The following is a 72,089-nucleotide window of genomic DNA, read 5'->3' on the forward strand; positions in this document are numbered from 1 at the left end:
CACCGACAAGCACTATCTCTGTGACATGGGCTGTAGATCACTGTGATCTATAAAAGCAAAAAAAGAACACTGCAGCATATCAATCACACAAAACTGCATATGAATCGCAAGCCAACTAAACTTGGTCATTAAAGATGCAGTCTCTATGGCTGCCAGAAAATACACACTACACTAAATGTCCTCCCTGAGCACTTATGTTGTTTCACTATCAAATGCAATCTGCTATTGCATGCAAGTGCCTTTGGTGTAGCACATCCAATGGGCCACACCAGTTTAATTTCACTTGTTTATACAATCAGCTTCAATGAGCCGTTGAGCAACTGTCCCCAAGAGTTATTAGAAAGAGCTTTTATCGTACGAGATACATTTGCCTCAGAAATCTTTATCACCCCCAGCACGATACGTTTAGATCCTAATTGCCAAAGTGTACACAATACTAGGAACTTTGACCCTGAAACAAGGTACAGACTAGTCTGTCTACCATGCATTCTGAATTAGTATTATTAATATAGCTGATTGATCATCTTCAATCATCACTCACATCAAGTCTTGCTCATTAATACAATTCCAAAGTGGCTACCATTACAAACTGAAACCTTCAATCCTTTATAGCTTTAATGTGGTACAGTTCATTTTCCAAGATAACAATTTTACTTTGTTCAAAACTGGAACATTTCTACATGACATTGCTTAAGAGCCTGATACAATTTAGGTGTGTGGAGTATGTGCAGTTCTCCTCATGTTTTTTTAGGTGACAATGTTTTGTGATATTTTGATGATGGGAAGGCTTCTATTCAGCTCTACATTGTTCTGACAGCAAGTACTTATGTCTCACATCTCATTTCCTTACTCTCACATCGGCATTTCCTATTTCTTGGTTGTGGTGCAAGATTAATTGTGACGCCAGTAGGCTGTTAAATCGAAACCAGTGCTATGATGAGCCTCCAATCCACTGATCTCTAAGAGACTGATAACTACGTGCCATTGAATCTGTTGCGTACGTGTAGCCTCTGTACTCTGTGTCAGCACAAATGCAGGTTAATGTCAGAGGTATGTTAAAACTAATTTTGATTTTCATGACAGAGGTGTGTAGGAGACTGTAATGGATACTACTAGTCGTGAATTGAAGAGGGAGGATTTCTAAATGCAGTTTCACTTAAGCCAGAACTTGTTGTTGTCAGTTGCAGTAACCAGGGGTCTGAGATGGCTAAGTTGGTAAGTGTGTTGTTTCTATGTGCACCTCAAAATCAAGCTTTATTACATTAAAACATTTCATCCGGCTCAAATCAGTTGTATTCATTTAGAGCTCTGTGACCTGAGCAGATCAGAATGTAAGGGAATTAACTGAGTTTGTCTCCTATCAAACAAGGTGGTGATAAACATGTCTATTGCACAGTTGGGGATGTTAGAACTGGGCATCCTCTAGGAACATACCATAGAAAGATCCTAGACTATATCAGACTAGAAGGCTGTTCCTATGGTTACGTCAGTTGGTACCCCAAAGCAACAGAGCAAATACAAATGCTTTTTTTTATATCATGTGAAGGTAAACAACAAGTGTGTCTTGCACCAGGAATCAACATTGTGTCAATACATGGGAGGGAGTTGAAAAAAATTCAATGGGTATCTATATGTGCCTCTGGTATAGCATATGGCTTCTTTATATGATTTGCCTGTTTTTTTAGAAAGTGCTCAGTATTCCCCTGTGTAAGCAGCACTGACAGCTAATTTGGCTGAGAAATGTAATTCAGATGCAGAGGGAATCAGTCTGAGTAAGTAGTTTAGATTTCAAACAATCCTATTAAATCTGAGACATTCTGCCAGGCCATCAATCAGTGATTCCTCCCCCTCAAGTATGTGAGTGTTGATAGAAAGAAAAATGATAGACTCTTAGTCATTTCCATTGTTTGCTAAACAAAAATTAAATACAAAAAATAACAGGAGACCACAAGGATGAGTTCCATCATATTTGTGTTGTATTGGAGATGACAGCAGATTGACAGTGACAAGGCATTCACTCTATCACAGTAACACGCACACATACAACAACCCCCCTTCCAAAAGTGCCCTTCCAAAAGTGCTCTGACATAGTGACCTCAGTTTTGAGTTCCCTAGACCTACCTGCGGCTGAGGGAGCCAACTGATCTCCCTTCCCCTGCAGACCCTCCTACCTCTCCATCACTGATCCCAGAGAAGTGAGATGCAGCGCTGCAGCTGCTGCTGCCGCCTCTGCTTGCACAGCCACATCCCCCATTCCCCAGTGACCTTTGAGTGATGGCACTCACATGGCTGTGCGGAGACAGTGGATAGAGCATAGGGATGGAGGGAGGGAGAGAGAGAGGGAGAGAGGGGGGGGGGTGCAGGGACCAATAAGCATTAGTCTGCAACGTCGCTCTCGCCTTTTATTGCCCCACACATCTTACCGCTGTCACCGCGTGCCCGACATACAGACATCTGGCTTCAGGGCAGGAGAGGTGCACTGTGGGAGATTTATGCGAGCTCATCCCCTTCAGGGTGGGAGGTGTTGGGGAGTTGGGTAACATGGATGATAAAGACGTAAGTAGGAGCATTTCCCCAGTTCCTGTGGTGAGCATGTTAGAGCATATAAACACAAGCTGGGCCGAGGAGAAGTGAGAGTGATTTAGGAGCCGTGGTGAAGCCAAAAAGGGTCAACAAATGTGTGTGTGTGTGTGTGTGTGTGTGTGTGTGTGTGTGTGTGTGTGTGTGTGTGTGTGTGTGTGTGTGTGTGTGTGTGTGTGTGTGTGTGTGTGTGTGTGTGTGTGTGTGTGTGTATGTATGTGTGTGTGTGTGCCCATCTAAATCGAGGAAGGGAATGTTACTGCATTAATGAGAGTGCCAAGTGACACAGTCTGCATAAACTGATTACAAGCTTAATGGAAATGTAATGGGAATTCAAAATGAGATGATGGGTGGAACGAAAATGTATATAGGTATTTTGATTTTTTACATACACACATCTAAGGACATACTGTTCAATGGTGTCCAGTGTGTTTTCTTCCCAATCAAAATACAGATATGAAGCAGACTTACTGAAAGTGATGACAACAGGGTTCCTAGTCAGGCTCAATTCAGCACTGACACAGAAATGATCTAAAACATAAATAATCAAATCTATTCATTGATTCTGGCAATGTATTCCTGTACTCTTTACATTGCTATCGATTATATTCTGCAAGTACAGTAGGTCTACTCTAGGTTCACCACCTACTTTGTGTTGAATCTAACACACTGGGCTAGCATAGGCTTACCTTTCACATAACCTTCATGTTGTAACTGTAAATAATGAAAAGGGTGTTGCATTGCAACTTTCTTTTAGTCTTAGACATTTTAAACTTAAATAGTGACATAGATAATCCAATCTCATCTAATCTAATTCTGGCAATGAATATTTTACACTTTACTGTCCATCATATTTTACAACTGAGGCTCACCACCTGAGTTTAAGGAAATACACTGGGCTGGCATAGGCTGGTCTATGTTATAAATGCCATGTGGTAAATGTAAATAATCAATTCACCAATCACTCAAGCGTGAAGTATAGAGGTCCACAGGGATAGGTTTTTGGACCTCAGCAGTTTCTGTTATTTCTATGACCCCTAGGCACTGGTAGCACAGCAATTTTTCAACCATCCACCCCAGTAATCTCTGTGAGTCACACTACCAGTCAATACATCCCTGATGAAACCATACCACCTTACTAACATTTTGCCTCAGATCTCAGGTGATTTGTCGCCCACTCATGAACCCCCACTCATTCTCATAACACTTTAGAAACCGTTGCGCTGCACTTTACAATGGTCCATCTTTACGAACCTCCACCACAAAGTTAGACCACACCTTACAGGGAAGGGCCCTTTTAAAAGCCTAAAAGCCTCACATTTCTCCAAAATGGCACAAATCTGGGTCAAATCAAGGACAAGATCTCCCAGAACCAAAATAATGGGATCTTCTCATGATTTATTCATTCAAGCTTTTATTGTGAGTTTGTAGGTAATAAATAACCGTAAGTTAGAGAAAGGAAGATGAGGTGTTATTTTGGTAAACATGCAGAAGGTCATATTTATGTTGAGTTTCATATTGTCAATTCTTTGCTACTGAAATTCTGCCCTCTACTTCTTAAAGTTATGTTACGTTCCCAGCACCAAGGAAGAAAGAGTGTCACAAAATATATATGCATATGTGCAATATTTAGCATCTAGCAAGAGATGAAAGCAGAACTGAAAGAAATACAATGTCAAAATGAAGAGTGTTTTATGGAAATGCATTCATGTGTGACTTAATTTGCATTTGAGAATATATCTAGGCTCATGTCTGGATGGTGGTGAATTTTAACTCAATGTTTATTTGACCAGTTATAAAATTGTAACTATCTACAGTCAAGACTTGTTAGTTCCACGTAGGATGAGACTTGTTAGTTCCACGTAAGATAAGAACAAGAGAGCTGAAAAATGGAATCAAGTGGAAGTTGGATTGAATGCTTTGTTAGGTGGAAGAATCTCATGATTCTCTTGTATAAGGTAACATTTTCACCCTCTAGTTTATGTAGACAAAGCAAAATAACATAACACTACAAAGCGAAAAGTCTTAACATTTGGTCTATTTGATATTGACATCACATTATTTTGCGCACAGAGAAACCTGAGAGAAGGACACTGCCGACCACGTCGGCCATCTTGTGGTTATTTGAGGAATAGCATTTGAGAACATTCCAGCAGAGTTACGACTGCTATTTCGCGTTCTGAAAGTCTTCTGAAGTTCAGAAGAAATCCCAGATGAGAAAACTATGGAGAATGGCAAATGTTTTCCTAAATCCACCGAAGTGGAGTTCAGAAGAAAGTCCTTCTTAAAGTCTTCTCAACTGCTGTCGAGAATGAGGCCTCTATGTTTTTAAGGTAAGTCTTTAAGCTATGCTTTTTAACCTATGTTTTTTAACTACGTTTTCAACTATGTTTTTAACTATGTTTTTTAAATGTGTTCTTAAACTATTTTTTTTTTTTTTTAAAGATTTATTTTTGGGCTTTTATGCCTTTAATCAGATAGAACAGTAGAGAGAGACAGGAAGTGAGTTGGAGAAAGATCGGGAGAGGGATTGGGTATGACCACAAGTCAGACTCGAACCGGGTCCCCATGGGTATTCCAACCCGTTCATGGTACAGGGCTGCTGCTGCTTGTGCCACAGCTCCCCCCAAACTATGTTTTAACTAAGATTTTACTGTAGCACTCTGAGATTCATTTGAATTTAGAGTGCATTATAAATTAAATGATTGTATTTATTTTATTTATAAACAAACGGTAATTACAGATACATACACGTGTAGATGCCCACACCTTAAGACATGTCATGGTAAGGCAGTGAGCTGCAAAATGAGAAATCCTGTGAAAATCAGTTTGACAGAAAAACAATATGCACAGATGAAATCGATCCGTCAGCAAAATACACTCAATCAGAAGTTTTTGACCTTTTATTGTGCCAACACAACTTCATTCTTTTTGAGCTTAAGTAAATGCCATAGCTGTGTTTCATTTATAAATAACACTGTTCTGGGTAACCATAATTAAGAAAATTGATCTTAAAATTGTCACCGAGCTGTGGTATTTAACATCTGTCCACTAATGACAATCTGTCTGAGTCAGCTCGCTCCACACACACCCACACACACACACACACACACACACACACACACACACACACACACACACACACACACACACAATCACAATCACACACACACATACACACACACACACACGCACACACAAACACGCACATTGTTAGTTTGACAATGCATATCCGTTTGAGTTGCAATCACCTTGCTGTGTAAACCACCCCACACCCCATGAAACCAAATAAGATCCCTCACAACGCAAAGTAAAAATAGAACTTATTGAACAGCAAGGATGAAGAAATAGCACTGTAAATGGGGTGGCCTCAATGCAATCAGCCAGCAATGCAGAGAGCACACCATAGGGAAGAATGGCATCTCATTCTCTCTGTGACAGCACTCTTTGCATCTCATGCTGGGCCCCGTAATGCAAGCCCTGGGTGTCATGGGCTGGATAACCACAGACTCCCGATTCTGTCTTTGTCCTCCTTCTCTGCGTGTGTGAAAAAAGCATTGCTTTCAGACAGAATAGATAGCCTACACTTAGACACAGTGTCTCCTCAAGAGAGTCATTTTCAGTACATTGTACATCGAGGGCCCTTTGAAAGGTAATAGGTGTGTATAGCATCAACAAAGTGTTCCCCTATGAAACCAATATGCAGTCATAACTTTTTGAGAGATGGGGAGTAAATTGGTAGTGTAAGATGTGATCATTTGCAAAGTCTGCGAGCTGTGAACAGAGAGAAATAAAAAAAAGAGCCAGGCTCTGAGCCTCTGTGCATTGGCTGTTCCATACTGGGCAGGCAACCCGCGACTGTGATACAGCATGGACGTTGGTGCATTCACATGTGTGGGGTGGTCCTGGTCTGTGTCAGATTACTCCTGTGGACTTCAGAGCAGCGTGCTCTCCCCGAGACAGAGCAAGCCAAGCCTGCAGAAGACTACTCACATCAAACAGAAAGTTTAATAACAACTCCCACAAATGTATTTCTTTATTTAGCCATCGTCATTTATTTCCCCTCTCTCTCTTCCTCACACATGCTGGAGATCCTGCCGCAATGTGCCGCATACACCAGCTCCACTGCCTTCTCCACCCCCGCAGTACATCCCACCACCACCACCACACAGCAGCTCAGCTTCTCTCTTTCCCTCTCCATCTCTCCCTTTCCATCTCTCTCTAACACTCTCCTTTCTCTCTGATTTTCCTCCACCCTAAAACCACGACCCTCTGTTCAGAGAAGGCATGTCTTCCTCGGGGCCTGTGTCTCAGTGTTCAGCCACCTTAAGAGCAGCAGGGCAGTAGTTGCCTGGCACAAGACCCCACCTATCAGTTGCAGTTAGCATCGGGCTTGGCACACAAATCGCTTAAGACTCTCTTCACGCCTGCAGCGGTGTGCAATTCATCTGCTGTCGCATTGGAAGCTATATCCCACCAAGAGCCTATCCTGACTGTCAGAAGTGGTAATAACACCTGTTATTTGAAGGATGAGCTTGTCGCTAATAAACCCAACTCTCACACTGCATCAAATTGTGTAAATAAATGCTGGATTGTCGTGCTCTCTCTCTCTTTCTCTCTCTCTCAGTTCACATTTTCTCTGATGGCCTTCATAAAGATGTCATACAGGGCATTCATTTGGGCTGGAATAACTATTCATAGCTGTTTATTGTGAGCATTCGAGCATGAAGTTATTACATGAGGAGAGGTCCTCACTGTGGTTTTGTCATCTGATGTCACAATAAGGAAGAGTCCGTGGCTTCTTTGAATGGTCTTTACGGCATGGCATTGATTGAAAAGCAATTATATGCCATCCCTTCACTGCTGTTAAGAACAACATGAAATATATGAATGTGTCTGTGAATCCCACCATGAATCCAAGGCCCAATTATCTCATCTGCCATTTACAATGCTGTCGGCATAGTGATTGATTATTTTGTGTTCTGGACTTTTGCTTCATCCTTAAGCAAGCTACTGCAGATATCTTTCAGTAATACATTTGCTTATAGTAATATGTTTCAGGAGAATAACATGTGATGAGCGATGGTATATTCTCTCACCTGCACACAACCATAAGACAATTATTTTCCCTCTCCGTGAACGGCACAGAGGCGTTTCTAGCTATCAAGGGCTAAGGCAAGTTTGCCTGGGGCTTGTTTTTGTTTGGTTTTGTTTGTTTTGGGGTTTTTTTGAAGGGAGAGAGAGAGAGAGGGAGAAACCTTCACTTGACAGACTTGGCTGTCAGTTCACCGTAGTCTAATTATTCGTGTAACGGCTATTTACACCATGGGCTATTTTGGCATCAACATAATTTAATACATTGAGTAAAACACTCTGTTTTCAGTGTGACAATGCTTTAGGCTAATCATTTGGGGCTATAGCTGGTGGTGCTGACATTACTGGTGGACACAAATGAAGAATCAAATCTGACAGCAGCGAAAGATCAGCCAAAAGGAAGGGCCATCAAAACAATGAGGTGAGAGTTGAGTTATGTATTGATGTCTGACAATGACAACATTCATAGACTTGTTTACAAAGGTTAATTGCTACCAAAAGTCAAAAGTAAATGTAAATAAAGCTTGAAATGAACACACCTCTATCTTCATAATTCTGAATAGGCTATTTGACTTCAAGGTGAACATGAGAGATGACACTTTTCTATTCTGAAAAAATTTAAAAACTCCAAATTATCATAAACACTGTACCCACACTATATGTGTCTCTTATATGAGGTGTCCCTTCAACAGGGTTAGTTTTTATATTTTAAGTTGTGGTGTCTGCCCTTAAATGCCAAAAAATGGAGGCAATAATGTTGGCAGTGGAGTATGAAGGTGTCTGATACAAATACTGCCATGCTCCAATTTTATTAGAAATGATACGAAGAGATTCATTTTCACAATGAATCACATTGTGATTTTCAGAAGATAAACATGATAGTGAAATACTGCATGCAGACGTAGATATAAGCAACTGTGTACTAACCACAAATTTCCCTTGTGTGTGAGTGTGTGTGTGTTATTGTTTTGTTTTCTTCTCGATGTTTTCCAAATGTGCCTTTGTTGATCAGTTTGCACATTAGAACCATCTAACCAGTTAATAGTTATGAGGCCCCAAGGACTAGGAGAGGAGACTAGGAGTGCCATTTTGAGCCCTGAAATTGGGGATTTTTGACTGTGGTGTCATGCTGTCAGCCAAATTAGGTAATTCCCTCATCTCAGTCTCACTAAATGTTCTCAACTGCCTCCGATAACCAAAGCACCTCTGCCGCTCAAAGATGCTTCATTTTGTTTCATTTCTTTCTTTTTTTTTCTCTTTGACAGCTAGCTGTGTTTGAGGGGGTGTGTGCACTGTAATGGAAATGGCCGTTCCCCTGCCTCATCTTTCATGCTTAAAGAGCAGCATTTTTCACAGCCAAGAGCCTGAGAGAGCGCATTAATCTCCCTCCCCAGCGAGGGCCAGCCCGTCTCGGGTGCACTCCTCAGCCCCATCCCACTGACCCCCAAATGAAATCCGGACCCTGGTTAATGTCGTTCCCCATTATGTAATTGCGCTAATGACAGCGATGGCTAGTTAGCAATGACAGGAAGTGCTGTGCGGGGAAGTGGATTTTAGCCTGCCAGCTGCTTAGCATCAGGCCTGGAGATCTCTCACCAATGCCAGCTCCCATTGTCCATCCACCATCCACCTTGTGTGGGAGGGGAGGAAGTCTGCTTTAATTTAGTCAATGTGACTGTCATGCTAATCATGTTGCTATGGCTGTTTTTCACGTGAGCATGTTGTAAATACGGTGGCTTGCCAATGTGTTCAGCTCCACTGAAAAAAATCATCTGGTTCACAAAAGATACTTCGACATATTGGCCCAGTCAGTATTTTCCATGTGAACATAATCATACTTTTTAAAAAGTGAATTGTCTACTAAAATAATACTAAAAAGATGAACTAAAACTAAAATGGCATAAGTAGTCAAGACCCATGCCTTAATAAGCCTGAAGTCTTTTGAAGTAAGTAAGTACTGGCTTTACGCATTGTTCTGCAGTGTTTTACTCCTTTCTTCTTGGTTAAATGTAGAACATCTAAAAAGATGGGATTTCAGTCTTGGACTGTAGTGCCACACACAGAATCTCAGTAGGGTTTTGAGCAAGGCTTTCACCAAACCTTTTAAAGCATTAGTTTTACAACAGACTTCAACAGGTTTTCTTGTGATATTGTGTAGAACTTATTTTCAATCATAAAAAAAAGGTTTCCCAGCTCCTGCAGACCACAAATACCACTGCCATATTTCACAGTCAAGATGGTGTTTCTTAAGGCATGGACAGTGTGTTAAGGCCCCGACATGCTTATCCGATCATGCTCTCCGATCTCACGAGGCACGCCCTTAAACGCCCTCCTTGAAGTGGGACCACACCTTTGAGCACCTCGGAGAGCCATCCGAGGGTGTCGGATGGCCTCTGGAGCACCGCTTGAATTTTCTCACTATCCGATCCGACTATCCGATCCGAGCTGTCCGACACCCCTGGCTAAAATTACATTTCCTGTTTCGTTCCCTATATGACAGCACCTCCGTTTTTAAAAAATCGCTGAGAGATCGCTGGGAACCTGGGGCTGGAGGTCCAGGAGTGCATTAGGAGTTGGAGGAAGATCAGGGACAAGTTTGTAAAAATGAAAAAAAAATATGAAGGGCACCAGCGGCGATGCAGGAGGAAAACCGACATCTCCCTTCTTCCTTGCTCTATCGTGGCTCTCGCCGCATATAAAGCATAGGGAGACGTCGTCTAATTACAGCAATAATAAAAACATTTCTTGGTTTTCGAACAGCCTCTTTGTGTTTGAGTTAGCAGAGCATGCAGTGTAAATGATTAAATTGTAAAATAACCTGAATTGTAGACGTAAAAAAGCAGAACTGTTTGTGTGGTATAATAATAGAAAATATTCGGCAATAACCGCGAGCTTGGTCATTGTCGTTAGTAATTCATTTCACAACAACAGCCTCTGATCATTAACTGAAAATACACGGGATAAAAACAAACGAATTCTTATTTTATAGTTTGTTGTTGATGATGTAATGGCCTTGTAACATCAAAATAAACCGTTGGTAATCTCCACAGCCTCTCGTAGAACCATGCAGGTAGAGGTGAGTCGTACAATCATCAGATTAGAAAGGGCGTGTCTCTCGTGAAGTCGTACGAGGTGAATTGGATAACCATGCCAATGCCTTTAAGGACTGGCCAGGGCCTCGTTTCCCGATAACGATGTATCTTAACGTTCTACGTGGATTTTCGCGACATCGTACACTAAGTAGCACTTTGTATTTACGTGCGTTTCCCAACCATCAACTTAAAGTCAGGTGCACGAGCGCAACGTGCACGAGTTCTTAAGTAGCTCTTAGGAGCTGTTTACGTCAGGTTAACCTGTTTACGTTAATTGCTGTGAAATTAGCTAGCCTATGCGTGCATCGAACGTGCAATGTGCACTAAATTCGGGGCGGGGATAGTAACGCCATCTCCAGCAGAGAAGCCTATTTAAACTGTGTTCCCATTGTAAGGACATTTATTACGATCTGTCTGAGAGTGGGCTGTCAAAGCTAGCATCATCAAAGTCATACAGTACAGTAGGCTACATACATTCAATAAAATTAACCTACATTTGAGTCCAACTGCATGACCATTCTTGCCCTACACTTACCCTTACAATAAAGAAGTGATCCTATTTCAACCATAACTTCATTTTAAATAATGTCTTTCTTTATGACATTTAGTTTATAGTTTAGACAGCAACGTTGACATCTACAGTATATTCAACTGCATCCGCTACATAATCTCAAACTTTATTTGTTGGTAACTCTCCAAAAAGGCTACCATTAACACATTTCTTAATGAAAAGGAAACATGCATCACAATAATACTTCAGTGTAACCTGTACCTATGTGGAGTGCAAATATGTCTTGCCATTACACTACCCAACAGCCCTACGTCTGCTAACACTACAGAATGCATAATTCCTACGGGCAATGCACTAGTTTTGTATAGCCTAATCTTTATTTTCAAATACTCAATATTCTTTATTTCTATTTTGATGGGAATCGGCAGGTGAAACAATGACATTCTCATGATGTGCTATACACAGAAACATCGTTTGGATTTCTTCTACATAATATACAACCATCTAGCTAGAAGCTACCATATAAGCCAATGGAGTGGTGGCATAAGCGCTAAATGTGCCATCAAACTACTGTTTGAAAGCTTCAGTCAAGACCTAAATACTCTGCATTGGTCGCGTAGCACATTTCCGATCAAACCGAGTCATTATAAACATATAAAAAGTTGTGTAGATAGCTTTATTCATGTAAAATATTCCTCGCTTCAAGTAGCCATGTTTTTTTTTTTAATTCCCGTTTCTTCCGAACGACGGTCGAACGACGCCCCTGGTGGATTACATCGCTAAGTGTGAAGTTACTACTGGTCCTGACCACACGTAGAATTCCTCTCAATGAAAGATACACTTAAGCTAAGTGTGGCGTTGGGAAACCCGTCTGCAACGTAGGAATCCTCTTACGAGCGATTTCAAGTGCTTTTTAGGCTAAGTGCGCGTTCGGGAAACGAGGCCCAGAACTATTACTAGTTGGGGAACATTGTCAGAGCAAAAGGAAGCAAGTTTTTCTTCCGGGACAACGTTGTACTTTGCCTGGCTGAGGTTTGTAAAAGACCATAAGGATTGAACCAAAGCGGACTGGAGGGTCTTCTAGTTCGTCTTCTCTGATGAGTCCAATTTTCAGCTTTGCCCAACACATGGTCGTCTGATGGTTAGACGGAGACCTGGAGAGGCCTACAAGCCACAGAGTCTTGCACCTACTGTGAAATTGGACTCATCAGAGAAGACGAACTTAGAAGAACCTCCAGTCCGCTTTTTTCAATCCTTATGGTCTTTTACAAACCTCAGCCAGGCAAAACTCTGAGAAGTGTTTTTTCCAGCAGGGCAATGCTCCATGCCACACAGCCAGGCCAGTAAAGGTGTGGATGGAGTACCACCAGATCAGGACCCTGTCATGGCCAGCCCAATTTCGAGACCTGAATCCCATAAAAAACCTCTGAAATGTGATCAAGAGGAAGATGAATGGTCACAAGCCATGAAAAGAAGCCGAGCTGCTTGAATTCTTGCGCCAGGAGTAGCATAAAGTCACCCAACGGCAATGTGAAAGACTGGTGGAGAGCATGCCAAGACACATGAAAGTTGTGATTTTAAATCAAGGTTATTCCACCAAATATTGATTTCTGAACTCTTCCTAAGTTAAAGCATTAGTATTGTGTAGTTTAAAAATGAATATGAGCTTGTTTTCTTTGCATTATTCGAGATCTGAAGACACTGCATCTTTTTTGCTATTTTGACCAATTGTCATTTTTCTGCAAATAAATTATCTAAATGACAATATTTTTATTTGAAATTTGGTAGGAATGTTGCCAGTAGGTTATAGAATAAAACAAAAATGTACATTTTACTTTAACACATACCAATAAAAAGTAAAACCAGAGAAACTGATAATTTTGAAGTGGTCTCTTAATTTTTTCCGCGGCTGTATATATTACAATTACTGATTCATGATTTTTTATTTCAGTTTCAAAAGGGATACTGAGTTATTCATTGTTGCTTTTGGATAGTTGACTAGAAGTAGATGTTCTTTACTGTCAGTATGTGTGTATTGCCTTGTCGCAAATTGATGTTTATTTAAGCAGCGTCATCACTGGATATCAGATGGTGATGACACTGTTGGCCCCTGAAGGTTACATTTGGCCCCATTGTGGCCCCTGCTTCAGAAAAATCCTAGAACCGCCACTGTGCGTACGTGTATTGGGCTTGGTCAGATTGACACACTGAGATGCCACAGGATGCTGATAACTATACAGAATGGTATGAGGAAGGTAAAATGTAATATGAATAACCAAATTACACCAGTTTATAAGCTAGCTAGCTTTTTAAAGGGCCATTATGCTGTTGTTAGTGTTAGCAAAGTAGGTCTGGGAGCTTTTAGCCTACATTGCAGTGTTACGGCCCTACTAATCAGGCCAGGGGCTCCGCCCCTTGTTGTGTTACGGCTGTTACTTATCTGTCTCCTGCAGGGTGCGGAGTGCTGAACACATAATTGGCTGGCCTATAAGAGGCTCGGTTTTTGCCATGGACGGTCTCTCTCTGCTCTAGATTTCTGCGTTGCCGTCGTAGTTTGGATTTTTCCAGTGGTGAGAGCCTGGGGCAAGACGTCCGACTACGGAATACCACACTGAAGACTTCTTCCGTCCTCATCACGTTTTACACTTTAGTTTGTTACTTGTTTACCCCTAGACACATTGCACAACACTTTCATTTTAATACATTATACTGATTGTTTATACTTCTGTAAATAAACCCTTTTAATAATCACTACGGTGTGGTCGACCCATTTTATGTCAGGGCTGCCTTGAGCCAGGCAGTCGTGACAGCAGATATTAAAGGAAGAAAATCCCACGGAAATTCCGTTTAAGTTGAATCTGATTTCTTGAATTTGCTTGTGTGACGTTCTCTCTGTCTGGAATCCCTTGCCTCACACCAGAAACAGAGGTTACACTGGTCATCAGGTATACACCAGGCCAGTGGGCAAGGTGACACATGGCCTATCTGTCTTTTTCCAAAGCAGAGTAGAGGCGGAGAGGAACAACAAAGGGGTGCCCTCTTTTCATCTGCCCGGAGAAGGGCTATTACTTGCAGCTGCACACTTGCAGCTTGCCCCTCCTGTGCTTCAAGAGGACTCTTCACGCAAGCTCACTTACCGCCTGCTGCAATCGCTCACTGTGGAATTAATGAGATTACACTGCGGGCTGATCCTCTTCCCTTGTCTAACCACCCACCCACCCATCCAACCTACCCAGACAGCAAGCAAACAGCATATCCACCTTCACGCACACACACATAAAGACACACACACACATTCACACCTTCTATATTCTCTTAAGAATTCTATGAATGAAGTGTTCAGGAACCTCCCCAGTACAGGTGAAAATTGAAACAGAGAGACGATACTATCACAATATTTAAATGATACACTATTACTGCGATTCTTTACATTTTACGATACAGTTGGTCTTGTGATTCGATTCTGTGTTACATTGCAATTTATTTCTCCCAGCTCTAGAGCTGAAAACCTGGATTGGAGCTGAAAATATGGAGAGGAGTACAGGGAACCTGGATTGGAGCTGAAAATCTGGAAAGGAGTCCAGGGAACCTGGATTGGAGCTGAAAACCTGGAGCTGAAAACTTGTCTCTGCTGCCATCTTGGAATGGTAAATTTGTTCTTGACTCAATTTTTTTTCCGATTTCCGCTGTGAACAAGTGAACAGCGAGGTCTTGCGCCATCTTATGGGCTTCAGAAGCAAGTTTATCAGAGTAGATGTATACACCAAAATGTAATCATAATAACAAAAAATAAATATCAATACTTGGCTCTGCTTTATCAATATACATAATATGCCGTAAAAATAACGCAATACTACACTGTATCGATCTTATTTTATCCCACTATAATCCCCAGTCAACACTGAGTGATCTAAATATGAGGGCTGGATGAGGTAGTGCTTCTGAGGTGAACAACACCTGGGAGTGCAATGTGGATGGTCCTCTTGGGGTTTTATTTTGGTTGCTATGTTTTTTTTCCCACCACTGCAACACCGAAAATTTAATACGAACAGGCAGACTGCTGCAATTACACCCAAAAGAAAGCAACGACAACAAGGTAATGAGGTGAAACTCATGCAATCTGCCAGCAAGGATATCTCATGCAGCCAGAGGAGACAACAGTAGGATGCTAGAGCTGGGAGAAAGAGAGAGAGAGAGAGAGAGAGAGAGAGAGAGAGAGAGAGAGAGAGAGAGGGGAAGGGAAAATAAGACAGAAAAAACAAGCATGAAGAAAGGATACAAAGACTTGGATTGAGGCATATAACAGTTAAAGAGAAAAAGAAAATACAGAGAGAGGAAGGTTGAGAGAAAAATAAAGAGACAGAGTCAAGGTGGAAATCAGATAAAAACCCAGGGATAAGCACAGAATTCTGGTGAGGGTTGTTTCCCAGAATAACCAGCTGCAAGTGTCAACCCACATGTTGCCAGAACCAGAACATCTGTCAGAGGGTAACAAATCTAAGAGATGGTGTCCCTACCACCTCTCTCTCTCTCTCTCTCTCTCTCACACACACACACACACTCACATCCATATGTGTACGTGCCATACACACTCAAAAATGTCTAACAATCCAGGAGGCGTGTGGCATCAGTGTGAGCTGCAGGTTAGTGGTGTGAGCGAGGCTGGAGTTTAATGAGGGAACTGAGCGAGATTGGAGAGATCAGAGATTGAGGTCACGGGTGGCAGTGCTGAAAACCGACTCGTGGGAAGAGCAGTAATTTCAGTCCGAGCGGCAGACAGATGTCAGAGGCCAGGCAGATTGCATTTCCTGAGTTTGGAAAGGGTCACTGAATGGTGTTTGTAAGCATCTTACAGCCGAGAGACCACATGCACAAAACCACAAGGGATGGCTTAAGGGGGGAGAGCACATAGTCTAACATTAGTCAAACGCGGACCATGTTTCCAATATATTAATACGCCCAGGTGCTGGTGATTTATTCATTTGTCAGAGTGTTTTGTCTCTGTTTTCCTGGATGACATTCACTCTTTTTAATAGGCAAGGGCCTATGTTTGCTGCAAAAACATAAACCATTCCAGGGTAAATAATACAAAAAAATACCAGGTTGTGAGCAAAAGTAATTTCGACCGAAATATTTTCCATTTAGCCCACCAGTAGTTTCCACTTCTTCCAAGATTTAATGTCAGTGGAAGAAAAATGGTAGAAATGCACAGCACCCCCCAACGATTAACATTTCCTTTTGCTTCTCTCAAGCCCCTCAATGTTTTATTCATAGGAATGCTTTGACTGTGTGGTCCTGAAGTTTATGAGATTTAGGGAGCGTGGTGCTCTTATTGATCTGCCAGCCAGTTCTTTTATTTATGAGCCTCTCTCTCTCTGTCTCTCTCTGTCTCTCTCTCTCTCTCTCTCTCTCTCTCTCTCTCTCTCTCTTACACTGTTGCTTAATTTTGAGGACAATGTTTGTGACTGCCAAAGCAAACCCTCTCACTGTGTTATTGTACTGGGAAGGATTGTCATGCCAAAAAGCAATAACACAAAACAATGGGCTCATGTCAATAAATAAATGGAATGTGTCAAAGATTAGCCATTCAACCACAGATGGCGCATTAAGGGATTAATCAGTGCGTTGATACGTCTCTCAAGATGTGAGATATATGAAATAAGTAAGGGATAATGTATAGTCCACCAGTCAGTATCGGAAAGTATATCTCGACACGATGAACAGGTCTTCATCCTGAAGGTATTTATTTTTCGATACTGACCGGCAGACAATACAATATACCGCTCTTTATACGGTAATTCACGATAAAACATTTCTCCAAATACATATATTTAATGATTTTGATGCCGTTTCGGGACTTCTTCTAAATCTCGACGCAAACAGAACTTTAAAGGTTCAGGTGTTGCGTAGAAACCTATTACTTGCTAACTTCAAGTGACAATGAATACTCATTACATTACATCACATTACATCAAGTGAAAGGACTACTCGCACAATAATATGAAAAAGCGTAAATTAGAAGCTCAAAACCCATTGCTAATGGCTATTTTTTTTTGCAGCGGTCGATATAAAGAAATATTAGACCTCGAAACATTGGAGATAGCGTTGAGGCAAAGAGGCACAATGTTCTTACCTCCTGCCGATTTTGCTAACGAGAGTAATGATTATGATGTTCTACAGATACCACTCTGATATATTTCAAGGGCTCACACTTCACTACAGAACACTGTGTATTAACAGCAAAGTGGCAAAACACAGTGGTACCAATGTAGTGGAATACCCCACTAGGGTCAGCTGGATAAAGCACACTTAAACACACAGGATATTTGCAGGCTAAATTTTAGGGTGGCACTGTATGACACATCTGCTCTCACCCTCTGAAGAAGCCAATGGAAGAAGGCAGTGTCCCCCTTGGAGAGGGATGCACAGTCAGGTACAGTGTGTTCATCATCACACGCAGAGGGATGTGGAAACTAGCCCTGGCTTGCCCTTGACTTCCACACTGTTGTCCTGTGCCTGTTTTATCACATGTAAGGCTCATGGTTCATGTGCTAAACTGACAGATGCTTTAGCGTTACCCTTGAGCAGGAGTCATGACGTGGCAATGCTGTTGTCAGGCTGAGGAATAGGCATACAGTATAATCTCTCAACAATCACAAATTAAACACCAAATATTTTAGCTTAGTGGCCAAAACCTCTTAAATCTCTGGCAGATCTACAGAAGAGCTTTGTAAATTTCCCCTGACAGGGCCAACTAAATGGTAATGAACTATAATGACCTGTAATGACTTAAGTGTTAATCAAAACAACATCACATCAGGTGTCTGTCTTTTCATATGCGATTTCAAAACCTTGGTTATATGAGCTGCAGATCACCCTAACAGAGCACTTGCACTAAATGCCGATCCTATATGAACACCACACTATATCTTGACTGGTTTGATCAAGGATTATCTCCCCTTGCACTTAAGGGATGCTTTGATGCAAGTGTCTGAAGTTTTAATTGCTATATTTGCATTATTAATTCTTAGCTGCATAACCACATTTGCACTATCTCAGGAGATGAGAAGAGCTCAAGATCTGTCTTTAGTGTCAATCATCTTTATTAATGTCTTCTTAAAGGTTAAGGATATGCTGAACAACATGAACAATTATGTAATGTTTACATTTATATTAATGCAATCATTTCCAAAGGGGAACCTACTAGACAAAAAACTTGCGCATCTTAAATGATACGCCTATATCAAACCTCCTATAAGCCAGAACCACAATTACCTCGATGCACTGTCGTTTTTCCATTTCCTCCAACATGCACAGAGCTAAATTCAATAATATTCAACCTCTGTCCTTCCAATTTCGCAGGAAAAGGAATTACCATGTCTCGATGGGGGACTGATATGCGAGGGTCTTCTGGGGGTTACTTTGGAGTGACCATGTCAAACTTAATTCTGCACCAATACCATAGGACCTGAATAAATAACTACCATCATTTCATGAGGGTTTTTCCCCCCAAAGTTCTATGTGAAGTCTTCTCATGAGCCATAGTCTCAGTACACCATTCCGTTTTCAGTTGGTCAGAAAGCAAACAAATGTAATTGGGTTTCCCTCTCATCTTTATTTGATTACAGTTTAATCTTTAATACTGTAAAAGCTTGCTGGGAGATTTAGAAAAACGTGCCTGACCGTGTTTTTTAAGGAGGTATAAGAATGTAAACAATTTTAAGGCCTTCCACTTCCACCTCATGTGTTGTTATCTTCTGCATTTGGTCGCAACTGCTTTTTCTTTGTTTGCCTCATATGTATTTAGTTCAGTGGGATTAACAGCTACGGTGTACTGTACACGAGAGAATGCTTTCTGAGTCTGTGGTGTGGCATTTATGTAGTAATGAGTTGAGAAGTTGTAAGGTCAGAGCAGTAGCTGTAGGCAGCTGCAGTCAGGGGATGTTATGCATTTAGGCTGAACAAATTTCACGCAAATGAAAACTCGCCTCTGAGGTCTTTGGAAAACAAGGGGGGAATAACGTGCTTTAGGTAGTTTATGTGAAGAAAAAGAAAAAAGGGGCTTGCAACTATAAGATTCTGTGTGCCTATCAATCGTAAGGTACTGACCGCTAATGTTTTGATCCATGATTTTTAATCAGCTTCACTTCTAAATATGTATTGATATTTTTAATCAACATGTTAGTGCACCGATTCTTACATACATTTAAGGGCAGAAAGAGCCTCTGGGGTTTTGGAAAATTGCAGGAAATAGTCGCAATTAGTAAGCACAAAAACATAGCCATATCTTGATGGTAAGCTAACAAACAATTCTCCACTACCTTTCAAATTTCCCAATTCCAATTGTAGGCAAACAATCTAGTGACTGCATGATAATGGTGTGAATACACAGAATACAATAACATCTATTACACTACCTATTATAGAAATTCCTACCATTAATAATACAAATGTTGAAAAGGACAGCATTCCTGTAGCTCTCAAACGTCTGGGTGCAGTGAAAGGGCAGTGAAGCCTGTGCATTGATTCTTTGCTTCAGAAACCCAACAAAAGGCCTCAATCATAAACATACAGAATAGGGAAATTGCCTTTGGAATTGCATGATTGTTGTATGTTGAGTGTTTTTCATTGACAACAAAATCAACCATTCATATCTCAATGGTTCATTAAGCCACAAATTGCAAGGCAGAACATGAATGCTGAATGACTTTCATCAGCATGGGTGCGCTCTGGTGTCATATCAGTAGGTCACACGCACTTCCCAATTTGTGTAACCTGCCGCACAGAAATGAACAAGCTAGAGACACGAGTCACAGCTCTGTCTGTATTAGTGATGGGAAATTCGATTCACTTAGAAGATTCATAGTCCTTTGAGTGAATCACTAAAAAGATTTGAATCTTTTGAGTCCTTTGAATCTGAATCAGTAGAAATTTTGTCGCTGAATGAGCCCAGCAGCCCACTCCCTGCCTAATACGCACACTCACAGCAAACCACTGTAATGCAGTTTTGAAGATATCCAGGGGAAATACGCAAGCACACACACACACACACACACACACACACACACACACACACACACACACACACACACACACACACACACACACACACACACACACACACACACACGCAATAAGCCTAGATACATTGAACAAATTGTAACATGATAGGCTTGGCTGGTTAGGCAGCTTATCAGAATTAAATAGGCTATGTAATTTCGGAAATTGTGAATAGATAGCTTACTTATTTTTAATTCTTACTTAATTTAATAATTGAATTGTCATGTTTACAATAAACAAATTTCAAGAAAATTGGTTCAGACGAGTTACAGTCAATTTTGTCTGAAAGAAGTCATCAAATGATTTAAGTCAGCTTATCTACCTTACCTTACACGTTAAACACGGCCTGAAAGTAGCGTTAATGTTGTTACAAACTTAGAAAATGAATCTGACGACGGGCCTGCTTACTGTATCAATCAATTGAGGTTGGGTGAAAGACTTACTCAAAGGATTCAGGCGAAATGGGTCGGACTCGTATCCGGCTGGGTGAAAGACTAACTCAAAAGACTCAGGGGAAATGGGTCGGACTCGTATCCTGTTGAGTGAAAGACTTACTCAAATGACTCAGGTGAAATGGGTCGGACTCGTATCCGGTTGAGTGAAAGACTAACTCAAAGGACTCATATTGAATGGGTCGGACATATTTGAATATTAAAAATAATGCAAACATCGGAGATGTCGCCAACGTTACTATAAGTCTCAGATAGCAGTCACGTTGGCGACATCTCCGATGTTTGCATCCTTTTTAATTTCACCTGAGTCCTTTGAGTTAGTCTTTCACCCAGCCGGATACGAGTCCGACCCATTTCACCTGAATCCTTTGAGTTAGTCTTTCACTCGACCGGATACGAGTCCGACCCATTTCCCCTGAGTCTTTTGAGTTAGTCTTTCACCCAGCCGGATACGAGTCCGACCCATTTCACCCGAATCCTTTGAGTTAGTCTTTCACTCAACCGGATACGAATCCGACCCATGAATTCGCTCAGTCTATGGATCTGGATCTGTGTAGCCTACAGCTCTGTCTACAGGAAGTTCTTATTCAACCACGCAGCTGGCAGCTCGGGGTCCGTATATCAATAGCTATGCTTAATCTAAGTTACTATGCAGATGAAAAACGGATGTGTTAATGTTGTTATAGACCTACAGTTTGATGACATTCGTGCATTGTTTTAATAATGTCGTCCGTAGCAGCCAGAACCGAAAGATTCGGGTTAATTGAGACCACGGACTCGTGACTCATGGGTGAATGTAAGGATTCGGATCTTTGAATCCGATTGACTCAGATTCAACCACCACTAGTCTGTATCTCTATGGACCTTCGATGCAGGAGCATAGGGGTCCCCAGATGGTACAGAGGGAGATTACTGCCACAATTGTAAAAACTTTTGTGTGGCGTACTAACATCACAGGCTTGCCTGATAAGTCAAAACTTTTCATGCAGGCTGTGCCAAAATCCCTAGGGGGAAAAAAACACTGTTTCATAATGCATGTCGAGATTGTCTTTAGTTACCATAGCAAATTACGTTAACCAACAGTTAGGTAACAGGCTAGTACTGGTGATTAGCAATAAAACACCAGAAACTTGCCAGGAATTGCCCAGTTTAATCCTCACATGAATACAGGTGATCCAGTTTTACTGTCATGTCATATAGACTAGGCTATTTCACTGTGCTCTATTTGGCACCTTACCTCTTGTTATTGCTGCTTCCAGCAGTTAATCCACAAATGAATACTGATGGTATAGTAACTGTCATGTATACCCCACTTTGCTCTACTTCACAGTCATTGTAGGGGGGGACAATACATGGTAAAATGAGTAATTCCTGGGCAATGACAAAATTGCTATCACGAGAGCTAGCATAACTAAGCTGCTAAATACAGAATTCTCTTATAACATTTACAAACAGAAATCTCTAAATGGCATTAAATATACTAACACAGAATATCTACTCACAGACAAATAATGTCCAAAGTTCAAACGCAAACCAAGGCTCTTCAAGGAGGAATTCAGCTGCATGAACGTCTGCTACCGTGGTAGATCAGTTCAACAAAAAAAAGTAAACTAAACCGTGTCTTCGATCGCATCTGTCCAAAAAAAAGTAAACTAAACCGTGTCTTCTATCGCATCTGTCCACAAGGTTTTACACAAGGCAGTGTTTATTTAGCTACAGCTACTAAAGCTACTACATTTCAGCAAGGCATTTCTGAAGGAAGGCAGAACACTCTGTGGCTCTGTCTCAAACCGAGCACTTCTGCACCTCGAACACTGACTTTCAGTGCTTAGGGCGTTCACACTGACAAAACCAGCAGAATTCAGGGCACTGAAAGTACCCGGATGCGCACTGCAAACGATGGACACTACTCGCCCTTAACAGGCGCCATCTTGGCTACGTAGCGGAAGAGGAGGAGCCCTTCGGCAGCTTTTCAGTTTGGAAAGTTGGCTGACTGACGCCTCGCAAATCACTTCAACCATTATTGCTGGTTACAATAACTGTGTTATCTGATAGAACAGTGTCTATTTCTCTGTAACTTTCAGCAGTGTTTGGCCCGCCATTTTTGTTTAAAATGTTCAGTTGGCCTGGAGGAAGCTGGCGCACAGGTTTTTGGGTAAAAGGCTTGCACATTTGCATCAGTCAGTGTTCCATTTGAGACAACACTAATCAGCGACAGAACGTATTACAGATGTAAGTGCACTGTATTGCAGTGCACTGTATTGCAGTGTACTTCGTAAAGTGCGAGGTTTGAGACACAGCCTCTCCCTTAAGGCCCTGTCACACCATAACGTTCTGGTCAAAGTTCTCTGAACGTTCTAATCGTTCAATTTCGAGCGTTCTAGGGGGACTGACGAATGACTAGAGTGGGACTGACGCATGAGGAGCGTGTAACAGCGACCAAGTGACGTGTCACTGCCGTTCCAATGAGTAACTCAGTGGAATGGAACATATTAAATAAAAAAATCTAATTTAAATCTTCCTTATATCGCAAAAAAAATGCCCTCCTGTTGACTGGAGGGCACATCTCACTTGTGAAAAGAAAAGCTCTAAGTACATATTGGCTCTTAGGAGAACATTTCACGTTTAGCCTATTTTCTACAGTCATTGTGACTCTTACGACCTTTTTACCTTTTATCATCCCCTCCTCGTATGGAGTGAAAGATGTCATCCTACTAAAAGCTGCTTCTTCATTCAAAGGGGAGCATTATACTCCCCATGCCTGATTGAATGACATGGTAGTGGTCCAGTGAATTGACAACAATAAAATCCTAATTAAATCTATAAGTGTTATGGGTGACAGTATTTCAAGCTGACTATTCACCTTCGACAGCCAAGGTAATTATAACTGCAGTATATATCATACTCAAGGCCTTTTAGTCAATTCTCTGTCCAAGATATAATATAATATAATATAAAAGTTTGCATAATGATGTTTCACTAATTTTGCCCATCAGGATATTTGATTCAAAAACGAATATTATCGATAAGCATGTTTGGTTTGGTAGATGCATATAGTGGAGATTGTGCGATGGACACCCCAAGTTACACGTTAAAAAAGGAGAATGGGGAGGAGGAGGGATGGTTAGTTACACTGAAGCGTGTGACGTAGGGAGATGTATGGCTGGTTTAAATCTCCTGTAATGTGGAAGTGGGGTGAGTGACAGCTGCCAGTCATCCACATGGAATCCTCCTGAACTGTGTTTAGAAAACATCATCAGGTATTTGAATATCCTCTCAAAGAATTAAATCCACCTGCGAGTCTTCAAAGACACCTGTTCCTTTCAAAAGTCTCTCAATAATTTGTACCAGACACTAGGGAAGACATTTGCTTTGTCTTGAAATGGGTACATGGGTTGAGTCAGTTTGCTTTGATATCCTTTCACAGCGCTGTATTGCGTACTATGTGAAGGTTTAGTCTCTGTGCAGAGATGAGCAAACGAGAGAGGCGCTGCAGGTCAAAGGGGCCATAAATCTGTTCTGTGAACCTTCTCATCACCTAGGGCCTGTCAATCAAAACCCTGAAGGACATCTGTCAGATTGGAGCTGAGAAGCTAGATAAAAGGATTGAAAGTCAAATTACATATGAGGACTGTACATGTGTATGTATTTATGTATGTGTTTATGTGTGTAGGTGTGTATGTGTGTATGTTTGTATGTATGTATGTATGTATGTATGTATGTATGTATGTATGTATGTATGTATGTTTGTATGTATGTATGTATGTATGTATGTATGTATGTATGTATGTATGTATGTATGTATGTATGTATGTATGTATGTATGTATGTATGTATGCATGTATGTATGTATGTATGTATGTATGTTTGTATGTATGTATGTATGTATGTATGTATTTATGTATGTATGTATGTGTGGGTGTGCATACGTGGGACAGTAATTCAAGAAGTGGTGAGGCAACGAAGAACGTTGGTGGATGGACAACCAGCAATGGGTAATTTGAGAGTGTCATCTCTATAGGCAATATCATTGAATTAGCAGGTCTGATTTCCTGACTATGGTTCTTTGAAGTTGCCAGAATTCAATCAAAGTTTGTAGTTGTCAAAGTGTTTCCCATAATAAATTGTTGGTTAAAAGCTACTATCAGGTAAGAAGAGGCAGGAACATTGAGACCTCTGTCAAACTACTTGAACATGCAAGCCATTTCTCCAACAGGGAAAAAAACATGCTGTGCTTTTTGCTCCATGCGGCATGGAATACGTTGACATTTAAAATTGGTCTTGCCTTCATTTCCATAATGAAAGCCATGTCTAAGGTACAGAATGGTGCCTTGGATATGTTTAGCATGTGTTTGTGGTCCCATGCTCCCCACAACAGCAAACAGCAGTGACAGTGAAGACCAATCCCTCTGTGTCGCCAGAGGCAATGAGGCAGAGAAATACTGTTGCAAGCTGTGGGCACGGTGTGGGTGTTCTGTTTTGTGTGTGTGTGTTGTGGGGGTGGCATGGCATGGCATTCTGTTTTGATGTTTTAGGTTGTGGGAGTCCGGCACAGTTTTGTCAGAGCGTTTTGAAACCCACCAAAGCCAAGCGCATGGGAAAAGAACAAAACTGTGCAAATGATGCCGGGAAAATCCACCACATGCATGCACCATCAATAAGCTAATAACTCTAGGCTACATTTAGTAATTAACCTGCCACTAGGCCTGAGAACATTTAGATAATGGCTTACCATCAAAATGAATGGAGGTACAATGCAAAATGTTTGGGGGATATACAACATTCACAACTAGTTGATGTGCTTTCAGAAGAGGCAACCACCACCTACACAGTCAGATGAAGAAAAAAAACGCAGATGTACTGTATGTGCTAGCCTACTTGGTCTCTCTCTCTCTCATACACACACATTTTTTTTCTTTTTTTCTTTTATTCTCCCACAGCACCACACTCACTGAAACACACCTATGTACTTGATCAAATGCACCACACATTGCCTTTCTAATCTCGCAATATTGACTTGGCAGCTTCTAGCTGACCAAAGACTTGGCACGCTTAACAAATGTTGGTAACAATTTAAGCCATAGTAAATATGCTGATGTTGTTTACTGCAGAAAATATGCTATGTAAATAAATAACATCAACACATCCCGCTGCCAAGACAAAGAAAACGTCTACTCTGATTTAGTAATTCTAACCCTTCATACTGCCTAATTATGCATTACGCATGCCAGCAGACGGTATGAAAAATCCGACAAACGCGTTACCATGGTAACACCAGCAGCAACAGTTGAAAAAGATGAGAAATATCAAATATTGATGCGGGAATGCGGCAGGAGCCCTGCGTGCGCACGGGACTGCATGTGGCCTCGTTTCTTTGATGATGTAGTTTGTGGAAGTGCAAACGCATACTACACTCCCACCACCACCGCACACGCTCCTCTTTTTCCTCTCCACCTGGAGAGCATCCTAGCAGCAAGAGCAGAGAAAGCATAACAAACTCAGAAGTACACACGACGGCCCTCTGAAAACCTTCGTCATCGGAGGGTCTGCAGCCCTAGGACTCTATTGCATGTGACATGAGCTGTGATGTCTAAAAACATGGCTTGGCCTTACAGGCACATAAAGCCTCTCATTAGCAGGGTGACGTGTGCCTGCGCCGACCATTTGAAGAGATGTGAGGACAAAATGCAAATGTTCATGAATAATGCATGGTGTAAGCAGAGAGAGATCGAGTCTGTGTGTGTGTGTGTGTGTGTGTGTGTGTGTGTGTGTGTGTGTGTGTGTGTGTGTGTGGTAAATCCTCTGCCTTTGCAGATCTGGAAAAGAACTTGAAGAGGGCTTCAAAAGTTCCCCACATGACTTTCACTTGGAATGTGAGGCATGAGAATTTTTCACAGGACATTAAAAAAACCTCTCCAGAATAATCTGACATACTCGGCAAGTCACATGAAACTACAAAGAGAGTGCTATGGACCTTGAGAATCACTAGATATTATGATGGGCAATTTACTATCAGGGGCCTTTGTGTTCCTGTACAGAAATAAGCACTGCATAACAGTGTTTTCTGAGAGGGAGGCTGCTTTTCATAGATTAAATACTACTCAGTGCTACGTGATCATGTAATAGCTTCCTTCTCTAAAGATTTGGTCTTAAGGTTTGTTTTTGATATCAGCGGGCTGTGTTTTCGCAGGGTCCCTTGGGTTCTGTCTGCTGTGAGCGATAAGGAGCAGAAGAAAGGAGGAAGCAGAAGAAGAAAAAAAACAAGAGAGAGGAACCCGAGTGCCTTTTTAATCACTGCAATTTAATTCATATGCAGAGAAAAATATATATGATTCAAAATATTAAAAGCCTCAGCAATCACTGACTGTCTGACACACAACTGGTCCTTTCCATCGCGAATAAATATATATGTTTATATTCATAAATAGCTAATCAAAAATGCAGCAAGTGCACAAGTAAACATTTCATGTTACGATATCAATTACAGTTTACAGCAGTTACAAGTATGTTTACACTTTTTCGCACATTTTTTTCACTTAGTGATTTTTTTTTTTTTGCGAGATTTGGCTTCATCAACAGTTTGAAGACATTCAGCGGTCTGGCAATAAACACTCTTCTGAGAACCCTCCCAGGAAAGAAAAAGATAAAGGAGGGAAGGTCTCCATCAGGTGCTGGGAGGCGACATACTGTACACAGAAGAAAAAGACATTCGAGATAGATCCAAGAGGTAATGTGATTCTGATGACTTTAACAATACTTACACCCATACATACAGGAGTACAAGGTATGCATATATCAATAGAACACCACAGAAAGAAGACAGATCTGCAATACTTGTCCTGTTTAATCAACTTGCCCTAATATTGAGCTACAAAACACTATGCAATATAAAATATCTTTGATTTCATTCTTTTTTTTCAGAAAAAAAATATAGAAATTAGTTTTAGCTTTCTTTTTTTTTTTTTTTTACCTCTGTAGAAATCAGGCTTTAACAGTTAAGTCTCAGGTGTTTTTTCCTTATCGATTTTTGTTCCATATTAGCCGATGTCCACATTTCATTGAATTGAACCCAAGGCTGCATCAGTACAATAAATAAATAAGTTAATAGATAAAACATACAGTGAAGCTGCAGACTTCACACATTTAGCTTAAACAGACATTGTGCAATATTTAAGGCCGTGTAGGTCAGTCTTTGTGTTCCTCTCAGGTACTAAACTGATTATTTGAAATGTAATGCGTAACAGAAAAAGGACAAACCAAACCCGATAGCAAAAACAGTAATATGTACAAAGCATTGAAGCCTAAAGACGATGAGAAACTGAGGAGACGAAGCGGAAGATGAGGACACCGAGTAAGTACGTGAGTAAGACACTGAGAGGAGAGCCCCTTTGTCCCGAGAGAATCTTAGGTCATGCCTGGCACTGACCTTGCCCCTGGCCACTGGCATCGCAGGGGCTGCCTCGTCGCTAGAGAGTGGTGATCTGCGTCAGCTCGCTGTTGGAGCAACCTGTCCCCTGATTGGCCGTGGGGTCTGCGCCCACCAGGGGCAGTTCCACGCCTAGTCATGCAGGGTTAGTGTGGCCGTCCACCGTCTTGCAGTTGTAGGCCACCTCACGGGCGATGCTGCGCATGCGGCCCGACTGCTGGCCGTCCAGGCGGAACGGCGACGGGTAGCAGAACTCGCCGAAGCAGCGCTTAAAGTTCTCGTCCAGGAAGGCGTAGAGGACCGGGTTGAGGCTGCTGTTGACGTAGCCCAGCGCAATGCAGAAGTGCATGAGCACCACCGTCAGCAGGCTGTGCAGGTTGAAGCCCAGGGTCTTGGCCAGCGCCATGATCTGCACCGGCGTCCAGCACACCACGAACACGGCCACCACCACCAGCACCATGCGCGTGATGCGCCGCAGGTTGCGGTCCTTCTCCTTGGAGCCGGACAGGATGCGCACGCTGCGCAGACGCTTCACCATCAAGCTGTAGCACACGCTGATGATGGCCACAGGGATCAGGAAGGAGAAGAGGAACACGCACGTGCCAAACACTGGGTCCCAGTAGCTGCGTGGGTCGGGGAGTGCGATGATGCACTCAATGCCTGGACACAGACAGACACATGGGAGAGGGGATTCAGTTATAATGCCAGTGATCCAAGCAGATTATCCTGGTTATACATGTGTGCCAATAATATCTTAAATGAAACTGGTGGTGAACGTGCAGATGTTGCCAGCAAATTACTAGTTTTGTTTTACTTCTCCCCCAAAAATGACTAAAATGATTAAATTGATGTATGTCCTTTTTATGTATTTAATTAGTGTACTGAATTCTGAGCAGTGCCTCTACGTGTCTTTTTGCCAGGGAAACACATTCCCAAACTAACTAATTCCCCCTTATTTTTCAAAATCCCCAAAATATGCATAATTGAAAATGTGCAGGAATTGATGATGAAAGTACACATTTAGGGATAACTTGCTGACACACACACAGTGTTGCCAGAGAGAAATTCAGTTGGTGTTAAGACATAACAGCATTGCTGAAGTACAACCTTCATTCCTTACAGTATAAGGCAAAAATGGCAAAAAGTCAGCAGATTCTGTCTGGGCATGGTGCTGAAGTATGGTGCCAAGGTTGGTTTAAATATGTTAACGGAGTTGCTGAGATTGCTTGGATTGTCTCCAGTCAGCGTGCCAAATTTAAGAAAGAAATCTGTGACTGCTTTTATGGGCTCCCAAACTTCTGTGTTGGGGAAGCAACACTGAGAGAAGGTGAAATACAGCAAACCTAACCTAAGGAGAAATCTAGTTTGGTTGACTAAAGCTACTTGTTTTTTTTTTGTTTAAACTACTATAAATACATGATCGAATTTACAATGTACATGTGATACAAAATTATAACAAAATATAATAAGAAAAGATAAATAAAAGTCACACACCACCCAAAAAATGCCACGCTATTGCAAAGAGTGCCTACTTGTTCACAGGACATACATAAACCAAAAATGATGAAAATATGAAATACCCCACTATTCTATGAGAAAGAGCAAGGAATGCCAACATTGAATTTGCATAAAGTATCCAGTCAGAAACCTGGCTTCTAAGAACTACAGTCCGGCTAGAGGTATTGCTCCAAGCAGGATTACTTGGTTGGCCAGGTAACTTAAAAATGGCATGCAACAAGTTCTCTGAACATTTGTTAATAAATAGCAATAATCAATACTAAATAATTCAAGGTTAGTTTTAGAAATTCAGATTCAAAATATTAAAACTGTATTTGCTTAGGTATGATCACAGTGATTTTTCCTCAGGCTGAGATTTGGGAGGTTCATCCTTGTTTTGAAACACTGAGCACCACCCTTTTGCACATGCACTACACTAAGGTCATGCATGTGGAGGTAGCTGGTCCCCGGGGTTTGCCTTCAGGATGGGTTCGATTACAGTAGAGAAGCAATGGTCAAATAAAATCATCAAAAATCACTCCTTTCATTTTATGGCCAATAATTGTTTGTAGTCTCAGTAGTTAATTACACAAAAATTCAATTTTGGATGCAAATATAACCCTAAGTTGAACTACCAACAAGCTACTGCAAAATGTAGTCACTTAGTTTAATTACATGTAGTTCACTCCTCCCCAACACTGCCATAGACTTTCTACTCTAAAAATTAATAAATTGCTTGGAGCCTTGATAGAGTAAATGAAAGACAGCCCAAAATGCATTTGTGCTTCACTGGTCAGTGGTCAAACACAATGTAGTTACTAAGGTGTGTGATTGCCAGGGGAAATCACAAAGTTTTCCCTCACTCAGTGCCTCGTATTTGAGAGTCCTGCACCTGTGCCCAAACCAGACTAATACAAAGAGGGGATGCAGTGAAGCGGTGGGCTGAGGCTGAGGCTGGGACACCATCAATGGAAATATATCATGTGGTTGGTGTTTGTATCCCAATTGTTTTTGAGCCGGTGCGAGAAGTGGGATATAGTGTTGACAGAGAGGCTGGAATAGAATCCATCTAAATAGGAAGGACAGTAATATGATGTGACAATTGGTGCGTTACTCTGTATGAGTGGGATAGATGGTATTATTGCAATGTAACGAGGGGACTATCATATAAGTATAACACTGTAAGTATTTCCTGCTGTAAATTAACATTGTACCTTACAACAAGATGTTGCTAAACTGATATAGCTGTCAACAGTTCATCGTAATTGAACAGTGCAAATTATTTGACATTCAAAGCAACAGTTCTGATGTTTCTGGAGTTCACATCAACCTTTATCTTTTGCTCAGACATGTACTCCTTTTGGCTGTCAAAAACGTCACATTGAATTCATCCCCCTTGAATTGCTCAGAGGAAATCTCTGCGCTGCGGCATGCCTGGGCGCCGAGGCAACCACTACCGCACTTCAGTCGAGACACCACTTCAAAACGCCATCCACCCCTAAGAAAAATAAAAACTCCTCATCAAATGTGACAGCATAATCTAATCCCTGAGCCTTAACTTTCACCTGCCTCCATTGACTGTAGAAAGTGGCCCCGTGTATGACAGACGTCTGTTTCCCCTGAGAATGACTGGCATCACGCCCTACCCAGATGGCAGATGGGCGCAGATAGAGACAGCAGTGAGCAGGGGGTCGTATTTCTGAATTGACAGGTTTGTTTTTCTGACGCATGCATCTGGTGCCCTGTTGCTCTGAAGGACTCAATCAGCTCCTTTCACTTCAGAGGCCTCCATCTCAAAGGCCTGATGTCCTTTCACCCCCTATCTGTGACAGGCTTTGAATGAACATGTAAAGGTAAAACTCAATATACAAGTGGTGTGTATAGGTTTGGTAAAGCCTTTGAGCCAAGATTGCTTTGGCTCTAAATGGCAGGACAAGAATCAGCTCTGCGTTTTGAAGTAGCTATTGCTGAAAAAAACGGGGGGCCTGAAATCGATTTGTCTTTGGGGGCGAGAGGCCGAACTCCATTGCAAGCTCTTGAGTGTGTCCACTGAGCTGTGAAAGGGTTTCTCTCGAGGCTGCCATGCTCGGAAGAGGGTCAGGTGGATGAGGCACAAGCCGATATCAAGCCCATTTCTCCCTCATTTCTCTCACCACATCTCATCTCTATCTGAAGGAAAAAGGACCCTTTATCTGTCGCTGCATCTCGCTATCCCATCCATCCCTCCACTCCTGGTAATCTGAAAGATGCCTTCAGGAGGCTTAGAGTCTTACACTGTCTACCTGCTTAAAGCCCCTGTAGAACCTGATAATGTAATAATTTCCCGATAATGTAATAACTCCCGATAATGTAATACAAATTCCTTCATAAGTCCCTAAAACATGTAATAAAACCTGATAATGTAATAATACCCCGATAATGTAATAAAGTGCAGGTTAGCCTCAATTTTGCAGAACCTGATAATGTAATAATTACCTGATATTGTAATAACTTTGGTTGGTGCTGGTCAACTGTCGTCGTTTTGCGCGGCTGAAAATCCAAACTGTACCAGGCCAATCAAATCGTCTTTTGTCATTCGTCAGTCGCTCGGATTGGTTGCAGCGCCATTCCTATTGCGTGGCATTGCGTGCAGAGGCAACTTAACAGACAACCGTTAATCCCGCCCACACTGAAAATCGTGTTGTGCCAGACCCTTGTACAGCTTCTTGCTGTACAGGTTTGGCTTGCGAGGCTAAAGGCCTATACCAGGGGTCTTCAACAGGGGGTCCGCGGAGGTACTGCAGGGGGGTCGCGAAATCTTTGGTTGATAAGATAATTTTTTTTTATATTTCTAAAATAAATAAATAAATAAAAAAATCAACCAATTTTTTTTCTCCACAAATTTAATTGTCTTCCAAATCAGAATTGTATTTATTCCCTTTAAATTTACATTAACATAAATCCAACATATTGTAGCGAACATATAAATTGATCGAGAAGACGTTATCTTTCAGTCCAATCGACACCCACAGCTACCCACAGGAGCTCTTTCAAGCTGGGCACCGGTTCACTCACAGCACCTTTCATGCACAGGCACTAGCCAATCAGATCGCGTTTCTGCTCAAGTCTAAAGAGCGCGAAGGTCAAAAATAAAAGATGGCGGACCAAACTCCATAGCTGGTCTTGTTTGTACCTATAAATTGTTAGTTTGACATTTTTTTGCTTAGATTAAAAAAAAATAATAATAAAGAGAAATAGACACTGTAAAAGGTCAAAAAACGTTAATTGTAACTGAAAAATAAGTGAGGATTTGCGAGGTGTGTGAGCCTCCTAGCTAATGTTAGCATGCTACTACCTACTATCTTAACAACTTGCTAGCGGTGTGATTGGTTTGTTGACCTGTCAATCTCACTGTAACATCTATGTTGTCAACACAACTCCATGCGCCAGACTCCTCCTCCGTCATCCGTTAGATCGTGTCAGTCAGGAGTAATTGAAAAGAAGATACATCTCACTAATGTGGGAGGATGTGTGCCATCGACACAATAACAGGGTAGCTATGTTTTTTTGGCACTAGGCCCAGTATATTATAAACAATATTTTATGCAATTTATATAGTAGGGGGTCCCTGCTCATCTCGCCATCAGTTTGGGGGTCCCTGGCCTGAAAAATGTTGAAGACCCCTGGCCTATACCATTGGGATCAAAATATGAGCAAAACAATAGTGGGTGGTTGTCTACACAGCATCACTACTTGGTCTGAATAACTGGTGTCCCAACATTTCAGCACTGACCAAAGTTTTTACAATATCAGGAATTTATTACATTATCAGGTTCTGCAAAATTGAGGCTAACCTGATAATGTAATAACTTCCAATTAATGTAACATTTTATTACATTATTGGTATGGCGATTGTTACATTATTGGGAAATGCACTTTATTACATTATTGGGATATTATTACATTATCAGGTTTTATTACATCTTTTAGGGACTTATGAGGGATTTTTTATTACATTATCAGGGTTATTACGTTATCAGGAAATTATTACATTATCAGGTTCTACAGCCCCCCATCCCCTCCTTTGAGTGTTCAAGATTGCAGCTGAAATCTCGCCATGGCTGAACTCTGCCAAGACAGAAGGCCTCTTTCTGGCTCAGCGGGTTGGCAGGTAAGCCAGGAGCATTGTTAACCCACTGCTAGAGGCGGAAACAAACAGTGCATCCAACTGCCGGCTCTTTGCGTGATCCCAGAACCACGTCATGTTAGAAAAGAGGTGTTGGATGGAAGGCGAAGGTGCTGTAAGGTACTATATAAATCATGGGCTGAGTAGATTCAACTTTTATATAACACTGACCTATCCCTCCCTTAAATTATAATGAAAATTGCTTGCAACTGGCCTCAACTGACTTAAATGCATTGCGTGACTACCATAAAACCCACACCATCATGGCATCATAACAGATTATTACAGTATAATTTCTGTAAATGGGTCAATCTTGTCACACACTACATATTGCATGACGTTTTCCTCCAACCAAATAACGCTATCGGCACTGCAGAAGGCTTCTCTTTCTTAAATCCCCCCCCCCCCGCCCTCCCACCGACCCGCCAGAACAAAAGGCCTAGATTGAACCACCTCCTTCACAGCCAGCTCAGCGGAGCATCTGTTTGTGGGCCTGTTTCCTCCTCCTCATTTCCTGCTCCTCTCCTCTCCCTCGCTCCTTCCCTCCCTCTCTTAGTCACACCAAAAGCAGCTGGGCAGAACAAGCAGCAGACAATGAATAAATAAAAACACAGCTGCCTGCTGCGGTAGTGTTTCGGCAGACATCACTACGTTTTGTTTTATCCTTCATCTTTTTGTGTGCTGTCAGGAATTTTTGCCTCAGTCGCTTGAAACTTAATCTAGCTGTAGTTTTGTGTGGTTTCAGTTTGAGTCATTTTCAATTATTATTATTTACAATTTAGTGGCTTGACTTTACTCCTGTATCATTGTTGTTCAGTAAACAGAGTGCTGTTTACCGTGTTTTCTGTTGACTCTGGTCCATCAACAGAAGAAACCATAGTTTTTGTGTTACGTATGCAAGTCAGCACTTCAATTTGCTTCACCACACTTCACTCCCTCTCATCTCTTTTAACAAGAAAGCCTTTTCAATGGAAGTTTCATAAAATTCCTCAAAATGGCTCTACAAACAAAAAGGTTAATCTTTCGAAGATCCTGCTATGGCATTTTTATGTGTAGATCTTTTCTTCACACCTTTACCTAGGGACAAACTGAGGAATCTGCTGAGAGTGACTAAAGAGCCTTGCGTGTAAATCTAATTTAAGGTTAAATATGAATAGATGAACGCAAATGTTTAACATGCAGAGCAAATAACTTACAATGAGGACAGTGAGATGCTTGCAGGGTGCTGTGAGGCATGGGATGCCTGGTGACCAGGAGGAGACAGTTCAGAGTCTGGCCAGGGGCTCCACTGAGGCGTCCTGTCAGGACAGCGCAGCAACACCTCCGCCACAACGGTAATAAAGCTGCTCTTATTTGCTCGGGGTCAACACGATGGAAATGTTGTCCTGTTGGGAGTGCATTTTGCCTGTGTGCAATTGCAATTTATTGAGTCTGACAATTCACAGCATACTGCAAAAGGTGTCCTGAATTTGCTCTTGCAGGCACAGGATTGGGTATTATAATTATCAGGTGTCTCATATGGCTGTTTTTCCTCCCCTAAATAAAAACAGATCATTACGTAACATGTTTTTCACCATATCCAAAGATAAAAAGTGGATTTCCAATTAGTTCAGAGTAACAGGGAGCCTTTGAATTGGCACATTTGAATTGATAAACAAAATGAAAGCCATTAGCAGTTTCTTTCTTCTCGCCACTAAACAAACGGCTGCAAGTACGCCGCATCTTCAGACACAATAAAGATCACACAAAGGCACACTTATTCACTGCTTATCAGAGGGGCCCAAATAAATGAGCTCATTATGTTAAATGTTGTATATTTTTGGGTCAAGGACTAAGGCCCAAGTGTGAAGGTCATGGCTTTTTTCTCTGCCCTATCTGGGGTTTTGTAGGAAGGACAAAGGCTGAGAGAGACAAACAACCGCACAGTTTTAAAAGGGTATTTATTATTCATCAGCCTCTATTTGCCTTCCGAATGAATCAGGAGAGGGGAAAGGCGCCAAAGGGGCCACACTGTGCACCTCTGAGTGCTCCTTGATACCAATCTCAAGCAGGTCAGGGTTATTTCCACCTGCTCGCCTTTCTGTCTTTTTCACCGGCCACATCTCTGTCTTGCTTATTTTTTGTTGCTCTGTTAATTTTCTTCAGAATAGGTCGGACACCGAGCAGGAATTAGGAAGCGATGGTTTTTGTGTTTTTTTTTCTCTGACAAGTTGTTAACTGGTTACTTCGCTATGGAATATGCCATGTGTGTGCTTACACAAGATCCAGTGAACTCATTCACCCACAGGATTGCAGGTGGTCTGCAAATTGAAGCACTGCAGTCAGGTCTGGGGCATGTCGTTAAATAACACCTACATCAAGCTCACAGGCTAATTTAAGGATAATGATTGAAAAGGTACACTTAGACTATTAGATTCTCCTCCGAGGTGATTTGATCATGACTGGATTGTGCTCTTAGGTCCCCAGTTGCTTATATTTTATTCCAAAGCACTCAGCTGGAGAACTCTGATGTAACAGGCAGCTAATTTCTTCAGGCATGTCATCAGTTGGCAATATTATTAACAGTGCACTGGAGACACACTTCACTGTTTCCATTTCTTTACAATTAGACACACAGAAGCTCTCTCACACACAGTTTTACTGTATACAGACGCACAGTATGTAGACACTTGAAAACATACATGAATAGTCACAAGCACATATACAGGAAGCAATTGTATGCCAGACATACAGGTACAACATATACATACCTGAATCTACGGTACATAGTGTTTCAACAGAACAGGTAATACATATTTCGCATATTGACTGCAATCTCTCCTACTCTCTCATACACATATACGTACAGCTCACACACACACGCACACACACATGCACGCGCACACACACACACACACACACACACACACACACACACACACACACACACACACACACACACACACACACACACACACACACACACACACACACACACACACACACACACACACACACACACTCAGACACACACACACACACACACACACACACACACAAACACACACAGGCATATGCCCTTGTCCTCTGTTGCTGTCGGCGCTTACTGCTGCCATGTTTAGGCAGAAGCCTTGGCATGAATTAAACATTTCCACTGCGCAACAATCTCTTTCAGTCCTCCTCCCCGGCCCATCCAGTCCTTCCCACCACGGATATGTCCCTGTAATGTAGCTCAGGTGAGGCTCTGTTATGCCTGAATAAGTCTGGTCATATCTCATGCCAGATAAACTTGTGGCACCAGGATCACCCGAGAGGCAGCGGATAAGGTGGAAAAAAGGAGGATCTGTGCTCCTTAAGAGTCATTTGAGAGGGAGAGAAGTCAATAATAACTGGAGGTAGCCTGATTGGGTTTGTGTGCATCACATGTGGAAATGAGAGGCTGGGGGATGGGAGAGGGTGTGCTGTGAGGAGAGGGATAAATGAGGCGGCTATTCTTACGGTGCCTGTAGTCTTATGCAACTGTGAGCGCATGCAAATGTGAATGCTAATGATGCTACTGAATGCCTTAATAATGTGAATTCTGGTGTATTACGTATCGAAGATAAATACAGTTCCTTTATTTCTCAGTTTTAGTTCATAATAAAGTAACGCATTTCGTCAAATTAAAGTTTAATTATAATACAAAAAAGGATTAAATTCAATATGGCACTATATGAAAAAATAAAGAATAGAAGTATAAACATTTTTGTATGAAATTCTGTGAATGACAGTACCTTGCAAAACACTGATTCAGCGTTGTGATTACATTTTCCCTAAGCCCTCCCAGCTATGACTTGGCTCTTTTACTGATACATGCGCACACACACACACACACACACACACACACACACACACACACACACAAACACACACAAACATACACACACACACATTCAAACTAACGTGACAATCTTACCTTCCTCCATATCACTATCGCCCATGACCATCGCCGGGACTCCAAACGCTGAGGCCATCACCCACACGCCAATGTTGACCAGCTTAGCCTTGTGGGGCGTCCGCATGTCCAGAGCCTTCACAGGGTGGCACACTGCCACGTAGCGGTCCATGCTCATGACGGTCAGTGTGAAGACGCTGGTGAACATGTTGTAGTAGTCGATGGAGATCACTGCCTTGCACAGGGCATTCCCGAAAGGCCAGAAGCCCAGGTAGACGTCGGTGCCCTGGAAGGGTAAGGTGGCCAGTACTAACGCATCAGCCAGGGCCAGGTTGAAGATGTAGATGTTGGTCGCAGTCTTCATTTTTGTGTACCTGATGGAAATGGACATCGTGGTTTATTGTTCAGTTTACAGGGTAGCGACACAAAAAGTACCTACAATAATGACAATCCTCTAGCTGTATCCTCTTCCATTTCAAAGTGTTTTTTACTCATTGTTTGAATGCCAGGTACATTCCAATGGCGTTTCATGCTTGCATTCTTAAAAAAATGTACAACATCATTCCGTCACCTCAATCTCTATGCTCCTTCAGTGCGTGTCTGCTAGCTGCAAACCAATTTCACTGCCTTCACTTCACTTCACTTCTCTCTATGCTGATATAGACTTTTTTAAACAAACCTTCGCTTTCTGGGAACATCAGGGGAGAGACACTGTGTTCTTCAGGAAATTATAATACCTAAACAAGACCTAGCTAAGTTGATATGACTAGTAGGAACAGAAAAGCATATTTGGTAGAGAAGGGAGTTTGAAAGGCAGAAATATTATCTGGCATTGTATTCAAACAGTAAAGAAGGATGCTAAAGTCTGCATTCTTGTACCTGGCCAATACTTTTTTTTAGATCTGTCATTTAGTCATTTTCCTTGATAGTATTGAGAGGCTTTTTAAAGAACCATTTGATGATATTTACTTTTGCACAATACAAAATGCTACATGATATAATTGAAGGATTTATAGATCAGAATAGGAGCTGTATATACTACTTTATCTTTAGCTTCCACTAAAAGCAACAATGGTAATGATAAATACAACTACGTTGGTTGCTGGTAGCATCAAAGCATATATGGACGACATCAAGAAAAACTTCTGTTCCATGGACTCATGTGTTGTTTTCAAGGTTAAATTGCAATCTCCAAGGATAGAGGTTTGAGGTGTCACCCAAATCTTGGCCAATCAAGAATTAAGGTCATCTACATATCCATCTATATCTGCCTGGGTACCTGAAAGTGTTTTGCCTGTGGTTTTAAAATGCAACTGTACAAAAGGTAGCCACTGAGTGTTGAGGTAGTTGTTGAATAGGTTGACAAGTGTGGGAAAGTTATTAATAGGGCAGCAAGGAACAGACTGACAGTGACATGTTGTCTATGTGCTGTGCCATTTTATGGAAAGGGGATTTGCCAATGACTAGCGTAGTGAACTAGACATTTAAAAGAGCAAAAGGACTACTCTGAGTTGATGAAGCCACATGGATCAGGAAGTAGGAAAAAGCACTGCTTCAGTTTGGTTTAGATCAGGTGAGGTGTTGCAAGCACTGTGCAAGACTACATGTCAATGATGCAACAAGCAAATTCATTTGAGAACAGGAAATGGAAGTCACATCAGTAATGTCGACTTCAGGGACAAGGTAAGGTCAAGGTAGGAATTCAGATAACGTACAAAAGAGTGTATAGTTGGATTTGTGTTAATGGATACTGTCATTTTCCTAAAAACCCTCATCATATAGGATGCTAGTTCCAAGCTATAAATTGTGTTAAGAGTTTTGTAAGATGGAGATATACGGTCAGTCTCTAAATGAAGCTGTAGTTTTGCACTTGGAGACATAACCTGTTTCTAAAAATGCTGCCGCTGTTACTTTGGTTTTGTACTTAGTTTAAGAATTCAGTTTGAGAATGTAATTGGCAAGGTTTATGAAAAGAAAAAAAGCTAAACGTATGTATATAGCTTGTAGATGTCATGAGGCAACAAGGTTGGCAGACATAAGTAGGATCAGTGAAAATATTTTTTAGGGGATTAGTGGCTGAATTAACTAGTGCACTGCTACTTCCAGATTGATATATTCCAGGGTTTCTGCTATACGTTACAAAAAGGAAGTTATTAGCCACCACAACTGAAGCATGTAGAGTGGACTTATCCAAATGGAATGTGGAAGAAGGAAGGAACCCTCTTTTCAATCCTGAGAGAAACACTACTACAATTGCTTCTGGAGGGTTGTGTTGTCATACCACTGGTACATTTCAGTCATAGCATGGATGACATGAGGCACCTTGTATGTATATGGTTTACATATGTAGAGCACTTTTTCCCCCTCGTAGAGCACTCTAAGCGCTTTGCATGTTAATGCCTCAGGCATCTACCCATTCAGCTGAGGTTGCCATGCAGGGTGCCAACCTGCACGTCAGGAGTGGTTGGGGGTTAAGTGTTGTGCTCAAGGGCGACTGACACTTGGTCAGGCGGAGTCTCATTGAGTATTTTTAAATGGCTTTCAGCAATGCGCATGCAAACACATTCCAACTTCATGCTCAACTGAAGTACACAATCGTGATACCTTGCAAGATTGTAAGATTAAAAATAGTTATTCACTAGGGACATTTTGTATTTGTAATTGAAACAAGCCTATAAGGAAATAACTTAGGGAACACACACATTGTTACATTAGCTGAACCCATTCCCGATGGTATTTGAGGAATACAGAAACCAATGTTCCCTGCTTAACATCAGTGCGGTTTCTAAGTGTGTGTACTAAGGTACCGGAAGCTTAACAATTGTGCACTGCTGCAATTTCCTGGCAATTCTCCCAATTTTTTTTTTTACTTTTTAGCATACATTTTTTTTTACCATAAAGAGCTTTTTTTTTATTATTATTATTGAGAGTGACACAATTGTATGTGCCCACAATAAACAGTGTCAAACATTTTTTGACGTCTGCGAAATAGGCTGATACAGCTCTCGCTCAGGGACCAGAGACAAAAGGAACAGCAACCTCCTCTCATCTGTGATATGCTACTTCTCTTTCCGGATCCCAACTACCCACCCCCACCAACCTGTCACCTCTCCCAATCTCTCCTTATACACTTCTCCCACTTCACTTTTTACACCCCCAGCTCTCATTCTCTTTTTGTCTCCATTCCACTTTCACATCTCCTGCCTCTCTGCTCTATCCTCCCCTTTCTTTTCCAGTGCGGCCTCTCATTTTTGAATGCAGCACAATATTTTAAAAAGCTCACAGAGATTATTCTAGTGCCTCTTGGCGTGAGCCCTTTTGAGGGTTTTAAGGGTGGCTTGTCTTTTCCTTTGAAAGCGTTATTATGGAGTAATTATGCTGCAGAGCTCATTTCCTCACACTGATTCTTTTAAACAGTGTGAGCTGGAACACCGCAGGGAACGGTCTGGAAGCAAGGAAAAGGCAAAAGGGAAGCCTAGCCTTTTCAGCCAATACAGCGTCCTTGTAATGGAGCAACAGGCAAGCTTTATTCTGGGGCACGGCAGGATTGGCTCGGTTACAGCAGTTAACAGAGAGCTGAAAAGTATACATATGTGTAGGTCGTAAAGAACAGTCATTCTCATGTTGTTGAGATTCATACATTTGTGGAATTACATACATTCTGGATTAAAAGATAAATAGGTAATTTCAGGATCCACTAAATGCCTGCACCTTCTGTATGCTATTTTGGGCATCTTGAAAAATCCTGAAGTATGAAGCAGTTTTAGCATGCCTTGTTCTTTTCTTTTCAGGCTAGGGTACACTTTCAAAAACGCAAACATCTGGCTGATTGAGAGATGTTTAACACCTCACATTTAGAACATAAAGTAAAGGACACAAATCTAGATATAGAAGATTCAGTTTTGTGGCCAAAGCTTCTTAAGGAAAAATTACATTTTACATGGAAGTCCCTCATCAGATGTGTTTACATGTAGAAAAGCTGAATCAGAGAAAACCTTGTTAAAATTCCATGTCAGCCTAGTTTCTCTGTTAACCTTTCCTGTCGCTTTGTCTCCCCTGTCCATTAGGTAAGTTGTGCTAAGAGTGAGAGTGGCTGAGGCTATGAAGCCATCATGTCCGTCAGTCAGTGCCTGCAGTCTCTCGCCTCTGTTTGAGACAACTGCTCCCTTAGAGAGTTGTGTGCCAGACAGTGTGATTCTCCAGACCCTGTCTGAAACTACACTGTTTTTTTTTCCAGCTCTGTGCGCTATCCCCATAGATTCACAGTTTCTCTCCAACTCAACCCTTCACCGAGTGGAAGCTTCACTTGATACACTGCTCTCTCCTTTAACACTTTCCTTTGCATTCTCCACTGAATTTCATATTCTAAAGTTTCTATTCATACTGTGGTTTTGGTTTCTACTGCACAACTCTTCGTCCCTCTTCTCTAGACGTCACTGCATATTTGTACCCACTGCTCTGAGCTTACTTGCTGGCCAGACCACCTGGCTTGGGTGTTCCAAGCATCAGTTTTTGTGACTCTGTTTTAGTTGATTAAGCAAAACCAGTGGGCATGGGTTGGTTTAGTTTGTCCACATTACATTTTGATAGTATCATTTCAGCACTTGAATGAACATGCAACCATGATACAGTCATGATATTTTGCATCATGTGTCTTTGTATAAACTGTAGGGGTAATCAATAATATTATACTCAGCCCAAGTCACTTCCTAGCTAAGTTAAATCCATATTGTTGGTCATATATCTGTTTAAAGATTATCTTCTTTAAAACGCCTCTTATGGATCACAATCCTTTTTTATTTTTTATAGATTATAGATTTAATTTCTTTATTTAGGGTCCCAGATTTCATATTTGGGAGGTCAGAGTTTTTATGGTAGAATTTGGTTCAATGCAAAAGGGACGATGTTGTATCTGTGTACTTATGTCTGTTAGTCTTTAGAGGTTGTCTGCTGGGTTCTGACTAATGCCTGAACTATCTTGAATTTGGGGATTATTAAATGTTACCATAAATAGCAAGAAGTAACACATTTAAGGGTTCGACCAAGCGAGTAAGAAGTGCTTTTACCATATAGGTCTATCTGTTTACACTGAGCTCCTACTGCACACTTAATAACTGCGGAAACTGTAATAAAGTAAAGACTAATATGAAAAAAAAAAAACATGACTTTTTTCTGCAATTCTTTGTTTTGGCAGGCATAGTAACCCAAACAAGGCCCTTTACGAGGCAAGACAGAATATACAAATCTGCTCTGAATATGGAGCGATGAATAATTGATCATTTGAATTCATTTTTACCAGCAGAGTGGTAATAGTTTGATTAAAGCAAATTAGCAAAATAATCAGTGTCAACAAACTAGAGGGAGCTTAGTATTCAGCCCAGTGCTTCCTTTCAGTTGTCATGTGGGTTTGTTTATGTAATCTGTCCTGGTGTTTAAAGTTGGCAGCCAGGTTGTTTGTGTTCTCCCAGGCATTTAAGCCACGAGAGAGGGTGTGAAAGCTGGGGGTGGTTATGAGGGTGTTAGATTTGAACAGTGTGGACAGTGGCAGAATGATCATTCTCTCCCTGTTATGGTATCTCCTAGGTGAGGGCAGAGAAAGAAAGCGAGAATTAGAGTGTGATACAGAGAGAGAAAGAGAGAGAGAGAGAGAGAGAGCCCTGGGGCATCTGGGCCCATTAGAACTTCAGAACATCAAAACAATATGATAATTTGGTATAATGAATGACAGGAGTAAGGCCCAGACTGATCCAAAGAGATGCTTATGAGTAAGTGCACCTCATAAATGTAACGCATGGCTCCCGGATCAGTTTCGCTCCTCAAGTTACCTCTTGGTCTTCAAAATGGCATGAAAAACCATAATATCATATTGGATTATTTTAATTATAGCTAATTATAAATGAGTAATACATTCATTTAGCCCTGACAAGGTGATAGCCCTGCGGAAAATGATATCAAGACCTCAAAATAGTCACCATTAATATATGTTACTCCTTTCACAGATGCCTTGATGGAGACGCCAAAGGAGCAGGAGAAGAAAAATCTCTTGCTGCTCTGCCACATAAACTTTTCATGACAGCTCATGTATGATGATTTATTCAAAGTTACTATAGCATTTTCTGCCTTGTGGGCACATAGCTCAATAAAGAAAAAAAGAGGAAAAACCTTGAGAAATTAAATTTCATCTCCCATACCATAATATTTCAAAATGTAATGAGGCGCCTGCATTATTAAAGATGGGTGTCAACACGAACGCTGTCTGAGTCGGTGTTATTAAGGGGCAGAAGACAGCTTCTCACTCTGAGCCCATACAGTCATATCTGTTCATTTTCTGAGGATACAATGATCTCCGCCAGAGCAGACCAACAAACAAAACCTATCAACTGAATGTGCTTTCAGAGCATTCCCAGCCGTTTAACTGATTTCAGGTCATTTGATGATTAGTTTAATATGACCATGAATCATTTCAATGCAATAGCTGTTACATTTTTGGCCATTTTTGAAAATTAAAACATGCCAGTTATTGAAACAGGTTCAAGCCATTTATAAAGTGCTCTGGCAACACCCGAATAATCGGAGAGGCATTTAAAAACTGAATATACAGCCGATAATATCAGGCTGATGGCAACTCATTTTCGTGATGACCTTTTGAATAGACAAGTTGTCATTAAAAGCCCTTTTTTAAGGCACGCCAATCAGTCATTGATGTGGTGGCCAGTAAAATCAGGGCCTGCTGACAAAGACCTTTCAGACTGAGTGAGCTCGTGCCAGCCAGGGAGTGGGCTCAAGGTAAGGGGTATAACCGAAAGCTCTGACATTAATGGCCACAGCTCTCTTTTGATGGATTGAAAATATTTGAAATTGAAAATAGTTTTTCAATAGTACACTATGTACGTAAATCATACATTGAATGGACATGACAACAGTATGATGGAGAGCAAGTAACACTAACAGACATTAAAGACGCAGGCGAGCAAACAAAGGTATTGAGACCACACCATGACTGGGAAACTCTAGTGAGATAATTATAACCATTGACTTCTGGAATTCAACAGAGACACTCAGTCTCTCCATGACTCATTGAGTTGCCCTTAATGTTCCAAAAGTTTCCACAAAAGGCGCGAGTGCCATGTCACAGACTAAATATATACGATCTGTTGTGGGTTCAGACAGGGCGAAATCAATCTCTCTTGACAGCGAATGTGAAACACTGTGCACTGTGGCCGGGGTAATTGGGTGTAAAGGATTCCAAACACACAATGGCTCTAAGGGATGTGTCGCACATGCCGATGCCGGTAAGCGTAGTGATCAGACCAGACGACGGGCCGGATAGACTTGCATTCTAGGCAATATCACGGCCATCCCCACAGGACCGCACTCCATTATGTCAATCACAGCTAAACAAAGTGGATGGCACCGGTAGGGTGAAGCATGCCATATGCAGACACACAGCCATGAATGTTTACATTGTGATCTCTCGCGGTTTGAGGCACAAGAGGTTTTAAATGGCCATCTACCTCCTTATATACACTTGAAATTTTCAAGAAAACACGTAAAAACCCTCTTTAAAATAAACAGAGAGCGCTTTAGATGATGATGGCACTCATACAATTAGCGTCCAGTACGGCCACATTATGAGAGCCATGCATTAGTATGAAGACCAAAAAGGAAAAATAAAGAGCATTTTAAAGCTTTTGCGTGTACAATCATTGCCGTTGTCAGTAAAACAGCCCTGATACGCCTTCATCAATTATTTCTTCGGTACAATGTCACATAACCAGCAAATACGTGGGATAACATTAGGACCACATCATGAAAGTAGATATAGGAGGAAAGTTTTTTTAGGATGTAAAATTACACCAAAGTTACACTGAGTCAACATTGGCATTACCCAAAATGATGGTTATAATGGTGAAGAGAAATAGACTTTTATCCATACAGGCAACACACACATTAAACACTCTGCAGATACATCCAGATGCCATATTCTGTGTGCGCTTATCTACGCTGACATTTCAGTAATGTGAAAAGTATGGTTTTATGTGTAAAGAATGAAATGTATATATATATATAAAAAAAAAAAAATGAACCTCTGAGTCATAATATAATTTTATATGCACGCTAGTTATGTTATTTTCTTGTGCTCTGTGCTGTCCATTTAGTTTTTTTTTTAAATGCGTCTGACATGCATAATGTTTATCATAATGCATTGTTTGTGTGTGTGCTTGAGTGATTGCAGTTGTGGCCCCCAATCAGAATAATACCTCAATTATAGCCGAACTGTGTAGCTTGCAGGTAAAAAAAGTTTAACTATGACAAAGGATGCCAAGTCAAAGGTCAGTGAGAGGCCTTACCAATCAATAAAACCAATCTCTGAAAATAATCTTCTGTCAAAACCTTCGCAACCTTTTCAAATGCATTGGGAAATGTGACAAGCATCTTGTCAGAAAGCCATTCTGACGTCTATATTGATATGATGTCAACAGTAAAAACATACTTTTAAGTGTCTGTCTTCTTAGAAATGCCTTTTTGGTGATTTTTCAGTACCTCCAACATCCAAATGGACAGTTTGGAATGTGGTCAGGAAAATCACATCTATGAATTGGTGAATCTCCTTGGTTGTACCTTGCATTACTCTCCCTTAGAGAGCATTTAGAATGGGAAAACCCATTCAGTCTCTTGACTACCACCATTACCAAGTTCTTCTCTAGTCCAAAACTGCATGTGATCCAGCATTTTCCGCTGCCATGTTCAGTCTCAAACTAGATGGCTAGCCCTTCCAAACTAGCAAACTCGCAATTTCCGCTTATCTTTCCTACCATCTTTTATCAGTGTGCGTTACAGTCATAACTACTCTCAAACAACACACACCCGTATTTAACTTTTTTCAGTGCATGAAGCAGACACACAATATCTACGAAGACACATAAAGACACAGGGTCTGCTATGCTCTCACTTGACTGTCACTGCTTAAGGGACATGCAAATCTTTCTATTTGATTAGATGAGAGACAGACCAGAGACGACATCTGGACACACTCCCTCTCTCACGCAGCACATGGTAAAAATGCCTTGACTACGCGCTTGTGAAACCACTGTCCTTGTTACACTAAGGAAATCAATGAAAATAATCTGTTCATCTCCCCAATGTAACTAAATTATTTCACAGTCTTGGAAAGAAATCAAAAAGGTGACAAACCATTTACACCCACGGATGAGAACTGACTATATAGACTACAAAGGTGGATTACAGAGCCCCACATGACATTCTATAGAATAGACCAGCTTTTCACTATAATTGACAGTCAAATATCCTACTACGACTAGTGAGTCTAGTGCTTATTGAGGGTAATGTAATTTTCCAGTCCCAGCAGACTACCACCACAGAAAAAGGTAGGAGGCAATGAATGGAAATAGCACAAAATGTTTGAAACATAACAGTGAGAAAGGATGAAGGAAATAAACAAAAGTGAAATATGTTATAAGCCATAGTATTCAGCGACATCCCATTCAACAGGGGCACCTTCATTGCAATGATGTGTTGATGCTAAACTTAACAGTTATTTGTGTCTGCACCCCCTCTAGTCCTGCTAGGGGATCCAGTCTTTACCAGGTGTAAGACCCAAGGCCCAAGGGGATCCAACAGGAGTGGATGTGCTTAAAGGAAGAAACTGTTTTTTTTGTGTTGCTATGCTGACTTTACGTTGTATTCAATGCACTTTTGGCCAAAGATTTGTTTTCTACTTGTGGGAATATACAATTTATTTTCACTCCACATCATTCCAGAATTGGCATATTCTATAGTATCTATGACAAAAAATTACAGAAATATTCTAAATCAGTTACCAACGTTCCAATGGACCAATGCTCCATGTAAATACTAGGCAAGTTGACCACAAATGCCATACTGGTCTATATAAAGCACGGTCTATGTTTAAATTATTATTTTATATTGGACCAAACATTTATTTTCATTGGACCATACATAGCTAAATGCTAAAGCAGTTTGTCACTGCTCACTGTAAGCCCTCCTTCTCTAGTGTACCACTGGACAGATCATAATTTCCTGGATGTGGATGTGGAAAATGTAAGATAAACATCTATAAGCAGCAGGTGATATCTGCCCTCAATCTCTCTGCATGGTTGTGTCGAGCTACCTCATTACCATAGCTGCGAGTGTGCTGTTGGTGCTGAGAACAAAGCAGAGAAGTTCTGCATATATTCTGTGGGAGAACAGGTTCATTAAGGGTCGAGCCCGATGCTAACATCACAAAGCAAGCCAGCCAACAACAGTCTGCAACAGACTCAAACGAGGCATATTTTGAACAAAAAACATCTACTTCAGCTAACTCTCCAAGAAGCAAGGCAGGGATAGTGTCCCATCACTCATGTCTGTAAATGATGAATGATTAAATAAACTGAGCACAGCATGTGCAGCTTTCTGTAGTATTTTATTTTTTTTACATGTTTTGGGAAGACGCCAGCCAGAGCATAACTGTTCGCTGCCTGCCAAGAACACTTCAGCGGCTGTGTTTGACTGCAGGGGCACTTTTGGTAAATAAAGTGCATTGTCAGCCAGTTAGCTACTGTCAATCCCAGTGCCTTTCCCAAACACAGCAAGCACACATAAATATATTGACCTTCACACAAACACCGCTAACCCATCACCAAACAAAAGCGGCACTTGGCTGCCGATCCGCAAGAGTAAAATGTCTCATTAAAAAAATATGGAAAATATAGAATGGCTACATATTGAGCTCGGGCTTGGGGAAATTACCCTCGCTGAAATAAATGTGTCCTTCCCCATAAATTGCCATCTGAGGCATCATTAGTGCAAATGACTTGTACCGTGGCGATTCCATTCTTAACTCCTTAGGCACCGCGTGGAGGATCAAATCAAAAAGGGAGTTCTGCGAAAGAGACTGGTGATGAATGTCATGCACATTTAAATCCCTTTAAAGCTCTTCCTTTAAAAGCACCCGGGTGGTTGCGAGGGTTCATCTTCTAACATCAGACGTGATAATGACAGTCTATTCATCACTTGAAAAGAAGCCTCTCTGGTGCTTGAGTGGCTGACTACTATCGTTTTGTGAAACAAATTCTTCTTGGGAGCATGAACTACCCCCAAATGGTTCTTTGATGATATGTCATCATACAGCTACAAGCACAATAGGTAAACAAGGAACAAATATCAGGTGAAAACAGGTCAGAATGTACATTTGGTGCAGCACTTGCTGAATGTAAATATCCCTTAAAGATTATTCAGAGATTTGGAGGTAATGAGGTCCCTGGACCATAAATACTATTTTCTTTGTAAAAAGAAAAAAAATAGAGTCAATATCAAAATCAATCGTAGTCTGACACGTTGAGGAACTAGAATAATTCTATGGCTCAATCATTTGCTGTAGCCACTGGTGGAGTTGTATATGCACACATGTTATCAGTTTATAAGATGGCTCACCAAAAAAAATCATGGTTTTGTAAAGTGGTTGCAAAACAAGAGACACTGGGAGACACAAGAGAGACAAAGTTGAATAGGCATATGCATTTTCAACATCAAAGTTCCCTTACATTCCATATATGGCTAAAAACAATGGAAACTAAATGATAGACTCTCTTAAGCTATTAGAGAAGGCAGTAGGAGGAGGACAAAACACTTAGAGAAGAGCAGAGCCCACAGTAAGACCATAACAAGCTAAATGTGTCATCTAATATAAATGACTCGCTTAAAGGGCAGCTTCTCCATGACTCTTGTTTTGGAAAAGTGATAGAAAGAGTATCACCCTACTACCACCCAAGACATCGACTCATAGCATGAAGTCAGTGGGCTGTGACAACTCCAAATCCCGGGGGCTTCTTGTCTAAGTTGATAAATGCACAAGAGATATCAGGAGTCCGCTGCTTCTAAAACCCTTCTCCAGCTGCAGGTCTTGTGTGATTGAAGCGAAGAAGATCAGAAAATAACCCCAATAAAAACTCAATGATCAGACATACTCTGAGCAAAAGCTCTCTTTTTGTCCCTGTTGGCTGTGAGGAGATAACACGAAACCAGACATTTTGAGAGCGAGAAAACGAGAGAGAGAGAGAGAGAGAGAGAGAGAGAGAGAGAACTGAACCGATTTGCTGATCTCACTAGGAACCTTTTTCAATTATCACATTCCATTTCAGCCTTCCTCTTGTCCCCCGTGATTCCTCTGTTTTATTGGTTTCCTTTCTAATGTAAATCCATTTCCAAGTTTGTGAAATGAACTTCTAAATCACAGCCAACAGCAGAATCCATTAACACAGCAACCCCTTACACCCATTCCAATTTTGTATGCCTAAAGTCATTCACTCATATTGCAGAGTGAGCAAATTGTCTGCGATCTGACTAATTATTGTCATGGCCACTTGAGGCATCATAAATAACATTAGATGTATGATAACTCTTAAATAGATCTAAGATAAAGGGATAACATTGAGATTGGCTTTAGGTTAAAAATCGAAATACTTCTTCATCCAATGCAATCACAATGTTGTCTGAAATGAAATTCACACACATGAAGTTAACAGTCTGCTCGTCAATTTGGAATTTTGTAGAGTTTTTTGAAAGCCAGCCAAGTAAACTAATGTAAAGTATAGAGCATAAAATGGAGAAGCTTCTCGACAGTCAGGTATGGCAAAAGAGATGTTCTTCAGAGAGACTCCACATCAGTGTGATCATGTGCTTTACTGCTTATATAGCACATGTAACAAACCTGTGGTTACCTCTCTGGGCCTGCATTACTCAAGATTATCGCTACAAGAGCACAAATTACCCCACAGAGTTAAAAGCCATTAGAACTGCAACTCGCTGCAAAGGACAGGGCTTTAACAGTAGGCTGCAAGTAGTGTCAATCCATGATCCTTAAAACAGCACAGTCAGTTTAGGAGCTAACAGCATGCTTTCACCTCAGCCTGAGCAACATCACCAAGGCTCCATCCCAAGACTTGACAGATTCATAAGTATTGCTTGCAACTACCAGACACCACTGTGTACATAAACACACTCACAGACACACAATAAAACCAAATAGATTCCCATACATGTTTAGAATGACTCCCTTTACAAATGCAAGGTGCAATTACTGCTTGTGTGGCTTCTTCCTACCTTGGAACCCTAAGCTCAGCTTGGAGGCACGGCACTGTTTTGAATCTGCCCACACTACTTTTAAGCAACAGCGCCATGGAAACAACCAATCACAATGCAGTAGGAGGATATTTATGCCCCATGCCATCGAGCTGATTCCTTCCTTTAGATGTGGCTGGAGGAGGACGCATTCATTAAGCTATAGCATTGATCAAAAGGGCATTGGCTGGCTGAAGTGAAAGTGGACAGAGCTCGCGGCCTTTTCCCATGCACTCTGCAAAATTGCTCTTCACATTTCAGAGTCAGCCACTTGGCTATATCTTTCCTGATATTCTTATACAGAGATGGAGCAGGCCTGTAAAGTAAAACAGTAACTGCCTATGGAAGTTTTATGGCTATATGGAGGTCTATTAAGGACTTATAACCCAATTGGGATAATATAAAACAGCCAACTCAAATTATATGGGTTTGTTTTTATAGCTGAGATGAAGACGGGTTCAAGCACTTTGTTATGCTACGAGGAACTGGGGGCTGGAATAATATCTCATTTAGATTTTGACCATGAAGATGAAAAACATTAGCTTGGCGTTACAGGTCTAGATCTCGACCAGCATCTAGAAGGGAGATTTCCAGTTAAAACCAAAAGTAGAGAGGCAATTTCAATATCCATATGACCATCTCCTGGAGAAAACAATCTACATTCTTTAAGTCAGTAGTTCCCAAGTGTGGGATGGGCGCAGTGTTAAAGCAAGGGGGCATGGTCTGAGGGTGAAAAAACACAACAAGAACCCTACATAAACTCTTACAGCATAGTAGCCAGTAACTAATCTATTTGTAGATGAGTTTATAGCCTACTTTGCACTTATATAATATGGTCAGGGCCTACGATTTAGCCTGTATCTTAAAAGGGATAGCCAGCCAGATTATTAATACAATGGACATGTGCCTAACATGAACAGATCCAAAGAACGGAACGATATACTGTACAATCATTGCCAGCTTTACTGCCAAAAGACACCAGTTAGTGTGTTGGCAAGCTTCTATCAGTGTCAGCTGGGCTGTGATTGGTATTTAGGTAGTTAGCTTGCTAGCTTCCGAACAGAACTCCTTATTGCTGCTTTAACTGATTGAGGGGGGGGGGGGGGGGCGTGATAGGTTTGGGAAGTGCTGCTTTAAAGTAACACTGTGTAACAATTGGTATGGTATAAATGGTATGCACACACCATAGTGGATTAAGCTTCCCAGGCAACAGTGACATTTTAATAGCATTGAAAGTACTGGACAAAAGATGAAGAAATTACACAAAAGACTACAAAACATCCACCTGTGTCTACAAATATCTCTCCACATAACAACACAGGTATTTCACTTAGAAAGCAGGGCATGACTCTCTGAACATCAAGAGTCTGAGGAAAGACATACTTGGACCTCTACAAGGGATGCCAGACAAGCAAGGAGCAGACACACAAAGACAATGCGTTTAAGAGCCACATTCTGTCTCTGTCGGAGATAGACAAAGACAGAGTAAGACAACAGGACTCTACACTCCACAGCGGGTGTGGGTGGGTGACCTACGAGTAGGCCCGCATCCAGAGAGTGGGCCAAGAGTGGCACGTTTATCATCACTGCCTCATCACTGGCCCCGGCAGCACGCGCTACAAGTTATTACTGTTGAACAACACAGACACATACTGGGCCAGATGGATGGGCCACACACTCAACACCAAATAAGGTTAACAGGGAGGGGGTAAGTTGGCAACAAATGTGACCTTCTCAGAAATGTGCAACAGGGTCTGGTGGTGATGGTCGGGTAGGTGGGCTCTATTTGATCAAATATGTGCCTTGAAAACAAGCCAACATTTGGGTATGTTCATGAGAGGGGCAATGATAAGAGATCTAGGGAAGGTAGACGGCTATACATGCCTAGGCAAACAAAGCATGAGAAAACCACTGATTCCATTAATCACTGAGAGCAACATAGCTAATGCAACAGTTATACCACTGTGTCACAGCACTGAGCACTGAGAAAAAGAAAAATACTACAACCATATCTAACATTGAGCACACTGAGGTCATGTCCTCTCTATTTTTTCTGCAGGCTGACGACAACTGGAATCCATGCATTAGCGCAGCATTACGTTAAGTAATGTGTCGTTTTGCAAACGCACAGCCATGTATTCCTGCCTGATGTACTGTTGTCTTAATGCATATTGAAAACAAAAATGGGTGACACTGAAACAAGCTACAATAACTTTAATAACTTTTAGAAAAGGGAACAGGGGTGAAGCCACATGCAAAGAGGAAGAGAGAAGATGAGAAAAGGGGTTAAGGACGGGTAGGCCTATAGCCAAGGAGGAGATGCTAACCTACATTTTAGGCAATTTGGGAATGCCACACTGACAATTTTCCCATGCTTAATTGCAATGATGGACGGATTACCTTTTTCATAAACATGACTCAACATAGCCTATTATCAAATAATACCAACTCATGGACTAGTTATTAAGACTTGTGTTATCATTTAAGAATCAGCAGGGGAGGCAGGAGAGAGAAACAAAAAGGCATCTCATCCTGAAGGGAGATCGTCAGGAGAGGAGAAGAGGAAAAGAAGAGAGGGATAGAACAGGGAAAGGGCCTTCCAAAGAGAGGTCCTGATAAATTATCTGCGGCCAATCCAGCAAATGTTTTAATCATTAATGCACAATTCCTTCATGTTACCTTATGTTGTACTTCCTTGCTAATTCTCTCTCGCTCACTCACTCACGTTTGCAGAGTTTAACCTATTGCTACCGCCCTGTGTTAATATCGTTCCTCTTAAAACGATGACATTTTGGTGCCATGACAACATGTAAATAAATTAATTGTTAACCAAACTTACTTGTCAAGTACCTAAGCTGTGGCTCTATCTATCTCAGACTGTCCCACAAGATGCTCCAATATGTGTACATATACAAAACAATGAAAATTCTGGGCGGTTTAAATGTAAAAAATGTTGTAGGAATTGAAAGATAAATCAGATTTTCACATCTCAAATCACTGAAGGGTTTTCTGTTCATGGATTACAACTAAGGAGAGTTCTCTGTTTAAGTCCATGGTCACTGAAGTCCCTATGATTACCTTGGAGACCCATTCTAAAACACAACAGATGATTAAAAAAAAAGACATTATATGGTCAGACATTGGATTTCAGACATTGAAAACAAATGAAAGTTTGTAAATCACAGCCTGATGTGTTTCAGACCGTTCCTCTTGACAGTGGAAATACTACAAGGCCTAAAATGAGCACAAAATGTGCTAATGCAGTATTGAACCCCTATGTAGTGTCCACTGAATGTTCACTTTGAAGCACGTAAAAGCACCTCTCTTTTCAGAAATGGGTCATCACGTTGCTCACTTGGCCTTGCCAGTGTGACTGGCTTGGATGTATCAGAGACAACCATAGGTCCTCAACATCTCCCTGAAGGATCCAGGCTAAATGCTACCGTGGGCACCAAGTGCTCTATGCGCAGCCATTATGACAATTCTCAGTTCCCATAATTCCCCACTATCGCTTGTACAACCTCCACCTGAACCCCTTCTAATTAGACACTCCCCAGGCAAGGGTTTCATTACAGTAACAATAGCAAACAGGTGACATACACACACAAGCACATATCCTACCGATGTATTGCTTTTAAACAATCTTACCTGACAATCACGTACATGACCAGGCAGTTCCCCACCAGCCCCACCACGCAGACAATCATGTACACCATTACGATGGTGATCTTCAAACCACTGGGGAGGAAATTCTCCTCAGTCTCATTTGAATGAGTGAAGTTGTTCTGAAGCAGCGACTCGTTGTACAGGAGTGTCTGAAGGTGTCTGAAGTCGACGAAGCCTGATTCGTTTAGGGACTCCATCATCCTACTTTTCCTGTGAAAAATTAAGATAATGATAGAGAGAGTGGAGAGAGAAAGAGGGTGTAGGACAAAATGTAAACACAGCATTCACCTCAGCGTATCATTACTAACATGCTGGATGCATGAATTTGATATAACAGATTAGACTGTATAAAGCTACGAGCTACAGCGTCCCGTAAAAAAATGTCAAGCAGGTTTACATAAGACTTGAAATCCACAAGGACAAACGGCTACTGCGGATAAACTCCGCATCTACACTGTTTACAAGCAACAGTTACACACTGGTGGAGATAATGGTTTCATACGAAGCAATCTGCAGCCAACGTCTGCTGGTGTCTTATTGTTTTCACTACGTTCCATATTGTCATGAGACTGACAATAACCAACAAGAAAGAAGTTCTCCAGAGAGCAATGTCAGAAACGCAAGAAGTAAATGCAACGGGAATTGAAGGTAAGTGTTCACATACCCTTGATACAGAAGAAAGCCGAGGTCCGTGCGATCCTTATTCGAGAGAAGACGTACCCTCAAGCTTTCCGAATGTAACTCAGAGAGAATATTTTGTTACAATATGTGGTTAGTTTGAATATTGTTCACACAGCACCCTGTTTACGTCTCAGTCTCCCCGTGGTGTTGTCTTTTCCATAGTCGCGAGAAATTCAGATTACTGTAGATTTCTGGGAAGAGAAACATTTTTTTCTCTGCGTGTTTGTGTGTGTGTGAGAGAGAGAGAGAGAGAGAGAGAGAGAGAGAGAGAGAGAGAGAGAGAGAGTTCAAAGGGAGGGGGAGGTGTGTTTGAAGGCTTGCTGGTTGTTTTAGTTCCCTGGAATAGGTTTGCTCGTCAAACTACAGTGGTGCCCGCTCTCCGCTTGGTTCGACTCCCTCGTGCCCCCTCTCCAAGCTCATACTGCTTCCCCGCACGCGTTTCCCCTAAACTAATTACGCACGAGTCCCGCGCAGGTGGACAGTTTGCGTCGGCCCAACAAGACACGGCGTTGAGGTCAGTTTCCCTGTCTTGCAAATTTCAACCAGAGGTGCCCATGCCTCATGTCCCGTTTTTAACCGACCCAGCCTACAGTCCTTTCCCCAAGAGCAGGATATTGTGAACTAAACTCAACGAATCACGATGTACTATTCCACAAAAAACTATGAATTCAAAGATCTTATATGAGCTGTTCCACAACGCCACAGTTCCAGACAACCTCGTCTGATCTCTGTGTGCCTGCAGGTTGATAGGGTCCATAGGGAATTCATGATATTTGTCTCGGAAAATATAAGGTTTCATCTTTTCATGTACACTGACTTGTTCTTCGGCGCAAGTTTTCAAGTAAGATTGCAGAATACCAGGCAGAACCAAACAGCAAAGGCTTTTGTGCTTGAAAGGTACATTTGTCTTAAGTGCTTTATGTTCTGCCAAATTCCTACATCAACGCATGTATTATAATTAGATGACACATTTCAAAGGCTCTTTCTCTGATAAATATCTGAATAATATTCCCGATCCCGACGGCTCCATGTCATGTTCTTTCGTTCTTGAGGCGTTCTCCGTGACTTTCAGCCAACTTAATGGCTACAGGGGGTGCTAGTGCTCAGAGAACGCAAGTCATAAATCACGTAAAGTCAGAACAGCTAATGGAAAATGAAAGCGGTTTCGGAGGCTTGCTCCTATAGCCCACTGAAGATGCGTCGAGAAGCTGTAGCCTACTTAGATACGCACAAATCTGTATACGATTTTCTATAGAGCACCAGATCGACCTATAATATTTACAATTTTGAGAGAAATGTGTTTAAAAAAGGCTCAAAGATGGTATTTCCTAAACACACCACAGATGTCACATATTGCAGATCACAACAGACATTATCACGTGAACATGTAACAGTTCCGTCCTTGTCCATGGTCCTGAAAGTAAGGTTTTAGTTTGACTTGATTGGGTTTCGCATACATGATTGCACCTTAATTAGCTGAAGTCTGGCCTCACACAGAGGTACAGACACCTCTAATAGTAATGTTTTGAGTCGTCTATGAGAAAAGATTGTCATTTGAATTACAGTCATGATAGAAAATCAACTGAACAACTTACCTGCCATTGTGTATAGGGTTCACTGAACCGAAAACAAAACTGAAAAAGTAGAGATTGAGTTGAAGTAGGGGCTTGAATGGTAGTCCTATGCAAATGTGTGTTTGGGATTGGTTTGAAGAATGGCACCCTCTAAGCACCCTCAGTTTATTGTATATAAGGACTTCGAAAGACATTGTTCCAACAATATGTTGTATAAGATCGAAGAAGATTTGAAACACAGATCAATTGCTGAGTAGAAACTGATGTCTATACCTTTGTATCATGCTTTTCTGAGGGATAAAACTGGATGATGTACTAAATGAGTGTCTTTCACTTGTCTCCACTACTCTGACAGATATGAAAAATGTACATAATATATCATTTATCTATGTGTCATATTTGCCTTTCAACCCACTTTACAGTAAACATAGCTTCAAGTATTTCGTTTATTTAAGTCTATTCATACTTTATTAATATTGAGTGTAAGTGCACCCTTGTTAAGAATGTTTTTGTGCATTTTCTTGTGTGCAGTTTCCTAACATGTCGTAACATGTTACCCGTTGGTGAGTGAGGAGAAAGTCATGGCCAAAAAAGCAGTGTCTTCACAAGAGCAATGATATCCACTTCACTAGGTGTGAGCAGGTATCAGACAGCTATCAAGGGTTGCCGGCACCAGTGTTTCTAACAGCAAAAGTCTGGTGTCACTTTTCTCACTTTTTTATCAGAGAATCTGTCGAAATGTTCTCTCTGTAACAGTGGAATTATTTCATTTTGACCTTCACAAGTATATATTCTTAGAAATGACAGGCCACCAAAACCTTTACCTTTTATATTTTGACTGACAACTGACTGACTTTTGAGGCTTTCCATGTTTTAAAATTACCCCACTCTCTTCATCACCTCCATCTCTTTTTATCTCTCTGTATACTCCCAGCAAATTGTTCCACTGTAGTCTTCATTCTCTTGAGCAGGTGAGGAACTTTTCATTAGCGAAAGAAATCCTAGACACATTTTTTATATGCTTCTTTTTTTACTGCACTGGTGAGAAAATAGATCTAATTAGGTCTGAAAGTCTGCGCATTGGAGTCTGCATTCAGGAGAATCCGATACAGCATCCGTGTCAACAGAGCGGCCGGTCTCAGGCCGTTACCATGGCAACAAGGAGCATGGGCACGTGGAACTTGCACAGGCTCATCAGAGGACGTTCTGGGTAGGGAGGGGGGGGAGGGGGAGAGCAGAGCTTGTTGTTTCTGGTCTGCCTTGGTTACTGTGACATCTGGGACTGCTTGGCTCCATAAAGAGTGTGTGACATGTTATAGGAAGACGGTCCATTATTCTTACATTGTTTAAAGAGAAGATGTAATTGTTTGACCGAAACAGAATGCCTGTATTGACCCACAGGCATACTGCAGTTTGAAGGCACTGCAGCTCATGTTACCAAATGTGTTGCTTGTCTGTATTTGTGATGCTTGTATGCTCTGATTGACAGCGCTATAGTTATCTTCAACAAGTTCTTATTCCGATATCTTTCATAACTACCTGTTTCTTCTTGTTCTTTTTTTTTTCTGCGTCCTCTTTCTCCTCTTCTATCTTCATCAACATAATCATCCCTCATCTTTCATTATTCATATTAGAATATAGTATTGACACAATTCTCCACTACAGTTAATCATTGTTATAAGGCTTAAGTCTTATAATTTCATGCAGCTGTCATTTAAAACTTGACCGTAATGAGTCAACATCCTGCATTTAAAAGAAGCTAGGGGTATTATTGTCTGGGTAGGCAAATAGTCATATTTCTCACTGCAATGGCCAGTGGCTCAGTAGTCATTTACCTCAATGCAATCCTGTGTGTAATCACATATTGTTTCTGCTGAATTGTTAGAGAACCCTATCAGCAGTTGTGTTTTTACTACAGTAACTCTGTTGAGCAGAGGCATGCCAAAGTAGAGGAACAATGAGACAGGGGTGAGGCCTTGAATGGAAATGGTGACAGGAATGCTTTCCTGTCAGCTGACATGGTTCACAGAGGTGAGCCTTGCCCTGTCAATCAGCACTCCTCTGGGAAATGGACAGTGTAACCCTGGCTTTTGACAGGTCAACACATTTGCATGGCTTGCTATTAAGTCCAGCTATTAAGTCCAGTACAGAGGCCCTGCCCAATGACAGAACGAGTGTAAGGGAGGAAATATACTTCTACGATTCCGATACTCCGTGGTCACGCAGTTGCCTCGACGGACTCATTAGTGTGCTTGCCCGTTTTTCTTGCATCGAATCAGGCCTCGCTCGTTCGAGGTACAGACGCCGTTCAAACACCGAAACGTCCGGCCCGATCCGGTGCAACCTGCTATATCTTTTTGTGGCGGTTCTCCTTGCCACTCCTTTTTTATTCCTCTTTTTCATCACCTTTTTCTCTCATAGACTAACATGGGGGAATATTGAGCCATTGTGACGTCACCCACTCTAGGACAAGAGACTTTATTTCTGTAACACGGCGGCAGTGGCATCAAAATAAATAAATGACTAGCTGGGCTGAGAGTTTCAACCTCCTCTTACACAGACAGTAAGAGACAGGGTTAACACATCACACACAGCCATGGAAATGTAAAAAGCAAGTGAAAGTACAAAGGACAGCTTGATTAACAACTCATTCGCGAACACCATTGCTACAATATGCGAAGCAACTAGCCTAGCCCCATAGTAAAACAATATAAGCAGCTAGCTAGCCTAAGCTAAGCTATTAGCATACATGCTAGCGGGAGCTAACATGCAAATGGCGCACAGATTAAATGAGCGGACAAGACACTTTATTTCTGTTCGAGATACACAAGGTGGCTACAGCGGAGGCGGTGGCAGAAGACCGTTCATGTAAGTATCAGCGGTAATTAAACACTGTACTGATATTAAATGTACTCCTAACATGCCATTCTCAGATTAATGCAAGTGACATGACATTGTGGAGTTAACGATACCAAAAGTTTGCATACCTAGCTAGGTAACATTAGATACCATTGGATCTTATCAATTATGCTAAACTAGCTGGATTAACAATGGATATACTCAGTTTAAATAACGGGTTAACATGACAACGCGTACGTTTGCCCGTTAACACATGCCTTCCAATAATTAATACCGTTACGATACTTATCTAAGCTTGTCCTTCTAGAAATAATTGTAGCTTTCAATCATCTTTGTGTGTTTTGTTTTTGTCGTGGTAATTTCACGTGTCAGATGAGGAAGAAAAGTATTAACAGTCTGAGTAATGTAACCAAATCTAGACTCATTGATTAACACGACCTTTGGAGGAATAATTACACCCCATAACAGATAATGTCACTTGGAGCCTATTTTAAGACTTCTCCAAGCTAAATATAACACACTAGACCCTTTTACAATAAACAAGCAAACAAACAAACAAAAACAGAACAACAAAGATACCCTCATATTTCTAACTGCAGTGGAGCCAAAATATAATGGTTGAGCTTGGTTGCTTGCTAAAATATATTGGTTGGAAACAAAAAGGTGTATTCAGTGTCACTGCAAATGGTTACACTGGAAGGCTGGCAGATTCATCCTACAAGCTGCATTCAACATTGTACTGAACACAGAAAACACAGTACTATACAGATTTTGTTCTCAGATATCAGTCTGTGAGGCCCCTCAACAACATATGCGCACTCAGCCACTGCAGTTGCTTGTGCTTGATGGCTGCAACAGAGCAAGCACACTCTCGCAGTTCGTTCACGAAACGCATTCTAGTTTTCATTTATGGTTCTCCGAGAGTTGAGGGTGTTTTAAATGATTGATACTGATGTATTGACGGAGTCGGATGGTTACAAAATTTGGGAAGGGCACGTCAGGCCACGGAGAGGTGCTCGGAGAAGGTTTGCAATATGGCTGTCAACGAATATTCTAAATTCGAATATACATTCGAATAGTTTTTAAAAACCGAATTTCGAATGTGAAAATTAATAAACACACCAGTGGCAGCAGGGGCGCGACTGTCTGCTTTGCAAGTGGGCGTGCGCCTGAGGCCAGGGACCGCATATGAGGGACAGGTCACAGGTGTTGCACTATCTGGCACAGCGTCACTGCTGACAGTTAACTTGCCTGGAAGATGCCAGAAAGTGAAGAACCCAGCTTGACCGCAGCAGAGAAAGTGTGATGTCTGGAAATATTTCGGATTTTGGTCAGTTGATGGTAAACTTGTTGAGCCTACAGCTAAAGTAGTGTTTAAACTATGTAAGCTAGAGTTAGCTTAGCATTCAACAACTAGCAACTTGAGGCTACATCTCCAAAATGTGCACCCAAGTGAATATTGCATAATATGTGGAACTTCAGCGAAACAGCCACGTCTGGATACATATTTTGTTAAGTTCGTTGTCTGCGCACGACAGGAGGCCTGCACGCAAAAATGTATTTCATTCATATGCAAGGACATGAGGGCGATCAGTGTGGTGGATGGGAAAGGCTTCAGGGAGTTCTGTGAAGCACTGGACCCGAGGTACCGTGCGTACAGTATATACAATGATAGAATCGTAGAATTGTATAACAGGGTGTGCCTCATTTATTTAACATTAACAGAAACATTACTAGTGTGGGCTAGTCGCGACTGTAGTGACTGTCAATTCCATGAATAAAATAGACGAGATAGGCTACAACAGCTTCATGCACTGGTTTGATTATTTGCCGGTTCATGCCAAGGAAAACGGTTCTATACTGTAATGGTAACGGTTCTATACTGTAAAACTTAAATTAATGTTAATAATATTTGTTTCAATCACTGAATGAAGCCTGCCATATTTGGGACAAGAATCGCGACCTTAAATTGCTTGCGCAAACTCGTGATCAGCACTCAGCATTTGTTTATCGTTGTCGTTCATTTAAACTGCTATGCGTAGAGAGTGCATCGATGCGGAATAGAGAGAGAGAGAGAGAGAGAAAGAAAGAAAGAGTGTGTGTGTGCGAGTGAGAGGCCAAGGTCTGAGGTCTTGGCCATTAGTTAGCATTCAACAACTGGCACCTTGACCTTACTTGCACTTAAGCAGTGATAGTCCCGCACTTCTTTTTTTCCTTTTCTTTCTATGTCGTTCTCAATTTTTTGGAGGAAAAAAAAGCAGTATTTATTGTTACACCAGTTTTTATTGCTCTTAGCTTGATTGTTCTCTCTCTTGTACGTCGCTTTGGACAAAAGTGTCTGCTATATGTAAATGTAATGTAAATGTAGTTAGTTTACTTATTTTTGTGTAGGTAATATGTTGTTAAATATGTTTAAACTTAAATAAATATCCTACACAATTAGTTATGTCTCGTTGTATTAATTATTGCCCTGTTATTGACGTGCCTAATGCGCAACCAATTATTCGAATATGTTCGAATATTTGTGGGGGTTTTTAATGGAATATTCGAACGTCATTTTTTAGCAATTTTGACAGCCCTAGTTTGCAACGACGGAGAGGGCTCTCTGTGTCTCCGTGTGTCCGTAAACGGACGGCCATAATTTGCGCTTAATTTGCGGAGGAAAGATGTAGGTGATGGAGTGGCGAATGGATGAAAGGAAGAGGGCAGTGTGGGGGTGCACAGAGAAGATTATGGAAAGATGGAGATAAGATAGAGAGAGGGAGATGGGAAAATATCATGAGGCCAATTAATCAGTGCTAAAGATTTGTGGAGAATTGTTTTAATATATATATATAAACTGTATAACAGGAAAGCTTAGTATGAGTATTTTTTTATAGTTTGTTGAAAATGTATAGAACATCTGTCAAATACCTGCCCTGCCCACAGTTATTCATAATGGACTATCCACAGTTGTTGCCAAATATTAAGGTAATGACATAACATTCTGTAATTAATGAAAATCAAACACACTTTCACCAAAGCCCCGGAATGCTTATCCTCATATGTGGTCTCAGTTACCTTGTGTACTCAGAGACCAAAGTCGAAATATGCTTGTTTCATAAGGTTATTAGCCTCACATGAGCACATTCTTGCTAAATCTGGAAAAAAAATAAAAATACATTTAAACTCATACTTCTGCACTGCTTCAACACTTTGAACACAAGTTGATTGACGAATTGACAACAACATTAACCATTTATTGTACAAAAAATAATTATGTAAATTTTGAATATGAAAGAGACAAACGCTGTATTTTAAGACACAGAGCAAGACCAATAAAAAATCAGTGTGAGAGTGTGTTGGACAAACACTCTTGATCAGCATATAAGGGTGGTGAGTGTGAGCACAGAGAGGCACTTGGCACCACAGGGGGATTCTTTCTACACCCCAGAGTGTGGGCGAGATGTGTGTTTTAATGAAATAAAGCACAATGGGGCCCTAAAAACCTTTTAAAGCAGAGGCCTGTTTGGAGAAGACTCAAGGAGCTCCAGCTGCAAGTGAGAGACGAAAGAAAGGAGGCTAATTACTAGAGAAGCAGAGTCATGCAACCGCCCCCCACCCCTACCCTAATTTGCCCGCAACTGTTTTTTATCTCTGTCTTCAAAGCACCAAGAAAAAAAAAATATTTCTAAACTTTATCTTGGTATATTGTTTTGCAGGCATGTTATTTTCATTTTTACTTGACTTTGTGTTTAGATCAAACTTTTTTGAGATTTATACATCATTGAGAGCTGGAGGTTTAAATGTATTTATATGTTTGGTTAGCCGACTGTTAATTATTATCACAAATAGGTTTAGGCTGCGTGTGGGGTGGTAGGTTGTGGGTTAGTTCACTGTTGGCTGACAGTTACTGCATTTGACAGTCGGATAAGTGGTAGTCTTTCAGATGGCAGGTATTCGACATATAGATACTTTACTGACAACTCATCTGTATGAAGGTGTAATTTTAGAACAAAAAACATACTTTCTGCTACATATTATATACAGTACATAATGTATGTATGTGTCCTGGTAATGATTTGTGTTGTCTTAAATGCAGCCTGGTCTCAACTTAAATGATACGTTTGAATCCAGTTTCAACCATTTTAAAATGAATACTTTATGCATGTTTCATACACATTCATGCAAGAGATGCATAATTTATCTTTAACGGAGTCTCTAAGTGAGCTGAGTAGATGAAACCCATTTCCATATCAGTCATATCAACACGACACAAGGAGCAAATGAAAACAAATATGACTATGATGAAATGATTATAGGTTTCCTCAAAACCTATAAACTAACCATGCCACAATAGGCAATACTATCTCCCAGGTCCCAGCTGGAGCCTTTGAGCTGATAAAGACCACATTCATTTCATCCTTTACTGAATGACGGAAATGACATAGCCTCTGCTTAAGTCAAGTGTGTGATTTCATGCTTGAGTCTCTTCGTCTCCAGCACACAGCTCGCTCAACTCTTCTCCTCATTTGCCATTATCTGCATTAGGTCCATGATCCATCATGCTGTCCTCTCCCATGTAGATTGGACAGATGTATGCTTGAGCAGCAACAGCAACGAGCTATGTGATGTCCACTGGAGGTGAATAATAGGCCTTCCCTTGCTGAAGTCTTACATGTGCATACAGTCAGCTACCCCGGAAGAGAACAACATGCAAATGCCTGTTGGGACAAATGCAGAGTTTACTTCAATGACAGTTGAGTATTGCATGATAAAGAAAGTTTAGGGAAGGAAGGCAGCTTAAGAGTAAATAAGGCAGCATAAGTATAAATAAAGAGTCAATAATTCTGCCTTGCTCCCCAAGGACAACTTATTCTTGACTACTTTCTAGAAGTTGAACAATAATTAAATATGCCATAAATGAGTAAAACATTTGTCATAATGGCAGAGTGTGTTATCAAACACCACAGGCTCTCACTCACAGGTTGACTCACAGAGGTAAACTGCAGATAAAATGTTTTATTTTCCCAGAGAGAACTGTCTACTTTCTGTGAAGATCTATCATGACAAACAAGTCATAATGTCTTGTGGTATCCTTTTCACAGTATCACACCCACATGCCCGTCTTCATTCAGCTAAATGAACTAATCACAGTCTTTACAAATCGAGCGGCTTGCCTTGACATACTGTGTTCACATGACCTCGATTGGGTGATGTGTTTCTAAGTGGTTCTTTCTCAATTACCGCTTAGCTGCAAAGATCCCTACTGAGAGCCTCGGCAGACAGAGAACAGTAACATACGCGTACAGGGCACCATATAAACAACACTGGCAAACTGTCAGGTAGACTGGCCTTGTTCAGATAAAAACTGAACAAATTCAAGAGCAGTTAGGGTTGTACTGAAAGGAGAGGTGCTCCCAGGGAAAGTTCACTTGTTCTAGACTCTAATTCAAAGATGGCGTAACAGTGTCATGGAAACATTTGGTCACAGAGAGAGAGCAGATGGAAGAGACACTTGGAGAGAGGGCACAGGAAGGAGCCGAGAGCTAGCTGTCCATCCCCTCCGTCTCATCTCCTCACGTGGCCACACACGCGTCATGGAGACACACAGACATGAGTGTAACACATGTGAAGACTCATACTGAGTACTCAGATAAACCATAGGCTGGTGTGCAGGTTCAGAGACTTAATCACACATATACAGGTGCACTCAGACTTTAAACACACAGACAAATATGACACGTAGATACAAACACATTTGCGTACATGTTTATGTAGAGAAATAATCACACACCCATGCTTACACACACACATTCAAGGAACCCATGACTGCACACGCATGTCCACAGACGAGCCTCCCGCAGATAAGGCCACGGCCGCGCTCCGTCTGTCCGCCCCCTCAGCAGAGCGCTGGAGCGGAGGCTGATGGGGGGGGGGGACGGACGGACTGTGGTAATTACCCACAGAGCACGCCTGGTGGACAGGCGTGAAGGTCAGATTATCGATGCCCCTTCTTCCCTTCCCTTCCCATCTGCCATGAGGACTGGACTCAGGTGACTGCGCAAGATCTCAATCTGCCGCTCCCAGATGGAGCACGCGGCCTGGTAGGCTCCAGCTTGGCTGTCTCGCCTGCTCATGAAAAGAAAAAAAGAGTAGCAGGGGTGGGCTGTTGCGCCCTCGAGACAGTCCTGAGGGTCTATCATGGATGTTTTCGCTAACTGATATCTGTTTTACAGTTTTTCTGTGCTGAAGCAGTGGGTTGGGACTGGGTGGCTGGATGAATGGCAAAGAAGGTTTATGGGTAAATGATGTCACAGTGGCTACTATGATCATTGAACAAAAAGGCCTTCGCCCATGTTACTTCAGGGCTCTTAGAGGCAGATCTGGGGACATACTAGAGCACACTTGTGAGCGATTAAGACTCTCCTGCAAGAGACGCCATCTCCACAGAAGGTAGTGTTGTGTTGTTTACAGTTTTTGCAACTGAGTGAATAAAGACCCGCGCAGTCCAACATCAGCGTCCATGAATATTGCAAGCGCACAGCATTAATAATCAATGCATCTACATGGCTCAAATAAGGCACCGTCGCCCATTGATTTGTCTGTTGGGAGACTGCTGAATCAAACATGTATCCATCTCTCGGCACGGCGAGGCAACGCGGCATGTTTTCGAGTCCCAAGACAAATCTCTTTGTGGGCTGTCGAACAAATAAACACACCTCTTTCCACCCTCTGCATCCCAACATGCGCTCATCTTCTTACTCCTCCGCGCGCCTCTTCTCTGCTCTCCTCTCCTTTTTCTCTCCTCTCCGCTCCTCTCCTTTTCTCGGCTCTCCTCTCCTCTCATCTGCTCTCCTCTGCTCTGCTCTCCTCTCCTCCTCCATCTTTAGCACTCAGTGGACAGAGGTGGGCTACAAGTCCTGCCTGAACAGCTCCTGTTGTGATTAATGACATGCCGTTGCCTGAGACTTTGGCATGTAGTCATTATCGTAGGGCAGGGTCAGTGCTGCTTGCGAAACACACACTGCTCTGCTGACAACATCAGAAAAGGAAGAAAATAGCAAAGGCAAAGTCAGTGTCTGCGTGCACGTGTCTGTCTGTACAGGCAGGGGTGTGTGGGAGTGTATGTTGTTTAACTGTTATAACACACTCGTAAGGCATTTATGAGAGAGAATCAGAGTGAAAATTACAAAGAAAAAATCTTGTCAGTACTTCACAAAAACACAGGTAATTGCACTCTGCTCCAACTGTTATGGGCAGCGAAACTCACCTTAATCATGAAACATGTATGTGTTTCTCCATTTTACCAAGGATTTACACTCTGGTAAAAAAAAAAATCACTAATCACTAGTACAAGGCTGATCTTGCTTAACCAATGAAAACATCACATTTGATCTTAAATCATTTCACAGAACACCAGCATCCCTTGCATTACACATGACCACACACCTCATCTCCCCTGTGTCTGTATGTTCCCCACCACAAGCCCTTTTTGCCTGCCCACACGCCCGCCCTACTGCTACTGGCCTTGGTGTTGAATGGAGCTTAGTGTGCAGCACATCTATACAGCCACAGCCAGCAGTCAGGCAGATTTATCGCCCCTCGTGCTCCTTGGCTTGCCTGGGGCCTTCTAGCCTTCATCTCTTCTCCCTATTGGCTCCCCTCCCCTCCCCCCACCCTTCTTCATTGCATGGTACGTTCCTGAGCTGGTCTCTGGCTTCTCTCCCATCACCCTAGCAAATCTTTAATCACAATTCAGGCCAATAATTAAACTCCCTCTCTCCCCCTTCCCTCATTGTCCTGTTTTTTTTTTGCCCATTCTCCCATTAAGCTTTAATGGCCGGCCCTCATCTCATGAGGCCCTCACAGACAGTTGCCTCAGCATCATTCATAATAGTGCAGAAAACCTCTGGGTATATATGTTTGTCTGTGACAGGGAAGTTGAGCAATTTACAAAATATTTACAGCACCCCATTAGGGCAAAGCGAGATTGCATACCTGCGGACAAAAATGGTGTCATTAGGGAAATAGCCTCCCCTGGACACAAGAGGAAGCACTCAGTGTGCCTGGATCACCACAACACGCCACTGCATGGGCAACAAGTCTTACAGTCAGGCTGAGGCAAAGCTGCAAATGGACAGGCGAGAGTAAACTGGACAGACACCAGTACCAGAGCAAAGTCATTGCTCACAGGCAGGTGAAAAGAAGAGTAGAGTAGATAACACTAAGACAGATAGAGTGTTTCTCTCTCTATATATCCCTCTCATGGGAGGAGGGCCCAGATGATTGACCCTATGCCTCGAGGGCCATCTTTCACAGGGGCTGCCTCCATCAGCAGCACACACACTTTCATGCATCAGGCCCCTGCAAAGCTTCATGCAAGGGGTAGACAGTGATGTGGCGAGGCAGTTCCTCAGTGACCTGAGTTGTCCTTGTGCTTTACAGCTGTTTAACTTAATGAAAAAGTGTATTAAAGAAACAACACAACTACAGGCATCACCCCAAGACACCCATACAGACATTCTTGTAAACGCAGTCAAGTTTAAAGACTGCAAACACTACTAATCCTTATTACACCGTAAAATGAACTGCTGCATTTTATTAACTGGGTGTTGCTTGACTCCCTTTAGTTTGTGCCTGGCTGTATCTTCATAGTCTCATCCCACTTCAGCATGAAACTGAGGTTTCTGGTGTATATTTTATACAATATATATAATAGCACAAGATGGAAATAAGTAGACTTATTTGGATGGTATGCTACATACAGTATATGGTATTCATTCTTTCAATTAATTTCACTTTTCTTAAATGCTTTCCACAATGTACTTGGTATGACCATAAAACAATACAATGTACACAAATTCCCTAGTCTCTGATAATATTCAAGTCGTCACTGCACTCAAGATATGCAGTTTATCATAGCAAGAGCAAATTGATCAGATATAACAGAGAAATTGACTAGCACAATGTTAGGTGAAAATTCGCTCAAGGGACTTCAGCTTGAATCCTTCCCATATCAACTGCAGCATGAATGTAGACATTAATTAAGAACACTACACCCCCGCAGGCACAGAGACCACCTGGACCCACTCCACCAGTGGCTTTTTCAAAATAATGAGTTCCAGGGCTTCATTGGACGGGTATGGGGAGGAAGCTCACGGTTCTGCCAAACATGAGCCTCCGTGGAGCTGTGTCCAGCCTCCTTCGCCAGATGGCAGCTGCCTGAGACATGGAAGCAGTAGGGGGGTGGACTTCTGTGTCACAGCCTGATGTGCACTAAGCGCACTCTGAGAGGCTGTGACACGGTTGAGTTTGTCATACGGAGTGTGTGCTGGTTCTGCGTGGCTCGCTCCCGCCTGATGACTGGTAAGCATGGTGATGTAACAGATGGGACAGCACCAGGGGTGCCGTGGCCCGGGAGGAGGGAGTGTTTAGGTGTGCAGAAAGTGGACCAGAGTGAAACACGACCGGCGCCAGCCCAGATGCCAAAGCACCTCAGCTGGCAGTGTTTTACATAAATGAGTGGTGTCAATTTTATTGTCCTCGCTCTTGTCTTAGCAATTTTTTTAAATGACTACATTGCTGAAAAGGCTATGAGTAGGGTGGGAATTGATGTGGGGACCATTTGAAATTTTCTGGAAATCTGACACAAAACTTTGGATAGCAAAACTGTAATGGTAAATGAATTCCTCAGTAATAAAAGAATAAAGTTTTGGGGATGGTCACACACAAGCCAAGTCCGTTCCCCTTAACAAACAGACCCCCAGATATCCTCTTGTGAATATATGACAACACACATGCCATACACACCACCACCACTACAGCCACTAGTGTTGTCACTGATCGGCCAAGACGAGGTGACCATGTAAGCACACTTCAGTGTCCAGGTAATTGACCGAGACTAACTGTAAGATTAACTGTATGCTTCAGATTGAGCACAGTGACTGAATGATGACTGGATCATATTTGATATAACTCATTGAGATTCCATTTTGAGTGACATTTTCACATAATTTCAGGACCATTAGGAAGCATTTCTTTTCGCAAGCACCTCCTGCCATCGAAAAGCCTTTTTTCACTAGCTTACAGACAACACATTGTCCTCGCAAACACCATCACACCACATTCGGCATCTGCAGTGGCATTTTTATTGAGTGCTGATTCAGAGCACAAAACTACATAGAGAATAGCCAAAGCATCTAGTGGAATGTCTGTTTATCACCACATCAGAAATATTTGCATAATAATGCTTTAGAGGAAAGCATTAGGCTCACTTTGAATATTTAGAAGTAGGTAAAGACTAGAAGTTCAGGACAGGAGGGGCAAAAACACCATGTCCTGCCGTACTGGTCTTCCTGAGCTAAGAGCTTCCCTATTTCATCTTTTCATCTTCCCTATTTATTCACATGTCACAGATCCCCCCATTGCACTGCAGCTTATTGTGAGGGTGAAAACTGTAACAAATGTCTGCTCACTCCCACCTGATCCTACCCATTCCAAGTTGATGAGGACCCTAGAGTCTAGTGAATTCTTTTTTTTTTTTAGGTGTTTAAACTGATAAACTGAGAGGTTGGAGACCTTATCTCATAATTATCACTTACAATTTCACAAGATTAGAACAGAAGATATAATTACAAGGTCAGGCTTGAATGCAAATATAATGAGAAAGATGAGATGCCCTATACACACATGTGCTCTGGGTCAGAGTGTCAGTCAGCATAGCGAAAGGAATAATCAAAATTGTTGTTTCATGCTTCCAATGGCATGGTTATATTCTGGTTGTTTCCGTCAGAGAAGTACACTCCTGTTGGTTTACACTAAAAGCTGCTTGAAATCAAAGCCCTTTCATGCACATGATACTTTCAGTAAGTACATTCTGTGTTTTGTGCGTCACAAGGCCTACGTTTAAGCAGCCTTTGGTTACACGGACAGAATGCATTCAATAAACTGCTCACGTAATGTATTAGACCAAAGCCCATTTGTGCACATCATACTTTTGGTAATAAAATATGTGGACACTTGCTTTCATGGACGGAATGCTTTTTGTATATAAACCAAAGCCCTTTCGTGCACATCATACTTTCAGTAAGTACATTCTGTGTTTTGTACCACAAAAGTACGAATGTGGGCTCAGGACATCCACTATGTTGACAAAAAATGTACTTTTGTCTTCGTAATTAGTTTATTTTGTAGACAGTGTGGGCCAATGCTAGCCTGACGATGTCATACTCATAATTCTAGTCAGAATATGAGTCTGAGACCGGACTATTGGGCTGTGATTATGGGGCGTGTTTCAACGAACCAGGAAAGAAAATTCCTCTTCGCTGAATTGGATACCTAGAACCAATCAGAGCAACGTAGTATTTCCATCTGATAGATTAAACTTTTACCTGATCCCGTAGGAAGGACGGCAAAAACATCTTTTCAATCGACAAATGCCTTGATCGCGTTTCTCTGTTCCTCTTTCAAAATGAATGCGCTGTCAATATCTGTTGAGACGTTACTTAATTAGCACTCAAGGCTAGAAGCTACCATTAGTTCTAATGTTCTTTTTGTCTACGCTGTTAGCATAACCTTTCAATAATGGTCTAGAGTGCATAAGTTAAGACCTACAATCCTAGGCAACATTGGTGTTGCGTATACACAACTAACCGAGTCAATGTAGACATAAAAAAAGTCGTGTAGATACCTTAAATCATATCAAATATGTCCCACTAAGCTCCCGAGACGGCGCCATCTTTGTTCGATGTATACCGGTAATCTATCTATGTCTGTCCATCAACGTATAAAGCCCGCCCTTACAATTTGAATGGTCAGATCCCTTTTCGGGGCCGTTTAAACCCTCCCAACTAGCTCGACTCCAGACTGAATCTCCCGGACCAAAAATTTTGTGGGCGGAGTTCAGGCTGGTATCCAGGCTAGGCCAATGCCCACAAAATGAAAACATGCACAAAATGACTTATCTGTTTTATTGTCTGTGCACAATGGAATGTGTTCACTTCAATATTTTGTCAACACAATGCTAACTCGTTTTAGTTTTTCGTGGATAAAAGACATGTCAAAAGGTTTTGTATTAAATTAATACGTTTTGTAACACATATTCTGTCTACGAAAAAAGTATGTTACACTTGGCACCTCATATAAATAGACTTTCTGCTGTAATCACTTACACACAAATACTGAGAAAAGACACTCAGACATACATCTTTGAAAGTCTCCCACTCAACTGAATACAACATATGACATTCTTAACTGACGGGACTTTATTATCAAAATGATTGTAAAATATTTGGTTGATGCTTCTGTACACACACACACACACACACACACACACACACACACACACACACACACACACACGCACACACGCACACACATACACACACGCATACAG

At 41.6% G+C, this 72,089-nt stretch overlaps 1 protein-coding gene across 1 annotated transcript; it reads right to left on the minus strand.

Moving 5' to 3' along the window:
• Positions 1 to 28,351: 28,351 nt before the first annotated feature.
• On the minus strand, positions 28,352 to 55,335 carry oprl1 (opiate receptor-like 1; the record flags this gene model as incomplete). The annotated part of the gene is made up of 4 exons (XM_080853307.1): positions 55,264 to 55,335; positions 54,582 to 54,809; positions 37,812 to 38,164; positions 28,352 to 28,875 (listed from the first exon to the last, which is right to left on the minus strand). Exons 2-4 carry the CDS (start codon positions 54,797 to 54,799, stop codon positions 28,352 to 28,354), a joined length of 1,095 nt encoding a protein of 364 aa, XP_080709433.1. The 5' UTR covers positions 54,800 to 54,809; positions 55,264 to 55,335.
• Between the last annotated feature and the right edge of the window lie 16,754 nt (positions 55,336 to 72,089).

The sequence above is a fragment of the Sprattus sprattus genome, assembly GCF_963457725.1.
Source record: "Sprattus sprattus genome assembly, chromosome: 16".
Classification (NCBI taxonomy): Eukaryota; Metazoa; Chordata; class Actinopteri; order Clupeiformes; family Clupeidae; genus Sprattus; species Sprattus sprattus.